Source organism: Oncorhynchus mykiss, chromosome 6 (genome assembly GCF_057628025.1).
Source record: "Oncorhynchus mykiss isolate SJ-2025 chromosome 6, ASM5762802v1, whole genome shotgun sequence".
NCBI classification, from domain to species: Eukaryota; Metazoa; Chordata; class Actinopteri; order Salmoniformes; family Salmonidae; genus Oncorhynchus; species Oncorhynchus mykiss.
The window spans coordinates 32,167,467-32,238,063 of record NC_143027.1 but is presented as its reverse complement, the minus strand read 5'-3'; the positions used below and the strand labels follow the sequence as shown (position 1 = coordinate 32,238,063).

Below are 70,597 nucleotides of genomic sequence, written 5' to 3'. Positions count from 1 at the left end.
TACGACTCATATGTTTGATATGGAGAGCATAAAGATCCTACGACTCAAGTGTTTGATATGGGAGAGCATAAAGATCCTACAACTCATATGTTTGATATGTGAGAGCATTAAGATCCTACGACTCATATGTTTGATATGGAGAGCATAAAGATCCTACGACTCAAGTGTTTGATATGGGAGAGCATAAAGATCCTACAACTCATATGTTTGATATGTGAGAGCATAAAGATCCTACAACTCATATGTTTGATATGTGAGAGCATAAAGATCCTACAACTCATATGTTTGATATGTGAGAGCATAAAGATCCTACAACTCATATGTTTGATATGTGAGAGCATAAAGATCCTACAACTCAAGTGTTTGATATGTGAGAGCATAAAGATCCTACAACTCATATGTTTGATATGTGAGAGCATAAAGATCCTACAACTCAAGTGTTTGATATGTGAGAGCATAAAGAGCCTACAACTCATATGTTTGATATGTGAGAGCATTAAGATCCTACAACTCAAGTGTTTGATATGTGAGAGCATAGTCACAGGGCTCCATACCAACATTTTCAGTTGTCTGGACCATATGGTTGCACCAAGATTTTGTTGCGGGGTCACGCAGTAGAAAACACGGGTTGCCTAATCATTTTATTAAGTAATTCTACCTGCTTCATTAAGTCCTAAAATAAAATGGTATGATCAATAAATTAATTTGAATGCACAATTCCAGATATTTTTATGATGCACACCCTAAATTGTCACGAATTTTGAGTTGGACAATTAGGCAATTGTATATTACTGTCAAAATACAGTCCCAGCATTTTTTTATTTTTTTTGTTCAATAGAGATTAAGTAACTATTTTAGGGCACAAAAATCACAAACAAATTCATTTGGGGCTAATTCACCAAATGAGGAAGTAGTTAGCTAGATTGCAAACAATACATCTAGCCTAATATTAGACTACTGAGAGTAAGACTACTGAGAGTTAGACTACTGATAGTCTGCCGTAGTATTTACACCAGTAAATGTAATATATAGGCCTATGTTGTCACCTTGAATGGCCGACGTGAGTGCCCTATGTTCAATATAGTAAGAGTTGATAAATAGAATTCAGACCTACAGAACGCTGGGTCCCAGTTCTCTTCAGTGTTATTCTGGGATTGCGTCTTGAAATATTGCGCAATCAGAAAGCATTTCTCTACTGCTACGGACAGAGCTCACAACGGAGAAAGAGGGAAAGTGCAACGCAGCAAGCAGGGACTCTATGACGACTGTCTGGCCAGAAGGCTAGGTGTAAATGTTTTGGAAGCCTTACCTATTCATTCAACCAGTTTAATACTAAAGAAGCCATCCATCCTTGATGAGAGGTCAGCAGAACGATAGAACCTTTAAGAGCGTGTGAGAAGTCTTGAGGGTGCGCTAAATGAAAGTGGGCAAATGCTGGCAAAGTTTTACAAATGTTGCCTCTTGAGATTAGATGAAGTAATCCCGAATGCAATCAGTTGTTTTTAAGAATGCAAGCATAATCAGATTATTCATGTTTGTAATTAATCCAAGCTGATTAGTTACTTTGTTTTTGTATTCTGATTACTCAGTTGCTACCCAACCCTGGCCCTAGGTTAGGGGTGGAGTTTAGTATGGTGTGCTGCCTGCTCTGGGTAGGAGTTGCAGATCTAGGATCAGTTTTCTTTTACTTAATTGTAGGGTGCAAAACTGACCTAAGATGAGTGGACACCCAGGTTTCAGCCTCTCTCTGTCTGTCTGTGTGTGTGTGTCTGTGTGTATGTGTGTGTGTGTGTGTGTGTGTGTGTGTGTGTGTGTGTGTGTGTGTGTGTGTGTGTGTGAGAGAGAGAGAGAGCGAGAGAGAGAGAGAGAGAGAGAGAGAGAGAGAGAGAGAGAGAGAGAGAGAGAGAGAGACCACGACCTCAGCTTATTCGGTCTTACTTCATTAGCTGTAGAAATGAGACCACACTCTAAAATTAGCCTCCTGTGCACTCTACAACCCCCCAACTATCAACCCTACACACACAAGCACACACACCGGGGTTTTCCAAGCTCAGGAAACTTGTTTAAGTGTCAGAGAGGGAGTGATCCATTGTAGATGATGATGTCATTCTGTTCCACTCTGAGCGCCAAGTCATGTTCTCTAATGTTCTCCAGCTGAATCTGTGTTCTAGACTGCTAAACTGGAACAGATACTAGTTTTCTACGTCCATAGCTCCCGAAACACACGTTTTCACCTATCCTTAATCACTGAATTAGTTAACAACTAACAACATATGATTTTGTCATCATTGGGTGTGAGTAGAACAACTCTGTGCAACGCCAAGAGGAACAGATTGAGAATCACTGTTGTAATGAAGCAGTCATATAGTAAACATGCTTGTGTCATATGATACAGTAGTAAACCCTCTCATATCCCCCTCCCCCAGGCGCTGTGTGGCTGTACGGTGAACATTCCCACCCTGGATAACCGCGTCATCCCGCTATCCTGCCATGAGGTCATCAAGCCTGGGACGGTAAAGCGGCTGAGGGGGGAGGGCCTGCCCCTCCCTAAGAGCCCCACTCAGCGTGGCGATCTCATTGTAGAGTTCACGGTTCGCTTCCCAGACAGGATCCCTCCCCAGTCCAGAGAGATCATCAGACAACACCTACCCCAGTCTTAGGACAACACCCCCCCCCCCCCCCCCCCCCCCGACTCATTACCCCCTCCCCACCCCCCCAGACTCATTACACCCCCTACACTCCTCCCTTCCCCAACCCCCCAGACTCATTACCCCCCTCCCCACCCCCCCAGACTCATTACCCCCTACACTCCTCCCTTCCCCAACCCCCCAGACTCATTACCCCCCTCCCCTCCCCACCCCACCCCCCACAGACTCATTACACCCCCTACACTCCTCCCTTCCCAACCCCCCGGACTCATTAACCCCTCCCCACCCCTCCAGACTCATTACACCCCCTACACTCCTCCCTTCCCCAACACCCCAGACTCATTACTCCCCTCCCCACCCCCCCAGACTCATTACACCCCCCACACTCCTCCCTTCCCCACCCCCCCAGACTCATTACCCCCCCAGACTCATTACCCCCACTCGCCATCCCTCCCCTCCCCACCACATACACACAAACCGTTTTTACCAGTTGGACCCAACCCATCTTCCCCCATTTCAAGATCTCACTGTTTCTACCACACAACATTACATGGACACTATTTTTAAGGGAAAGGTTTTTTTCTGGGAATGACAAGAGGACCTCCAGTTTTAGGATGTTTTTGTTTCTTTTCGCCCAAGCGCACACACACGGACATGGCGAAGTGATACGGAGGAACGGCTCAGCGTGGCTACTGGCTTTTACCGGAACTCCTTTTCTTAATGCTCTTCTTTTCTACACATTTATCAAGGGTTTTATACATCCCCCTGATCCTCCTCTTCTTATGGAGGAGTTGAGAGGAACACTTTATTTGAAAAAGAGGAGATTGTCCAGGATTTTCCAGAGGAAAGTTGAAAGTGGATTATTTTATTGTTTATCTACCAGCAGCTTCAGTTTCTGCTCCCCATTTTAACGTAATCATCTGTTTCTAATGTTTAATAAAGCATAATGTGTGAACTCTGTGTTATCTGCTGGACAAGGCTACTCCTCCAGCCACTACTACCAGATCCTCCCAGTGCAGAACCACTGACATAGATGTATAGTTTGGCAAACATATTTTGAGATTTGGATTTGCTCACCATAATCCACACTCGAAGTGCAAATGAGCATGTAATTGTGGTGAAAGGGTTGGTTGTAACATGGCGGACAGTTTGCTGAACTCTGTGTATCTATGTCTCTGGTCCAGACCCCCTGACTGGCTGAGAAGCCCAGCACTGTGTGATCCACTATGGACCTCGAAGCCAGTTCCACTGCTTTCCTCCCCCATTCTTATCCCTCTAAACAGGGACTGATTTAGACCTGGGACATCAGGTGTGTGCAATTACTTAAAAGGTACAACAGAAAAGTAGGCTCTGGACCTCGTAGGGTAAGAGTTGAATACCCCTGCACTATGGGTCATCATCATCTAGGTCAGTGCTTGAACTTCTGTTTTTCATCCTCTCCTAATCAGGGACTGATTCAGACCTGGGACACCAGGTGAGTGCAATTAAACACCAGGTAGAAACAAAAGACACAAAAGGGTTTTGGCCCCCCAGGACCAGAATTGAACCGTTCCATCTAAGTCTGTCATCCATAGGTGCGTTGATCCCTGTGGTGTGTCTCTCTCAAAGGGAATGACTAAGTCTTTAACAACTGCCTTAAGCTCTCCCTGACTCAATGAGAGACTGGTAAGTGCCTTGAACTTGGAGACACACACACACACTCAGTGTCCACAGGTTAAACACAGAGAATATGAAGACACATTTCTATGAAACTTTATAATAGGTTTTGTGAAACACATTCAATGTAAACCTGCCCAGATAGCCAGGACTGATCTACTGTGGATGCCATCTTTTGGCTGTGGGGAGTTTAATGGGAGTGCTACTGTATGTGGTGCTTGAGGTGAAGGAATTAAATAGATGCTGGTACTCATTTTTGTTCCCGGTAATGTTTCTATTTAGGAGCTGGAACGCCGCAATTCTTTAAAGTGATTACATATGTATATAAATACGAGTGCTGCTACTCAACCAGTAGAACATTTTAGTTGATGGTACTCAGTACCAGTGTATACCGACACTGACCGTATGGGGGCTGCAGTGATCTGTACTGCGCTGAGGGGCCTATCAGTCTGGTACCATCAAACATCACTTCAAGACTATCAATATTAAATGGAGACCCTTTTCTTGGTCTTTTTTCCACTTGTAATATGTTTTCTATTGACAAAATATCTACAGCAGAGCTCTCCAACCCTGTTCTTGAAGAGCTACAGTCCTGTAGGTTTTCACTCCAACCATAATTTAGCTTACCTGATTCTAATAGTTAGCATGTTGATAAGCTGAATCAGGTTAGTTACAACTGGGGTTGGATTGAAAACCTACAGGAAGGTAGCTCTCCAGGAACAGGGTTGGATTGAAAACCTACAGGAAGGTAGCTCTCCAGGAACAGGGTTGGATTGAAAACCTACAGGAAGGTAACTCTCCAGGAACAGGGTTGGATTGAAAACCTACAGGAAGGTAACTCTCCAGGAACAGGGTTGGATTGAAAACCTACAGGAAGGTAACTCTCCAGGAACAGGGTTGGATTGAAAACCTACAGGAAGGTAACTCTCCAGGAACAGGGTTGGATTGAAAACCTACAGGAAGGTAACTCTCCAGGAACAGGGTTGGATTGAAAACCTACAGGAAGGTAACTCTCCAGGAACAGGGTTGGCGAGCCCTGGTCTACAGTATAGAGGGAAGTGAAGGAATATGTAAGGAACCAGAATGATACGGTTGTTGCTCCCTGCCTATAGGTTGTGCCAAACGTATTTTCATGTTCACACACAGAGATACAGACACTGCAACTGAGTGATTCTCACTGTTTCACAGCTTCTGTACTTTTGACAAAGTTTCTCATGTGAGTTGAATTTTACAATGACAACCAATAAACCAAGTATTGAGCTATGTATGGTCTTGTGTGTTTATGTGAGGAGTGGCGTTATTTGTAGCTGACCCCCATTCGACTGCTTTCACCTATCCATCACACTCCGCTCTGTTGTTACTTCAATGACGGAAGGAAAGGATGATTTATCTATCATTTATTGTCCAACAATCTCGCAGATTAGATATCCACACAGCGGAACACTGGATCAGTTTGAGTATAACAAAATCAAGGATTAGAAACAAATCTATTTTCCCACTAATAATGAATTCTTAATAATTGAGTAAGCTGTATGTGGATTCTTACTAAGGGAACATGAGCTGCATAACAGATGGTCTTTGTCTGATCAAATATTCAAATCTCTAGTGACTAGGCCTAGTAACTCCAGCCCAGGTATTCTGTATAAATAAAAGTATATGTGTGGGTCAGTAAATCAAATGGATTTATATAGCCCTTCTTACATCAGCTGATATCTCAACGTGCTGTACAGAAACCCAGCCTAAAACCCCAAACAGAAAGCAATGCAGGTGTAGAAGCACGATGGCTAGGAAAAACTCCCTAGAAAGGCCGAAACCTAGAGACGAACCAGGCTATGAGGGGTGGCCAGTCCTCTTCTGCCTGTGCCGGGTGGAGATTATAACAGACCATGGCCAAGATGTTCATAAATGACCAGCATGGTCAAATAATAATAATCACAGTGGTTGTCGAGGGTGCAGCAAGTCAGCACCTCAGGAGTTAATGTCAGTTGGCTTTTCATAGCTGATCATTAAGAGTATCTCTACCGCTCCTGCTGTGTCTAGAGAGTTGAAAACAGCATGTCTGGGACAGGTAGCACGTCCGGTGAACAGGTCAGGGTTCCATAACCACAGGCAGAACAGTTGAAACTGGAGCAGCAGCACGGCCAGGTAGACTGGGGACAGCAAGAAGTCATTATGCCAGGTAGTCCTGAGGCATGGTCCTAGGGCTCAGGTCCTCCGAGAGAGAATTAGCGAGAGCATACTTAAATTCACACAGGACACCGGACAAGACAGGAGAAGTACTCCAGATATAACAGACTGACCCTAGCTCCCCAACACAAACTACTGCAGCATAAATACTGGAGGCTGAGACAGGAGGGGTAAGTAGAGCTGACTCTAGATGTGGGGCCAGTAGAGCTGACTCTAGATGTGGGGCCAGTAGAGCTGACTCTAGATGTGGGGCCAGTAGAGCTGACTCTAGATGTGGGGCCAGTAGAGCTGACTCTAGATGTGGTGTCAGTAGAGCTGACTCTAGATGTGGGGCCAGTAGAGCTGACTCTAGATGTGGGGCCAGTAGAGCTGACTCTAGATGTGGAGCCAGTAGATCTGACTCTAGATGTGGGGCCAGTAGATCTGACTCTAGATGTGGGGCTAGTAGATCTGACTCCAGATGTGGCCAGTGGATCTGTCTCTAGATCAGGTCGGGAAATGAGTGTGGTCTGCATCCCTCCACTCTCTGTCCCTCTGTGAAGAGAACACACACAGTTCCATTCAGTACCACCACAAAACCCCATGGCTCAGCTGAATTTGGCTGCCTCTCAGTAGTCTCATACGGCATCCTCATCTGCTCTTCTTCACCTATCTAGTTGTGACTACGTAATGAGGCTGTATATAAGACTATGGACCTGCACCCTGAGGTCTCATCTGAGACAATCAGAACTCACCTCCACAGCCGGGATGATGTACCTCTCGTTTCTGTTGAACGACTCGATCTGCTTCAGGTGTTCATCCGACAGGAAAAGTCAAACACCTGTCAATCAGACAAACAAATTCCCACTCAAGAAAAACAATCCCAGCAGCTACACAGAATTATAGCCTGTAGTTTCCTAGACTCAGCCAGCGAAAAGTCACATTTTGTGGAAGAGGTGAATAGTTTCCAAACTGGTAAAACATCATGCAGTTCAATTGGCATTCCTTCCACTAGATGGCGCTGTCCTCCTGACCTGCAGGTTCTGCAGGATCCTGGAAGGAGTGACGCTCTTGGGGATCCAGACCATCCCTCTCTGTACCTGCCACCTGGAGACAGAGAGACACACACACACTTGAGCATTGTTAATTACACTACGGCTAGTTACACTGAGGTGTTTGTGTGTTACGTGAGTATATCCTGAGCAGGGGTCTTTCTGTGGTGGAGGTGACAGCTCCCCAGTCCAGGGTCCTGCAGCAGGCAGGGTTCATCAGGTGAAGCCCTGGACTGCTCAGCACTACCCAGGGGACAGTAGGCTGTCACGCACACCTACCGTCCTAGAATACACACACACCTACCTGCAGTGACTCAGCAGCTCGGCCTGGGTGACACTCCACCTACTAACACACAAGAGTGAGACACCATTACAAAAACATACTGTACACACACACACACACCTAATTGAAGATGGACAGACCGATGCCTCGGACCAGCCCCTTATCAACCAGGTTCTCCATGGCAACCCAGGTTTCCCAGTAGCGTATGTCATCGTAACTTACACTGCCAACGACCCGCTTGGGCATCAGCTCAGGCAGCTCAGAGGAGGCAGCTCAGAGGACCAACATGTGTGGGACAAATTCGAGGTGTGATTAGGTGTGTGTTGCTCACTGGAAGACTGTGGGCCAGTACATGAGGTAGAGGGCCAGGTATTCCAGTCCCAGGTGTATTAGACTCTTACTACAGGCTGTCTCTACGTAGTCAGGGTGATGCTGGGTGTTACACAGCTGAGGTCAGAAACACATCCTGATGATACAGGGACTGGGGGACTGCACAGGGGATCAACACACGACACACATACACTATATGTACAAAAGTATGTGGACACCCATTCAAATTAATGGATTCGGAAATTTCAGCCAAACCCGTTGCTGACAGGTATATAAAATCGACCATAGACAAACATTGGCAGTAGAATGGACTTACTGAAGAGCTCAGTGACTTTCAACGTGGCACCGTCATAGGATGACACCTTTCCAACAATCAGCTTCCTCATCTGGCAGTCCGACGGACAAATATGGGTTTGGCGGGTGTCAGAAAGCTACCTGCCCCAATGCATAGTGCCAACTGTAAAGTTTGGTGGAGAAGGAATAATGGTCTGGGGCTGTGTTTTCAGTTTGGGCTAGGCCCCTTAGTTCCACTGAATTGAAATCTTAACGCTACAGCATACACTGACATTCTAGACGATTCTGTGCTTCCAAATTAGTGGCAACAGTTTGGGGAAAGTTCTTTCCTGCTTCAGCATGACAATGCCCCTGTGCACAAAGCGAGGTCCATACAGAAAAGCTGTCGAGATCGGTGTGGAGGAACTTGACTGGCCTGCAGAGCCCGACCTCAACCCCATCGAACACCTTTGGGATGAACTGGAACGCCGACTGAGAGCCAGGCCTAATCACCCAACATCAGTGCAAGACCTCACTAATGCTCGTGGCTGAATGGAAGCAAGTCACTGCAGAAATGTTCCAACATCTAGAGGAAAACCTTCCCAGAAGAGTGGAGGCTGTTATAGCAGCAAAGGGCTGGACCAACTCCATATTAATACCCATGATTTTGGATTTTTGAATAAGCATTAAAGGACAATATTTGTTCCAGTTGCATGCATGCACATGCATTCTCATTTCTCCGATCACTACAATGGGAACAAGAAAGCTTGCGCATGCTCGTGTAACGGAGTTAACGTACCATTAACTAATTCCACAGCTAGCTTAGAAAACGTAACTTTTAATAGCATTCTGACCTGTCCGGGAGCGCTCTTCCAGGTTCCCAGACAACAGGGTCACGTAGAAACTCATGGTTCAGACCAGAGGTTTTGACAGGCAGGCAGACAAACACATTAGGAATTAATGGAATTGTATATGAGGTAGCAACACGGTATCTAGCTCTAGAGGTCAAACCATCTCTATAGGACTCGGAGAATGACCCAGATGACCTGGAGTGAGTTGCAAGTCACCATGACTAAGTCTGAATGCGGTGTTACTGATTATCACTCATGTCGGAATTCATTAACTCAGCACAGGGGTCTCACGTGTGACAAATACTTATATCATCCGAGACAGGGATAGGATACCCCATATACATAGTTAAAACGGCCAAATCCACCACTTTTCTCCATCTCGCTTTCAAACAGCTCTGAACCCATCATAATTTAACTAGATTAATTTCACTTCTGTAGCTAAATAGCTGATCCAACTATATGACAGTCACAGGCTGGCTTGAACACATGTCTAAATAGTATCATCCTATATTACATTGTCACGTGAGAGAATTTTAAAGCATAGTCCAATACCCAAAGCAGGTTGAGTGGTCTGAGGTCATGCTGCTGAAATCAGAATTACCCCCCTGCTACTTGTTTCAGCTTCAGTTTAAAATTGCATTTGTTCCAATAGATTGCTATGGTCTACACCCTTTCAACGCTGCTCTGAACCACATTGCGTGCAAATAGTGATGAATGAATTAAGACAATAGTGCAGCTTAGTGGAGAGAGTAAAGGTTCCCTGTAATGTGAGAAGTTACATCCGTGTAGAAATGACATGCTAGAGTAAGAAACCATAAGGAGTGATAGTTCTGTCTGTCAGCCAGTCTGTAATGCTCAGGAGTCACACTGGTTTAAGACCAAGTCTGGCTGGATCTGTAACCCAAATTGTTGGTAAATAGCCAAAACGGACCGTACGCATCTAGAGGAACAGGCCCCGAAACAGCCCACCTGCAAATAACCCATTTTTACTCGTAGACAGAACACTCGGGCTCATTAAATACATTTGAATATAAACAATCAACATGTCAAAGTTTAAATTGCAGTTTATATGCACCCTGGGATGAGCTGGTCAGGTAAGTGGGACACCGTGTGGTCAGATAAGGGATTGCAGACATTGAAACAATGGCCACCATTTTGGATATAAACGTTGAGAGCTCATACATTCAACTTTATCCATTGTAATTTAATTTAATTTACAGGTGTTTAACGCAAGGTTGCCATGGTGGTACGGTGACCAGGTTTGGAAGGACACTAGGGTTAACACTCCTACTCAACAAGCTTGTTATAACAAACCCTGAAGACCTAAGGGCTCAGGTTAGCGACTAGAGCAAATAGAAGCTTTTTAGCACAATGGTCTAACACGTCCTAAAGCATGCAATGTCCTGGGTTCAATACCCAGTCCCACAATAGGTCAGACCTCTGACATCCCATCTAAAGGAATGAGAAACTGGTTAGACAACTTTGTTATGGTGAACCTGGTGTCAAACAAGGAATTGGAACAGACGGACATTAATTACGTCAAACATTGTCATTTCGTGAGATTTTATTTTCAACATTTTCAAACTTGTCATACATTATATGCTACTACTCATAAAAAAATTAAGTCATTAGCTATTCTTTAATCCCCTTTTATAGTCTCGCATAGAATCCCACAACTAAAACCAGTCACATGGGATTGTAATAAACTCAGAATGGGGCCACTCAAGCCCCCCCCCCCCCCCCCCCACCAACCAATCACCTCTATCCACTGCCCCCCTTCCAGATCAAACCAGGCAGCTACATGTTGTTTTCTCCACCAGAGAGGAATCATACAAAAAGAAACACATGAAAGAAGCACAGTCCTAAAAATGGTCAATTGGGTTTGAGTGTTTGTACAGGTATGATAACAGAAATGGCCACCATGTGGCACCATCCATCCAGCCGTCCATCTATCCGTACAGGTCATCATCATTATCCTCGTTAAACACTGGCCCCCCACCAGTGCCCCCAGTACCCTGGCTGGGACCGCTGCCCCCTGCAGCATTGGAGGGGAACCTGGGAGAGAGAAAATATTCACCATTACATAAAAAACATAAAAATTAAACACACCACCCACCCGCCCCGCAGTCACAGTCACACCCGTACCTGAAGCTGCCAAATCCTCGGCTCTGCTGCAGTGTCTGGGCAAACATCTCATATTTGCGGATGTCATTGTCACTGACGGAACGGCGGGCGAATCGCATGGCCTCCTCAAAGTGGTCCTTCCTGATCTCAGGTACAGGGTCGTCTTCTTCCACCTCCTGGAGACGAGGAGAAAGGTTAATTGAAAAAGAGAAAAGTAGACATGGGGAGAGAAACATTAAGTGAGCGAGTGAGGTGTGAGTGAGTGAGCTGTGAGCTGACCATAGCAGAGGGGTTGGTCTGCCTCTCCCTCTCTCGGCGAATCTCGTTCTCAATGCACTCTCTGATAGCCAGCTTACAGGCCCGCTGGCAGATCTCTGTAAGGTCAGCACCTGAGAACCCATTGGTCATCTTAGCCAGGAAGTCCAGATCAACATCCTACAGGAAAGACGGAAGAGACCAGGTTTAACCAATCATTTAAGGTTATATAACGGCATCATCAGCCCTTGCTACATTGGCATGATGACAGGCGTAGGAGGATGGACTGTTGGGGAACTGTGTTTGTTTTACCTTGCTAATGGGGCTCTTCCGGAGGTTAGCCTTGAGAATATTGATCCTGCTCTTCTCATCAGGCAAAGGGATGTATATGAGCTGGTCCAGACGGCCGGGTCGGAGGATGGCAGGGTCGATGATGTCAGGGCGATTGGTGGCTCCAATGATGAAGACGTTCTTCTTGCTGGACATGCCGTCCATCTCAGTCAGGATCTGGTTGATGACACGGTCGGCCGCACCGCCACCGTCTCCCACATTACCTCCACGGGCCTTCGCTATGGAGTCCAGCTCGTCAAAGAACAACACACATGGGGCTGCCTGGCGAGCCTGCAAACAGAGAAACAGGAGATTGAACCGCAGGGTTCAACGCTAACACCCCAGTTTTTCTCCATGATGATTTAGAATCTACTATAGTGCACCAATACAAAATGTTCACTTATTGTTGGAGAGTCACTATGTCATACCTTGTCAAAGATCTCCCTGACATTAGCCTCTGACTCTCCAAACCACATGGTGAGAAGCTCAGGTCCTTTAATGGAGATGAAGTTGGCCTGGCACTCATTGGCAATGGCCTTGGCCAGCAGGGTCTTACCGCAACCCGGAGGCCCGTAGAACAACACTCCCTTTGAAGGAGTCATACCGAACTTCAGGAACTTATCTGGGTGCTCCACTGGGTACTACAGGGAAGAGAGGTAATTAGGTATGATAATGTGTAATTAGGTATGATAATGTGTAATGTTAAACTGTGTGCTCTGCGCACGCCTTACCTGCACCAGCTCCTGCAGCTCCCGCTTAACGTCTTCCAGTCCTCCGATGTCCCCCCAGGTGATGTTAGGAACCTCCACCACCGTCTCCCTCAGAGCTGATGGGTTACTCTGGCTTAGAGCCCACTGAAAGAAAAACCCACGTTTAATATATAAAAACACATAACAGGTAGTATAGTATAGTTATTATATGCAGGATTGTGATATTGTGTGTAGTCCACCCTACGTAGTTTACAGTTGGTAGTGTGTTTCTTACCCTAAAGTCGTCCATGGTAACTGCAAGGGAGTTCATGACCTCCGCATCGATGGTCTCGTCCTCCAGGTCGATGAGGTCCATCTTCTTCCTGATGGCCTGGAGAGCAGCCTCTGAGCACAGGGCAGCCAGATCAGCACCCACGTGGCCGTGGGTCTCATTAGCCACCTACACAAAGAAAGACAGAGGGAGTTAACACATGCAGGAGCCCCTCAGAACACAATGCTGACAGGTACATGGACTTGGCAAATGCAGGGCTGGGCAGTAAAATACAGGTATTCATTCACAGACCGGATTGGATTTTTACTTTATCTAACACAAAAATTACATTACATTAAAGTTGTTCAGTAATGTTTAGACAATTATGGTAATCATAAATTTTTAAAAATCGGCAGTAAGAAACTGCTAAATGCTGAGAACTGCTAGCCAACTTTCTAGCTTGCCAAACAGATCCCCAGAAATCGTCCGACTAGCCCTAGTGGCAAAAATAAGAAAGTATTTATAAGACAAAAGAAATGACAATGATAAATTAGTGCATGAAATAAACTATGAAAATGCTGTAATTTATCAATAATGCAAATGGACAGCCATTGGTCGAGTATCATATGCAAAGTTGTACAAACCAGAATACTGTCAGTTTGGCCTCTATTTGGTTGAACGGTATAAAGCAATCAGAAAAGGAGAAAACCCATTAAAACTACTTAGAATTAAGTTGTTGCCATGAACTACACAAACATTTTCTAACGATTATTCAGAAACATCAAATACCATCAGAAATGAGAGAAATACAGTGATATGATATTTGGCCCATATCACCCAGCCCTAGGCAAATGTGTCAGACACTTCAATACAGACACACACCAAGGATACATCCCAAATGGCACCCTATCCCCAAATAGTGCTCTACTTTTGACCAGGGCTGTAGGGAATAGAGTGCCTTTGAGACAAAGAGTCATCACACACCTGCTCAAGGTCAACATCGTCATTCAGTTTCATGTTCTTGGTGTGGATCTGCAGGATCTCCAGTCTGCCTGTAGCATCAGGGATACCAATGTCCACCTCCTTGTCAAAACGCCCTGGACACACACACGTTTTAGCATTGGGAAAACCAATACACAACACCTGCACAATAAAACAATAACACCCTGTATCCAACAGATAGTGTGTATACGTACCAAATCTTCTAAGTGCAGCATCTATGCTGTTTGGTCTGTTGGTGGCTGCCATGACAATGACATGAGCTCTCTGCTTCAGCCCGTCCATCAGGGTCAGCAGCTGAGACACGATACGCCTCTCCACTTCTCCATGAGTCTACAACCACAGTTAACATAACAGCATGAAATGTCTCTCCATCTAACAGTTGGTCTACAGAAAATTTCAGACCACCATTTATTTATAGCTGCTACACTTTATTATAGTGTCATTGTTGGGTGACCTATTATTGTCCTTTAAAAAGGGGATTTCAGGTTTTAGTATTCCATTTTGATTAACCTCTTCTGCACATCAACCGATATACACCGTTAATACCCATTCCCCCTCTCCACACCTTCTCTCTCTTGGGAGCGATAGCGTCCAGTTCATCAATGAAGATGATGGCAGGAGAGTTCTTCTCAGCCTCCTCAAAGGCCTTCCTCAGGTTGCTCTCACTCTCCCCAGCCAGCTTACTCATAATCTCAGGACCTACGCACACACGGACCGGCACACAGACCGATAAAGGTCATACAGGGCAAAATCAAAACAGCTACCACAAAATGACAAAAGAATAGTGATATCGTGGAAAGTGATCCTCTACCAGGGACAGGGTAAGGTTTAGTATCTGACCGTTGATGAGGAAGAAGAAGGCTCCGGTCTCGTTAGCAACAGCTCTGGCAATCAGGGTCTTTCCAGTACCGGGAGGTCCGTATAGCAGGATACCACGGGGGGGCTGGAGGAGAGTGGAGGTACATGTCAATCTCCTTAGTGTTGTTGACAGGGGACATTAGAACACGTTTCCAATACAACTAAATGTTTCCTATGCTTAAGCCACCTGAAATCATTGACTTTAAAAGTCAAAAAATCATGCGTTTAAATTCTACTAATCAAGAAAGTGTGTAGAGGCTGACAGAAGGCATAGAACCTTCAAACTAAATTCTAGACCTCAAAGCCAGATCCAGTGCTTTAATTAATTTTCCCCCTCTAATCAGAGACGGATTTAGACTTGGGACACCAGGTGCGTGGAATTAATTATTGGGTAGAACCGACAACCAGCAGGCTCCAGACCTCATAGGGTAAGAGTTGAATACACCTGGCCTAGAAGATAGGAGTTCTGTGTGTTTTACCTTGACTCCTATAGCCTTGAACAGTGCAGGGTGTCTGAGAGGCAGCTCAACCATCTCCTTGATCTGAGCTAGCTGCTTCCTCACTCCTCCGATATCATCATAGCCCACCTCATTCAGGGACTCCTCCTCATCCTACACACACAGGAAACACACAAGTCAGTCTGAGGGTAGGTTTGCTCACCATTTGCCAGGTATTGGCAGGGACTTCAGGATACATAGGACCCAAGTCAATATAGACATCACCCCCCCCCCCCCCCCCGTTGCTGTGGACTTCAGGAAAGCATGCGCAACACCTACATTTCCATAGGCTAAATGAAGAGTGCTCTGCCCACAAGCGACGGGGAAGGTTGTGACCCACCTCTCTCCTGATAGGCTCTCCCTCGCAGTGGATGACTGTATCTGGGGCGACGATGCAGTAGGGGTTGGGGTCGGTCTCTACCACCTTGAACTCCACCGCACGCATACCCCCACGAACCAGGAAGATATCACCTACACACAATGACATCACATAATTAATTACAGAACAAACTATATTGTTCAGTCTTACTTTGGAAACAAAATGAATGGTAACAGGTGTGTGTACTGACCCTTGCGGATGGGCCTGTAGGCCTCTAGGAAATAGGGTTTGAGATAGACCTCAAACAGGTTGCCAGTGATCCCTTCGACTGTGTCATCAATAGGCAGAACATGAATCCTCTTCCCATACTTTACATCAGGACACGGCTGGATACTGTAGAAGGAGAAACGTCACTAATCTCAATTTGCTTTGGTAATTTTTATATAAATCAAATCGTATAGGTCACATACACAAGATTGGCAGATATTATTGCGAGTGTAGCGAAATGCTTATGCTTCTAGATCCGACAGTGCAGCAGTATCTAACAATTCCACAACTAAACCTGATACAATCTAGTAAAGGAATGAGAATATATAAGTATAACATATGGATGAGCAGCGACAGAGCAGCTAAGACCCAATAGATTGTGAAGGATACAGTATGTTCACATATCTCGTATGTGTATATACTTTAAAAGTGGCATTATTAAAGTGACTAGTGCTCCATTTATTAAAGTGGCCGATGATATCTGTGCTAGTGGTGACCGTTTCAGAGTCTGATGGCCTTGAGATTGAAAAACAGTTCCACTCTCTGTCCCAGCTCTGATGCACCTGTACTGACTGCCTTCTGGATGGAAGCAGGGTAAATAGGTAGTGACTCAGGTGATTATTGTCCTTGATGATCTTTTTGCCTTCCTGTGACATCAGGTGTTGTAGTTGTCCTGAAGGGCAGATCGTATGTGTTGTGCAGAATGCACCACCCTCTGGAAAGCCCTGCGGTTGAGGGCGGTGCAGTTGGCATACCAGGCAGTGATTACAGCCCAACAGGATGCTCTCCATTGTGTACCTGTAAAAGTTTGAGGGTTTTCGGTGCCAACCCATATTTTTTCCCACCCTCCTGAGGTTGAAGAGGCGTTGTTGCGCCTTCACCACACTGTCAGTGTGTGTGTGTGGACCGTTTCAGTCAGTTTGTCAGTGTACACCGAGGAACTTAAGACTGTCCACCTTCAATGCTGTCCCGTCGATGTGGATAGTGGGGTACTCCCTCTGCTGTTTCCTGAAATCCACATTCTGTTTTGCTGACATTGACTGAGGTTATTTTCCTGACACCACACCAAGGGCCCTCACCTCCTCCCTGTAGGCTGTCTCGTCATTGTTGGTAATCAAGCCTAACACCCTGGTGTCGTCTGCAAACTTGATTGAGTTGGAGGCGTGCATGGCCACACAGTTGTGGGTGAACAGGGAGAACAGGAGAGAGCTGAGAACAAATCCTTATGGGGCCCCAGTGTTGAGAATCAGCGGAGAGAAGACGTTGTTTCCTACCTTGACCACCTGGGGGCAGCCCGTCATGAAGTCCAGGACCAAGTTGGCCAGAGCAGGGGGTACTATGGTGTTGAATGCTGAGCTGTAGGCAATGAACAGCATTCTTACATAGGTGTTCCTCTTGTCCAGATGGGATAGGGCAGTGTGCAGGCGATTGCATCGTCTGTGGACCTATTGGGGCACTAAGCAAACTGGAGTGGGTCTAGGGTGACAGGTAGGGTGGCAGTGATATGATCCTTGACTAGTCTCTCAAAGCAGTTCATGATGACAGAAGTGAGCGCTACGGGGCCAAAGTCATTTAGTTCAGTTACCTTGGCTTTCTTGGGAACAGGAACAATGGTGGCCATCTTGAAGCATGTGGAGACAGCAGACTGGGATCGGGATTGATTATGTCCGTAAACACACCAGCCAGTCTGCGCATGCTCTGAGGACGTGACTAGGGATGCCGTCTGGGCAGGCAGCCTTGCGAGGGTTAACACGGTTAAATGTTTTACTCACCGCGCAAAGAAGTTGTTTAATTTATCTGGGAGCAAGACGATGTCCGTGACACGGCTGGTTTTCTTTTTGTCATCTTTGATTGTCTGTAGACCCTGCCACACAAGTCTTGTGTTTGAGCAGTTGAATTGCTCATTTGATTGCCTTACGGAGGGAATAATTACACTGTATTCGGTCATGTTTCCAGTCGCCATGCTTAAATGCTACATGCTTTCAGTTTTGCGCAAATGCTGCAAAAGTTTCTGGTTAGGGAAGGTTTTAATAGTCACAGTGGGTACAACGTCTTCTATACACTTCCTTATAGCGTATACGTCAATGTTATTGTCTGAAGCTACCCGGAACATATCCCAGTTCACGTGATTGAAGCAATCTTGGAGTGTGGAATCCGATTGGTCAGACCAGCATTGGATAGAAATAAGCACGGGCGCTTCCTGTTTTAGTTTATGCCTATAGGAAGGGAGTTACAAGATGGAGTAATGGTCAGATTTTCCAAAAGGAGAGCAGGGGAGGGCCTTGTATGCATCGCGGAAGTTAGAGTTGCAGTGGTCGAGTGTGTTTCTTGTGTACTGCAATCGATGTACTGATAGAATTTAGGTAGCCTTGTTCTCAGATTAGCTTTGTTCTAATCCCCAGCTACAGTAAATGTAGCTTCAGGATATATGGTTTCCAGTTTGCATAAAGTCCAGTGAAGTTCCTTGATGGCCGTCTTGGTATCCGCTTGGGGGGGGGGGGGGCGGATATACACGGCTGTGACGATAACCGAGGAGAGTTCTCTTGGGAGATAATACGGTCGGCATTTGATTGTGAGGAATTCTAGGTCAGGTCAACAAAAGGACTTAACTCTTCTATGTTGTTACAATTACACCATGAGTCGTTAATCATGATACATACACCCCCACCCTTCTTACCGGACGTTTGTTTGATGCACTGAAAATCCCGTTGGCTGTATGGACTCCGACAGCATGTCCCCAGCTAGCCATGTCTCCGTGAAACAGTATGTTACCATCCCAGATCCCTCTTTGGAAAGCAACTCTTGCCCTATTTTCGTCGACTTTGTTAACTAGGGACTGGACATTAGCGAGTAATATACTCGGAAGCTATGGGTGGTGTGCATGTATCCGAAGCCTCACTGGAAGAACACTCCGGCACCATCTCCTCCGATGGCGATGTTTTGGTAACCCTCTAATCAGTTCAAATGCCCTGGGAGGTGCAGACACCTGTGTCTGCATTTGCTTTGGGAAAGTCGTATTCCTGGTCGAAGTGCTGGTAAGTTGACATCTCTGATATCCAATAGTTATTCCCGTCTGTATGTAATAACACTTAAGGTTGTTTTCTGGGCAATCAAGTTAAGAAATACAAACAAATATAAATACTGAAGTTTCCTAAGGACTTGAAGCGAAGCCTCCATCTCTATCAGCGCCATCCAGTTAATATACAGTTGTGTGTGCGTACCTGATGACATCCCCCAGACGGACACGGAGATTGTTGCGGACCACACGGTTCATGCGGACCTTCTCATCAGAGCAGGTGTCGTCAGACAGGACAATACACACAGACTCCCTGCGCTTCTTCCCCTTCATCAGCACTGTGTCGCCACGGAACAGCTGCAGCTCATCCATCTTTGCCTAAAAACAGAGCACGGATGACATTAATTTCACTAAGTGTACTAAATACGTAGACCACAAAACAAGATATTTTCCACACAAGCAGCAGTATCAAAATAACACATAATAAAATAATCACATTCTGGGATTCTAAACGTGAACACAAATCCACCCAATGACCTGTATTTTAGGCCTACCTGAGAGAGAGAGACCACACTGTTGTCCTCATTTATGGATTCATCGACAATCAATCTGTTTGGTCTGGTCTTCTGCTTCAGAATCGCAGTGGAAAGGTCATCATTTTTGGATCTAGTTCAAACAGAAACAAAAGCGACAAATTAAAACTCAAAGCTGACCGTCAGATAATTCGCAGTTGTTCCTCCATAAACATGTAGTCCTTGTCTTATTCAGATTATTTAGAAACGTAATTTTCGTAGTCAGCTAGTCAACTATGCTAATGTTAGGTAGCTCGGCATAAATACTGTTAATTCATCGCCAGCTAGCAAATTTTGGCTAACTAGCTACCGTTAGCTCAGTAGCAGTGAGCAGATGACACAGCAAAAGGACAACTTTTGGGATCCCGAGCTGGCAAGCTACGGCTATTTAAACCAGCTAAAACATTGATGTAGCTAACGTTAGCTAGTTCGGTATATACACATTATTGCATTAGCTAGATATCTAGTTTACATTTTCGCAATATGCCATACTCCTAAACCATCATAACACTAACCGTTTATTAGTTAGCTAGGCTGGTAACGTTAGGCTAGTATGTTAGCTAAGCCAGTGACAAGGCCGACATTTTCACCTAGCTTTGAGTTAGCTAGCCACTTACGTTACCTAACGTTACGTAGCTAGCGAGTTGGCTAACTAGTAACGTTTAACGAATTGAGTTTTCAGTAACTTAGACATTTCCTGACTGTAATTTATCATCATGGTCGTTGGATGAGCTTGTCAAGCCCGGAGGCCAGCGTGTCACAGGCTAGTTAGCTTACATAGTTAGTAAAATGTGCCGGTAGGCCCGGCCAACTTAGCTTGACACAGCGTAACTTAGCTAGCTAACGTTAACTGCCTACCTACAAACGTTTGTCAAACTGGTCCCAATTACACTTTACATTAACTCATACATTAGTTAGCTAGCCAAGTTAATTCGTAACGTTAGTAGGGCATGACATATACGCTAACTAGCTAGCTAACCTTAGCTGAGGTATAATACTCGAGTTTAGTAACACGCTTGTGAAAATATACTTTTCTAGATGTGTTGGCTGTTTAGCTGACAGTAGTAAAGCAACTGGTAACACATTTCTACTTACTCTCCTCCCGAGGCCATGGTACTACTGAAATAGTATGTATAAATAAAAAGTAGCTCGCTATTTGTGAAGCGTCACTGGCAAAGTAACTTCACACCGATCTCTTCAGGTCCAATCGCTACTGTTATGGACTAGAGCTCTCAAATTGGTGCATAACGAGACACTACATTCGAGAACCCAATCACATAGGCCGTTTTAACATTTTCTAGAACGTTGTGAAATTGTTGACCAATTGGATTCACAGACAGTTAGTGGGCGACATCCATGTGCTCAGACCCATTGGCTAATGCGCCTGTCATTAAACTGCTATGTTCCAATCAGAGTGCACCGCGTTGAGGTTATGGCGACAAGTTAGATGCACTCGATTTATTGAAACCGAATTAGTGGCATTATCGGTCTATTCTCTGGTCCATATCTCGACTCTGCCTCGGTTTGCTGGGGCGTAAAATAAGTGCAATCCCCCATATCACGCTGACTGTATATAATCACTGTGTTGCTTTATAACATTAGCTCTCTTGATCTAACCTTATAGCACAAGTTAATCCTAATAGCAAAACAGAGAGACAGTTGTTTTTACCAGTAACAGGAGCTTGCTAAATCTCCCACACTGAACATTCATTAAAACAATAACTGACACAGAAGAGATAAACCACACTCTTTATGGTGCTGAGTAAATAAACAATAATTTCAAACAAAAATATTACATATTTACAGAAATAAGGCAACACCGTATCATATTTGTCATATCACTATAATGTACTACTGACACATTTTTACATAAGTCACTCAGACAGAGCACTGTGGCATTCCCAAAGAGTTGCCTGTCCTATTCCTTCTGTATGCGGAACAGGACAGGCAACTGCCTCGCCAGGCAGTGTGGCTACAGCTCACAGTGGCACAGTTGGTCTACAGAGTTCTAGTCTTGAGTGGCCATCCTCCAAAATCTTGGCTGGGCTTCAGAGGTTAACAGAGTTCCAACTCCACTTAATTGGAACTCCATTTCAGCCAGGATATGAACCTCACACTATGACGGGTGGGTAAAACCAGCTTGTCCCAGGTACAGGGCTTACTAAGCCTTATGAAGACATCCCAGAGCTTATGTGGACACACTAGTGTTTCTGGAGACACACCCTAGCTGTGCTGAGCGTTGACGAACTCCTCCACTCTGCGTTGGAGGTCAGTGAGGTCCAGGGAGGGGCCAGTCTGGGGGTCCAGCAGGTACAGGGGAACACCTCTGGAAGGAGAGAATGCAGACAAACAGAGGGTTAGGATGTGTCTCAAAGGACACCTATAACTCTCAATTTTATACTCAAAACAATGTTTTTCTACATGTTTTTCCATTTGTATTGCGAGTAAATCCAGGTGATCATTTGTACCACTGATGTCATCTTACTCTAATGATGGAGCTGTGCTGGAGCTCTGGGTCTTCTCCCAAAAGGCTGCAGCCTCCTGTCTCCTCCCCAGCCTCCACAGCACCTCAGTCAGCCACAGCCCAGCGCTCGCACACCCTGTATGCACACCCAGGGGCTGGATTACAATCATGTATTACTTACTAGATACTAGTCTACATAAAGACAATTTAATCCTGTAGTTGCCTGGTGCAGCCTGCAGGCTGAGCTGTAGGTCTCTCAGGGATTCCCTCTTCTGGTCTCTGTGTGTGAAGCTGATTCCTCTCCCTGCCAGAGCCATCCCTTTCAGCCTCTGCAGGGTCCTAACACCTAGCTCCAGCTTCACACAGCCTGCAACACAACACCAACACACATCAAGACAACCTCCAGATACACAAATCAACAAACATACAACATCAATTGACATATGTTCAAGTGGCCAGGCTGAATACTCACCTTTCTGTTTAACAGACACCTTCATCAGCAGGTTGATGCACCTGAAACACAACACACACTCCTTCAGAACTAGAAGACACAGTTTCAGCACTCAGGTGTAAGGACTGATGCTCATCTGGTGGAGTCGGTAACCCGACCAGTCTAATGTGAACTTCTTGATGTGATGCGATGTGAGCTTCACCTGGTGCAGTGTGATGCGATATGAGACTTTTTTGTTGTTGTTTTTTTTGTTGTTGAATTTGACCCTTTTTCTTCCAAATTTCATGGTATCCAATTGTTTTAGTAGCTACTATCTTGTCTCATCGCTACAACTCCCGTACGGGCTCGGGAGAGACTAAGGTTGAAAGTCATGCGTCCTCCGATACACAACCCAACCAAGCCGCACTGTTTCTTAACACAGCGCGCATCCAACCCGGAAGCCAGCCACACCAATGTGTCGGAGGAAACACCATGCACCTGGCAACTTGGTTAGCCCGGCCCACCACAGGAGTCGCTTTTGCGCGACCGGCCAAACCCTCCCTAAACCGGACGACGCTAGGCCAATTGTGCGTCGCCCCACGGACCTCCCGGTCGCGGCCGATTACGACAGAGCCTGGGCGCGAACCCAGAGTCTCTGATGGCACAGCTGGCGCTGCAGTACAGCGCCCTTAACCACTGCGCCACCCGGGAGGCCCGCGATATGAGACTCACCTGGCGCAGTGGGTGAAGTGTGATGCGATATGAGGCTCACCTGGTGTAGTGGGTGACAGCCTGCTTCCAGTCCTTGAGGTGGGAGTAACAGTGGCCCTGGAGAAGGTAGGCAGCCCCAGACCACAACACCACACCCAGCCGGTCCTGGCCTAACCCCAGCTTGTCTGGAGACCCAGGCACAGATGCCTCCATGGGCTCTTCCAGCAACAGCCTCTCTGGGAGCAGCTCCAGAGTCGTACTGATGACTTCATCACAAAGTGCCAGGCAGTCTGTAGGCCGCTGGGCTGTCAGCAGGGAGGAGCCAGCCTCCAGGTAGAGCTCAGGTAACCTGGGGAGCGAAGGGGCCTCAGAGAACCCCTGAGACAGCTGGTGATCTGACTGAAGAGCAGCTAGGAGGTCCAGGTAGTGCTCTACACCCTCTGACACACTACAACACAAAACACACAACCATAGGATAGCACACTACAAGATAAACAACAGTCGTACAAATTCAACCCTCTCAGATCTGAAGACGTTCCTAGGAGGTATGTCGACAATGTTGGCTATCTGGGAACTTGCCTTCCATGGAGCACACACTTCTGAGCCAGACTGTGTAGTACGCTGAGGGGGGAGGGGACAATAAGCAGGCTGGATAGGGATTGGCCAGGGAGCAGAGAGGCGGGACAGATGATAGGTGGGGCCACAGCAGGCTGGGTGGCAGGTGGCATCATCAGAACCTGGCACAGACACAAGACCCATCACATCTCAGTCAACTACTGCCTCAGACAGATGCCTTTAATCTGTGTGTGTCACTCACTGAGTGTAGCAGACGTAGAGCCTGGATCTCTGCTTGTGTGTTTCCCAACTGCCTGTAGACCAGGATGCTCTGGTGCAGTGCACACACACACCTCACGTCCGTCTCCAACGCCTTCCTATAACACTGCATAGCACTGTGTGGACGACCCTGCACATAAACACATCTCAGTTGTCATCACTCTCTCTCTCACCATGCGTCTGAAGGGCTTGTGAGGTGTGTGTTTTTACCGTGCGGCTGAGGCAGAGGCCTATGAGAGTGTGTATCTGGGCGAGCAGTTCTCTGGGGGCCAATGGGGAGGGGTCTCTCTGAAGAACAGTCAGGGCCTCTGAACACCGCCCCTCACACAGCAGCTCAGCACCTGCAAAGGTAAGGTCAGGTAAGGGTTAAACCTCTCTGACCTTGGACAGTTAAGTGTTAATCTAACCAGCATGGGGAGCTCTGAATGGTTCAGACCTTGAGCGATGACAGTGCAGATGAGAAGGAGGTCTTTTAGATCCCTGGGGTGCACTAGCACCGCTGGCCTGACTGCACTCCTCTCCACAGCCACCTCTACTGCCCCCAGTCCCTCAGAGAGCGATTGCAGCTCTTCCTGCAGACAGAAGGAACCAGAAAAACATGAATATTTGTGATGTCAGTGTGTAACAGTAAAGAACTATTGTTTCAAGACCTAATTTCTGATTACTTCATCATGACCTAATACACCAATCCTAGTGTTTTACACACAGAGAAATCCAATAACAGGTTGGTCACACACACACACACTACCTGCAGCTCCTGTATGTGCCCCAGTCTGCAGGTAGACAGCCAGAGAGCCCAGCTCAGACAGAGCAGATGCAGAGCACAGGAGCGCAGGGAAGGTGTGGAACCCAGGGACTTTAGAACCATACACCAGAACACTGGGGGGTTGGGAGGTGGACGATCACAACCTACAGCACCGAGAGCTGCACAAAGTATAGGGAGTGAGGTGAGAGAGATGGGGGAAGAGGGCAAAGATAGATGTGTGTGTTTCCTACCTGTGTGAGTGTGCACGTGTTTCATACCTCTCTCCAGGCTGTGTGTGAGGAGATGCTCTGCCTCAGTGAGTTGTGTCTGACTGAAGGAGAACAGACAGCAGTTATACACCACTGTCAACTCCAACTGGACATGGGCTGGCACCGCAAGTACACCTGGAGGGGAAGGAAGGTGAGGGGGCGGAAAGGGATGGAGAGGAGGTGAGGGAAGGTGGGGTGGATGGAGAGAGGAGGGGGGGGGGGAGAGACTTATCTGTATAAGACTGTTTTGGGGGGTGCTAGCTTAAATTAAATGCCATCTTAGATATTGCACCTTGTATTTTCTGTAATAGTTTGTGACTCTCCACGTAGCAACACTTCAGTAGTGTCAGACCCTGTTCCCGAGTTACTGCGTCTCCTCTGTCACGATGTTGCTGAAAAGACACGTTTGTTAGGGTGTTGTCACACTTGGTCCCTTTCAGACAACTTTTGTGAACTCAGTGCTGTTCCCTTAATTTTCTGTGCAGTGTTAATGCTCCAAAGGAACTCAGACCCTTAGAAAAGAGCCCTGTAGCGAACCGAACTGAGACCATCTCCAGAAGTGGTCTGAGTTTGGTACACTTAAATTCCACGGTCCGGTTTCCTTTTTCAGGTTTGCATGTTATTATTCCCACACCACACAATAGGCTACTGCAACACGGTTTCCCCTGCCAAATCCCCTCACATTGGTGCCACCATCCATTTGGCGACAGATTTTCATGTGAACATAGACAAAATGTGCATAAAAACAATATGCGCACTTTCCTACCAGAGATGGGTTTCCATGGAATTGACTTGTTGCGGAGAAAAGGCTGTGCGTGATGCCGTAGTGCACATAAACTACCCTTCCGGTTCAATTCCAATGTATCGAATATAAAACACAAGCTAAATGATTTTCCACAAATGTTCAACTCTACTGTTTGCGTTATATAATGTATGGTATTGGCAAGTGCGCTCTAGCCAACAGCTTGCAGATACAAAGCTGGTATAGCCCACTACATTAGATTATTTTTGACAAAATAGCGATCATGTCACCAGAATAATACACTCAATATTTATTGGAAAGGAGCACCAAGCTCATCACCCTGTGAAATTGCCATAACTTATTTAATCTGTAGCCTAATAAATGAGACGGGTGAATTTGCGACCCGCAATTTGGGGCGTTCCTGCATCTTTATACTTCTATTGGTCATTTTTAAAATTAGAATATTCGGGAGGCGTGGCACTCTAGGACAGTAGGTGCCGTTAATGAAAAATAAAGTTGGAGGTCAGCGATTGTTTGGTAGATAGACAAAAAAAAAAAAAAAAAAAACTTGGTCGACCAACAATATATACATTTTTTTATGGCACACGAGAAACCTGTCTGATTCACGCTTCTCGGAGTGGACTAAAGCATTGTGGAGGCTGCGGGAATGGCTCACCAGTAGTACATTTACCGTTAATTCCCAGATACACTCATTTCTATTAAATGGGATTGGGAGTCCCATAGAGCGGCGCTCAATTGGCACAGCGTCATCCGGGTTTACCGTCATCTGGTAAACTGGCAAAAGAGTGGAGTTTTCATTCAAAGGCAAGGACAATGTGAATACAAAGAGAACAGTTTTTTTTTTGTTTTACCCCAGAGTTCACTTTAAAGAGGACTATATGAGAAAACACCTTTAGACATGAAGGCTATGGAAGCAGTTACACTGAACAAAAATATAAAACGCGACATGCAACATAAAGAAATCAGTCAATTGAAATAAATGAATTAGGCCCTAATCTATGAATTTCACATGACTGGGAATACAGATATGCATCTGTTGGTCACAGATACCTTTAAAAAAAAGATTGTGGCGTGGATCTGAAAAACAGTCAGTATCTGGTGCGACATCTCCTTCGCATAGAGTTGATCAGGCTGTTGATTGTGGCCTGTGGAATGTTGTCCCACCCCTCTTCAATGGCTGTGCGAAGTTGCTGGATATTGGCAGGAATTGGAACACGCTGTCGTAAACGTAGATCCAGAGCATCCCAAACAGGCTCAATGGGTGACATCTGGTGAGTATGCAGGCCATGGAAGAACTGGGACATTTTCAGCTTCCAGGAATTGTGTATAGATCCTAGTGACACGGAGCCGTCCATTATCATGCTAAAACAAGAGGTGAAGGCAGCGGCTGAATGGCATGAAAACGGGCCTCAGGATATCTCAGGATAAAATCTAATTGTGTTTGTTGTCCATAGCTTATGCCTGCCTGCCCATATCATAACCCGGTCCTCACCGCCACCATGGGGCAATCTGTTCACAACGTTGATATCAGCAAAGACCCTGGTGAGGACGACGAGCATGCAGATGAGCTTCCCTGAGAGAGTTTCTGACAGTTTGTGCTGAAATTCTTTGGTTGTGCAAACCCAGTGTCATCAGCTGTCCAGGTGGCTGGTCTCAGACAACTCTGCTGGTGAAGAAGTCGGATGTGGAAGTCCTGGGCTGGCGTGGTTACACATGGTCTGTGGTTGTGAGGCCAGTTGGACATACTGCCGAAATCTCTAAAATGACGTTGGAGGTAGAGAAATTATCTGGCAACAGTGCTGGTGGACCTTCCTGCAATCAGCATGCCAATTGCACACTCCATTAAAACATCTATGGCATCGTGTTGTGACCAAACTGTACATTTTAAAGCTGCCTTTTATTTTTCTCCCAACACAAGGTGCACCTGTGTAATGATCATGCTGTTTAATCAGCTTCTTGATATGCCACACCTGTCAAGTGGATGGATTATCTTGGCAAAGGAGAAATGCTCACTAACAGGGATGTTAGCGCCTTTGTGCACAACATTTCTGAGACATCTTTTTGTTTCAGCTCATGAAACGAACACTTTACATGTTGCGTTCATATTTTTGTTCATTATAACGTTAATTAACTGCCAAATTCAATCGATAGAGGGCAACACTTTGTGGTCAAGAAGGGATCCATCATTTGTAGCAAGTTTAGGATAATTTACGTGACAGGTTGAGAATTAGGAAAAGGGTTAGCCTAAAATGTTATATATATATATATATGAGTATACTTTTGACAAATGTTGGATCCATCTAGACATGACCCTTCTTTTGTTGGCTAGCTAGCTAGCTATAGTAGCTCACCTTCCACTTGTCTACGATAGCGTTATTTTCTTCAGTCCATCTGTCCAGCAAACATGGAGCAGATACGCGAGACATCGTTGTCACACAATCCTTTACAAGTATTTCAAAATACAACCGCTCGTGTCTCTTTGTTGTTGTTTCGAACTTTCCCTCTCTGGAGTCAAAGACAGGAAGCTATTTGTCAGCGAAGAATGTTCTGTCCAGCGTATGTCCATGTTGCTCTACCGCCGCCTACTGGACAAAGCAGGCAACACTCGATTCCATTCAAAGGGGCTTTAATGGCATGTGAAACATGTTACATTACCAAAGCAAGTGGGGAAAAAACTAAAGTGAGAATAAACTAAAACAACGTCAACAAAAAAAGTACAAGTGTACAGTAAACATTGCACTCAAACGTTATCAGCTATGTACAGTGATTTAACCATGTGCAAATAGTTGTAGTGTGAACAGTAGGGGACGATAAGTAAACAGATAATATTGGTTGTATTTCAATGATGTATGTGCTCCACTGGTTGCCCTGTTTCCATGGCAACAGGTCACAAATCTTGCTGCTGTGATTGCACATTGCAGTACTTAGCCTAACATATATGGGAGTATATCAATGTTTGACTTGTTTTCAAATTCTTTGTGGATCTGTGGGAAATATGAATCTCAAATATGGCCATACCTTTGGCAGGGGGTAAGGAAGTGCAGCTCAAATAAAATTACAATTAAATCAACTTTACACATATTTTTCAGATGTTATCGCAGGTGCAAATATCAGAACGAGCAATGTCAGAGTCCGGAATATACTGTAAATATATATGTGTGTATAATGGTGTATATATACTATGGACAGTATACAGTATGAATAGAAAAGATGTGTACAGCAGTAGATCTTTTTTAATTAGATTTTTATTGAACCTTTATTTAATTAGGCAAGTCAGTTAAGAACAAATTCTTATTTACAATGACGGTCTAACCCGGACAACGCTGAGCCAATTGTGCGCCGCCCTATAAGACTCCCAATGACGGCCGGTTGTGATACAGCCTGGAATAGTCACTTTAATAACTCTACCTACATGTACATATTACCCCGACTAACCGGTGCCCCTGCACATTGACTCTGTACCGGTACCCCCTTTTAGTGCCAACAGCATACCACCCTGCATACCACTGCTGGCTTGCTTCTGAAGCTAAGCAGCGTTGGTCCTGGTCAGTTCCTGGATGGGAGACCAGATGCTGCTGGAAGTGGTGTTGGAGGGCCAGAAGGAGGCACTCTTTCCTCTGGTCTAAAAAAATATATATCCCAATTCCCCAGGGCAGTCACACTGCCCTGTGTAGGGTGCTGTCTTTCGGATGGGACGTTAAACAGGTGTCTTGACACTCTGAGGTCATTAAAGATCCCATGGCACTTTTCGTAAGAGTAGGGGTGTTAACCCCGGTGTCCTGGCTAAATTCCCAATCTGGCCCTCAAACCATCATGGTCACCTAATAATCCCCAGTTTACAATTGGCTCATTCATCCCCCTGTAACTATTCCCCAGGTCGTTGCTGCAAATGAGAATGTGTTCTCAGTCAACTTACCTGGTAAAATGATGGATAAATAAAATAAAGCCTCACTATTGTCTTTAGTTATTTATTTTTTAAAGGTATTTTTCTTAAAACTACATTGTTGGTTAAGGGCTTATAAGTTAGCATTTTTTAACCAGGCAAGTCAGTTAAGAACAAATTCTTATTTTCAATGACAGTGGGTTAACTGCCTGTTCAGGGGCAGAACGACAGATTTGTACCTTGTCATCTCGGGGATTGAACTTGCAACCTTCCGGTTACTAGTCCAACACTCTAACCACCCTGCCGCCCCATTTCACTGTAAGGTCTACCTGTTGTATTCATAATTTCCCTGTAAGGTCTACCTGTTGTATTCGGCACACGTGACAAATAAAATTGGATTTGGTTTCACCACACTGTCTGTGTAAATGGACCATTTCATGTGGTCAGTGACGTCTGTCACATTGGTCAAGTATTCTGCTACTGTGAATTCTCTGTTTAGGGCTAGATCGTATTCTCTGTTTTGGGCTAGATCGTATTCTCTGTTTAGGGCTAGATCGTATTCTCTGTTTAGGGCTAGATCGTATTCTCTGTTTAGGGCTAGATCGTATTCTCTGTTTAGGGCTAGATCGTATTCTCTGTTTTGGGCTAGATCGTATTCTCTGTTTAGGGCTAGATCGTATTCTCTGTTTAGGGCTAGATCGTATTCTCTGTTTAGGGCTAGATCGTATTCTCTGTTTAGGGCTAGATCGTATTCTCTGTTTAGGGCTGGATCGTATTCTCTGTTTAGGGCTAGATCGTATTCTCTGTTTAGGGCTAGATCGTATTCTCTGTTTAGGGCTGGATCGTATTCTCTGTTTAGGGCTGGATCGTATTCTCTGTTTAGGGCTAGATCGTATTCTCTGTTTAGGGCTGGATCGTATTCTCTGTTTAGGGCTGGATCGTATTCTCTGTTTAGGGCTAGATCGTATTCTCTGTTTAGGGCTAGATCGTATTCTCTGTTTAGGGCTAGATCGTATTCTCTGTTTAGGGCTAGATCGTATTCTCTGTTTAGGGCTAGATCGTATTCTCTGTTTAGGGCTAGATCGTATTCTCTGTTTAGGGCTAGATCGTATTCTCTGTTTAGGGCTAGATCGTATTCTCTGTTTAGGGCTAGATCGTATTCTCTGTTTAGGGCTAGATCGTATTCTCTGTTTAGGGCTAGATCGTATTCCAGTTTGCTCTTTTTTTTGTTTATTCTTTCCAGTGTGTTAAACAGTTTTCCTTTTGTTTTCTCATAGTTTGGTTGGGTCTAATTGTGTTGCTGTCCTGAGGCTCTGTGAGTTCTGTTTGTGAACAGAGCCCAGGAACCAGCTGGCTAGGTTCCTCTCTCTGTAAGTGAGGGCTTTGTGGTGGAATGTGTGGGCATCACTTCCCTTTAGGTGGCTGCAGAATTTTCTGGATTTTGATAATTAGCGAGTATAGTCCCAATTCTGCTCTGCATGCATTGTTGGGGTTTTGCGTTACACATTAAGGATATTTTTAAGGATTTTTAAAGATTTTTTGTGATTTTTTTGTGAATTATTGGTTGGTGAGTGTACCCCAGACCTCACAACCATAGAGAGTAACGGGTTCTATACCTGATTGAAGTATTTTTAGACAGATCCTAATTGGGATGTAGAGTTTTCTGTTAGTTTTGATGGCATTGAAAGCCCTTCTAGCTTTGTCTCTTAGACCGTTTACAGCCTTGTGGAAGTTACCTGTGGTTTTGATTTTTAGGCAGAGGTACAGTTGAAGTTTACATACACTTAGGTTGGAGTCATTAAAACTCGTTTTTCAACCACTCTACCCATTTCTTGTTAAAAAACTATAGTTTTGGCAAGTCGGTTAGGACATCTACTTTGTGCATGACAAGTCATTTTTCCAACAATTGTTTACAGACAGATTATTTCACTGTATCACAAATCCAGAAAGTCAGGAGATTACATACACTAAATTTACTGTGCCTTTAAACAGCTTGGAAAATCCCAGAAAATGATGTAATGGCTTTAGAAGCTTCTGATAGGCTAATTGACATCATTTGATTCAATTGGAGGTGTACCCGTGGATGTAGGCCTACCTTCAAACTCAGTGCCTCTGTGCTTGACATCATGGGAACATCAAAAGAAATCAGCCAAGACCTAAAAATAAATAATTGTAGACCTCCACAAGTCTGGTTCATCCTTGGGAGCAATTTCCAAACGCCTGAAGGTACCACGTTCATCTGTACAAACAATAGTACGCAAGTATAAACACCATGGGACCATGCAGCCATCATACCGCTCTAGGAGACACGTTCTGTCTCCTAGAGATGAACATACTTTGGTGTGAAAAAAAAAAAAAAAAAAAGAACAGCAAAGGACCTTGTGAAGATGCTGGAGGAAACAGGTACAAAAGTATCTATATCCACAGTAAAACGAGTCCTATATCGACATAACCTGAAAGGCCACTCAGCAAGGAAGAAGTCACTGCTCCAAAACCATCATAAAAAAGCCAGACTACTGTTTGCAACTGCACATCTGGAAAAAGATTGTACTTTTTGGAGAAATGTCCTCTGGTCTGATGAAACAAAAATAGAACTGTTTAGCCATAATGACCATCGTTATGTTTGGAGGAAAAAGGGGGAGGCTTGCAAGCTAAAGAACACCATCCCAACCGTGAATCAGCATCATGTTGGTGGCAGCATCATGTTGTGGGGGTGCTTTGCTGCAGGAGGGACTGGTGCACTTCACAAAATAGATGGCATCATGAGGCAAGAAAATTATGTGGATATATTGAAGCAACATCTCAAGACATCAGTCAGGAAGTTAAAGCTTGGTCACAAATGGGTCTTCCAAATGGACAATGACCCCAAGCAAACTTCCAAAGTTGTGGCAAAATGGCTTAAGGACAACAAAGTCAAGGTATTGGAGTGGCCATCACAAAGCCCTGACCCCAATCCTATAGAACATTTGTGGGCAAAACTGAAAAAGCGTGTGAGAGCAAGGAGGCCTACAAACCTGACTCAGTTACACCAGCTCTGTCAGGAGGAATAGGCCAAAATTCACCCAATTTATTGTGGGAAGCTTGTGGAAGGCTACCCAAAACATTTGACCCAAGTTAAACAATTTAAAGGCAATGCTAGTAAATACTAATTGAGTGTATGTAAACTTCTGACCCACTGGGAATGTGATAAAATAAATAAAAGCTGGAATAAATCATTCTCTCTACTATTATTCTGACATTTCACATTCTTAAAATAAAGTGGTGATCCAAATTTACCTAAGACAGGGAATTTTTACTTGGATTAAATGTCAGGAATTGTGAAAAACTGAATTTAAATATATTTGACTAAGGTGTATGTAAACTTCCTACTTCAACTGTAGGTATAAATCTTTGTGTAATCTATGGCAACGGTATCTAGAAAGAATTTGCATTCATTGTCCTGGCATGGGGAACTTTTTTGGAACACCCTTATTTTTGTCTTAATGCGATTTACCGTCCGGGCCTAAGTCTGACAGCATCTGTGCAGAAGACAGAAGCACCATATCATTTGCAAACAGTAAACATTTTACTTCAGAGTCTAGTATGGTGAGGCAGGGTGATGCCGACTGTTCTTATTCCCTCGCCAATGAACTGATATATATATATATGTTGAAAAGGATGGAACTCAAGCTGCATCCCTGGCTCTTTATTGCCAATTTTAACTGCACACTTGTTTGTGTACATTAATTTTATAATAGTTTTTTGTTTTGTAAATTAGGGTTTGCAGGGTGTACATGTGGTCTGCCGTGTGATATTTAGTTAAGAAGCCATTTTGACATTTGCTCAGGACATTGTTTTCACTGAGGAAATGTTAGAGTCTGCTTTTGATGATACTGCAGAGGATTTTCCTGAGGTTACTGTTGACGTAGGTTCCAGTGTAACTACAGAGGTCAAATTCGTCTCCATTTATATGGATTGGGGTGATCAGACCTTGGTTCCAAATATTGGGGAAGATGCCAGAGCTGAGGATAACATTGATGAGTTTAAGTATAGGCCATTTTAACTTGTGGTCTGTGTATTTTATCATTTAATTTAGGATACCATCAACACCACAGGCCTTTTTGGTTTGGAGAGTTTGTATTTTGTCCTGTAGCTCATTCAATGTAATTGGAGAATCCAGCAAGTTCTGGTAGTCTTTAATAGCTGATTCTGAGTTTTGCAAATGATCATGCATGTGTGTTTGCACTTGGTTCTTTGTTATATGGCCTAAAATGTTGTTGAAGTGGTTTATCCATACATCTCCATTTTGGATAGATGGCTCTTTGTGTTGTTGTTTGTTTACTGTGTTCAAATTTCCACATCAGTGATTTTATTCAAAGTTTTCTTCAAACGAGCTGCTTTATGACATGCTGTTCTTTATTTGTTCTTTGTGTATTTCTTCACTGTTTTAGTGTTTCCCCATAGTGAATGCATAGGTTCTGGGTACCTGTGTTTTTGGTTGGATAGGTTTATCAATTTCTTTCTCAGATTTGTATATTCTTCATCAAACTATTTCTCATTTTTGTTAGTTTTCTTATGTTTTCTTCTAGAATTGTATTATTTGATATGCTAGCTGATAGGTTCAATTTACTGTTCAGGCTTCCTACTGCTAAGTTCACACCTTCACTATTGAAGAGACACATTTTGTCTAGGGGGGATTGGATTTGTTGTTGGTCAATATGTTTTTTGGTAGGTTTCTACATTACCCTCCTTCCATCTATAGCATTTCTTAATAGCATGCAGTTTGTTCGGCTTCGCTACATCATGGCTGGGTATTGCTCTGTTCAAGTAGATTTTGATTTTGTTGTGGTCTGATAAGGGTGTTAGTAGGCTGACTGTGAACTTGCTGAGAGACTCTAGGATGAGGTCGGTGATAAAGTTGTCCATAGTACTATGGCCAAGAGATGAGTTGTAGGTTAGCCTACTGTAGGAATCCACTCGAAGCCTACCATTGACTCTGTACAGACCCAGTGTGCGACAGAGCTGCAAAAGTTGTGACCCATTTTTCTTGGTTGTTTTGTTGTAGCTGTGTCTAGGGGGGAATATTTGGGAGGGAATGCTGTCCCCTCCAGGTAGGTGCTTGTCCCCCTGTGTGCTGAAGGTGTCAGGTTCTTGTCGAGTTCTGGTGTTTAGGTCACCAAAGACAAGTATACTGTATGTCAATGGACTTGGAAATGGTTGAGATCTCTCTCTTGCACACACACACACACACACACACACACACACACACACAATGTAATATCATCCAAAACGTTAAATGTACAGACGCTGACTCATCTATATGAGGCCTGCCAGTAGAGCTCTGTCTTCCCAAGGTCACTTTATTCACCCTCCCTCCATCATCTCTCTCTCCTCCCTCCATGTCCATCAAATCTCTTCTCCCCTTCCTCTTCATCTCCCTCCTCCTCCCCTCATCTTTTTCTCAACCTCTTACTTCATCCCATTTCACTTCACTTGCCTTCCTCAAACTTCAAACTGATTGACATTCCAAGGACTGAGAATGCAGGCCACCCCTCTACCCCTCCATTCTGGCTCAGTGCTCTCTGCTCCACCCGCAGTCAACTCATACAGTGCTTTTGGAAAGTATTCAGACCCCTTGACTTTTTCCACATTTTGTTAGGTTACAGCCTTACTGTAAAATGTATTAAATAGTTTCCCCCCCCCCCTCATCAATCTGCACACAATACCCTATAATGACAAAGAAAACAATGGTTTTTAGAATATTTGCTAATTTACATAAGTATTCAGAACCTTTACTCAGTACTAGGTGGAAGCATCTTTGCCAGCGATTACAGCCTCAAGTCTTAGTGGTTAGAGCATTGGGCCAGTAACCGAAAGGTTGCTGGTTCGAATCCCTGAGCTGACAAGGTAAAAATCAGTCGTTCTGCCCCTGAACAAGGCAGTTAACCAACTGTTCCCCAGTAAGCTGTCATTGTAAATTAGAATTTGTTCTTAACTGACTTACCTAGTTAAAAAAAATATTTGGCACACCTGTATTTCAGGAGTTTCTCCCATTCTTTTCTGCAGATCCTCTCAAGCTCTGTCAGGTTGGATGGGGAGCATTGCTGCACAGCTATTTTCAGGTCTCTCAGGAGATGTTCGATCAGGTTCAAGTCCGGGCTCTGGCTGGGCCACTCAAGGATATTCAGAGATTTGTCCCAAAGACACTCCTGCGTTGTCTTGGCTGTGTGCTTAGGGTCGTTGTCCTGTTGGAAGGTGAACCTTCGCCTCCGTCTGAGGTCCTGAGCACTCAGGAGCAGGTTTTCATCCAGGATCTCTCTGTACTTTGCTCTGTTCATCTTTCCCTCGATCCTGACTAGTCTCCCAGTCCCTGCCACTGAAAAACATCCCCACGGCATGATAGTGCCACCAGCATGCTTCACCGTAGGGATGGTGCCAGGTTTCCTCCAGACGTGACGTTTCGCATTCAGGCCAAAGAGTTCCATCTTGGTTTCATCAGACCAGAGAATCTTGTTTCTCATGGTCTGAGAGTCTTTAGATGCCTTTTGGCAAACTACAAGCAGGCGGTCAGGTGCCTTTTACTGAGGAGTGGCTTCCGTCTGGCCACTCTACCATAAAGGCCTGATTGGTCGTGTGCTGCAGAGATGGTTGTCCATCTGGAAGGCTCTCCCATTTCCACAGAGGAACTCTGGCGCTCTGTCAGAGGGACCATCGGATTCTTGGTCACCTCCCTGACCAAGGCCCTTCTCCCCCGACTCCTCAGTTTGGTTGGGCGGCCAGCTCTGGAAAGAGTCTTGGTGGTTCCAAATTTCTTCCATTTAATAATGATGCAGGCCACTGTTCTTTGGGACATTCAATGCTACAGACATTTTTTGGTACCCTTCTCCAGATCTATGCCTCAACACAAACCTGTCTCGGAGCTCTACGGACAATTTTCAGGTGTGTGCCTTTCCAAATCTGGCCAATAAATTGAATTTACCACAGGTGGACACCAATCAAGTTGTAGAAACATCTCAAGGATGATCGGTGGAAAGAGGATGCACTTGAGCTCAATTTCGAGTCTCATAGCAAAGGGTCTGAATACTTATGTAAATAAGGTATTTCTGTTTTAAATTTTTAATACATTACTAAAAAACGGCTTTTGTTTTGTCATTATGGCGTGTTGTGTGTAGATTGCTGAGGATTAATTTAAAAAAAAAATTTTTAGAATAAGGCTGTAACGTAACAAAATTAGGAAAAAGTCAAGGAGTCTGAATACTTTCCGAAGGCACTGTATATAGTGGATGTAGTGAGTAACTGGGACTAGAAGCATGTGGAGTGTTCATTTCTGGTCTAAATGTGATACTCTGTCTGATAAATATGATTATAAATATGTGATTATAAATGTGATGAGAAATATGAGCCAGATAGCCTAGCGGTTAAGAGCGTTGGGCCAAAGAGTTGCTGATTCGAATCACCATGCCGACTAGGCTTCTGTGAGTCGCTCTGGATAAGAGCATCTGCTAAATGACAAAAATGTCAATGTGACGTGAGTGTTTATGTCACTGAGGAGAAGGCCATGACAACGTATGGGTCTCGGTCTGAGGGTGATCACCTGCCATATAAAAACAGAGAAAATACAAGGGCTTGTGCAATGTTGACACGTGCAGAAACATTTCAGTCTTTGTATCCAAGATCATGACGGTATAAAGTTGAGTAAAATGGGGCTGCAGAACTTTACAATGACAGAGATATTTAAGGTGTTCCTTTAAGATTTACAGCCAAGGGGCTGTGTGTGTGTGTGTGTGTGTGTGTGTGTGTGTATGTGTGTATGTGTGTGTGTGTGTGTGTGTGTGTGTGTGTGAAGCCTGAAGGAGTCTGATCAATAGGTGCTGTAGTAGGGACAGAATTATCCTCCTCAGACACATTCTTCCAAATCAGCTGACACACCTACAAGGGCCACACTAAAATAGCAAGTGTGTGCGTACTTAATTCTCCACTGTCTGATTTTTCAAAGAACCTGGGTTATTGAGAGGTCATTCTGATCCATCCACTTATATACATTTCTGAGGATCATGATGAAGACGTGTCAAACCTCACACACTGTTATGAGGTGTAAAGTTGTCAGTGGGCCAGCCAGGTGTGTGAGCGAGAGGGAGAGCGAGGGGGGGGGGGGACGATAGGAAATAAAAATAGGAGGAGCCGCTTTCTGCTGCTGTGCAGTCGGATTACCTCTGCAGTGTGAGTCTGCAGATCCACTCCAACCCACCTGGGGGACACACCTGGCCCACTGACAGAACCACACACACTTCCACTGTCATGTATTCACAGCACTGACAAATAGAATGAAGAGCTGCACATAAAACTAGTCCAAACCCAATCATAGAATTTAAACCCAGCTTGTATTAGCTATGTACTTTTCTTTTGGTGATCATGGTATTGTGGGCATCATTTGTTTCAAAAAGTTGAAGCCTATAGGCTGTAACATCCCATTGTGGGCACTCAGAAATCAAGAGTCAATAATATCATACAATTGGACATTTGGGTGAAAATTCAAGAAGCCTATCATCCGCTGTATCATGGTGTTTCTGTGGTTAGTCTGTGTGATAAGGAAGGAGGGGTGATGACGATAGCGAAGATGATGTCTCTTTAAAGAGAGAGATTGTTCCTGCTGAGTTGTTTCTCCTCCCGCGGTATAAAAGCTCATCTCTCTTCACCCTGCCGCAGTCTGCATCCAGCTTAGAGATGAGCTACCCACTGGATTACCTCTACGGCCACGGATCCTATCGCAGGACACCACAGGGACACTCTGCCCGGCCCGCCGCTTCCCTCTCCTCCTCCGGCTACCACTCCCAGCCATGGACGACCTCCCAGCGCCACCGCCCGGCCTACAGCCAGGCAGCCTCTGCCGACAGCTTGGAAATCTTTAATGGCGACATGACTCGGAGGAACGAGAAGGAGATTCTGCAGACACTCAACGACCGGTTCGCCGGTTACATCGACAAGGTGCGGAACCTCGAGCTGATTAACTCGAATCTGGAGCAGGAAGCGGCTGCGCTGCGACAGAGCCAGACGGGGCGCGCTACCGTTGGAGAGCACTATCAGCGTGAGCTGGGGGACCTGAGGGTTATGGTCCAGCAGTTGACCGGGGAGAAGGCACGCACACTCTTGGAGCATGACCACCTTGAAGAGGACATCCAGCATGTGCGGACCAGGCTCGAGGACGAGGCACGCAGCCGGGAGGAGCTGGAAGCCGCAGCACGCGTCATGAACAAGTATGTGAATGAGTCTGGGCTTGCACGGCTGGAGCTGGACAAGAAGCTGTTCGCGCTGCAGGAAGAAGCCGCGTTCCTGAAGAAGAACCACGAGGATGAGGTGGCCGAGATGCTAGCACAGATCCAGGGTACACAGGTGAGGTTCGAGGCTCGAGACACGATCAAGGCGGACGTGACGAGCGCGCTGCGGGAGATCCGTGCTCAGCTGGATGGCCACGCGACCAAGAGCGCAATGCAGGCAGAGGGATGGTTCAAAGGTGAGAGGTGCAACTTTATATCAATCTACCTTAATACCCACCTGGCTTTACCTAGAGTGGTCGTGAGAAAGACAGTTTTATAGTCTTATAGGACTATAATGTGTGGCCGTGCGGTGACGCATCATTGCTCGCTGTCCATGGTGCTGAATTTGGGAGCGCTTTGGTTTTACAATCAAATAGGCTAGTGGTACATAGTGGTGCATCTAGGCTATTGTCAATCTCATTTGGGACATTGACGCCTCGTAAGATCACAATTGGATGCGAACTGCTTTAAACTCTCTAGGCTATATATTCAGCTAAACCTGGGTAAGCATCCTCCTATGAGTGCATACCAATTACTATAATGACACCTTGAGTGACAAGGGTACTTTCGAATCAAACGCCATAGTTATGAAATGATAGGCTATGATTGCATTTGGAAAAAGTATTGGATGTGAATAATGTGATGAAATAGTCCACTGGTTTATTTTATGGAGAGGACTAAGTGTTCTGTCTGGTGTAAACTCGTGTCTTCTACTATCTGTCCACCTGCAGTCCTGTTTGGAAAATATTATTACTGTTTATCATGCATTCCTGCCGCAGGCAACTATGAGTCAGCAGTATTAGGTCCCTAAAAACACAGATGCCTCATTCAAGACTCCTTGGAAGATTTTTTTGACAAGATTTTCATCAATATGTTGTTCAGTGTCATGTATCTGAGTCAGACCTCTGACAGACAGACGGGCACTGTCAAGGTCACTCCTTCTTGGAGAAGAGGATGTGTGTTCTCAATGACAGACCTTTACTAAAGCTCAATACAGAAAAGCATTCAGGCACCTGGCCAGTCCTAAGACAGGAGACTATTTTATCATTTTGGGTTATAGCCCCTGTCCCCATGACCTCTAACACCCTGCCTCTGACCCCCACCACCTTCTGAAGTGCGTATGGAACGGTTGGCGGATGCAGCTCACTCTAATACGGATGCAATCCGCGGTGCCCAAGAGGAGATAGCCGAGTATAGACGGCAGCTGCAGAGCCGCACCATCGAACTGGAGACCCTCAAAGGAACCAAGGAGTCTTTGGAGAGACAACGCATGGATAGTGAGGACAGACACCATGGGGATATCCACTCCCTACAGGTACACTCCTCTGCCTGACCATCTGTCTGGCTTTTCTCTTTCTCCTTCATTCTGACACACATTGCTCACCAACGTGTGTGTGTGTGTGTGTGTGTGTGTGTGTGTGTGTGTGTGTGTAGGAGACCATCCACCAGCTGGACGGTGAGCTGAAGAGTACTAAGTGGGAGATGGCCAGTCAGCTGAGAGAATATCAGGAGCTGCTGAATGTCAAGATGGCTCTGGATATAGAGATAGCTGCCTACAGGTGGGTCAGGGGTTAAGGGGGAGAGGTTAGGGGTGTTCAGACTGGCTCTGAACAACCTTGCTCTTGGAATATATATATCTTTTTTAACAGGAGACTGTATTGACACACCCAACTCAGACTGTACTTCCCATGTTCTTCCCCTAAACAGGAAGTTGCTGGAAGGGGAGGAGACTCGGTTCCTATCTGGGCCAAGCCTGTTCTCCTACTCCTCCGTTCACCTTAAGCTTAAGGGGGAGGAGCTCTCAGACACAGTCATACTGGAGGAACAGACGGATGAGACACAGGTCACTGAGGTGACAGAGGAAGGAGAGGAAGAGAAGGGCGAAGAGAATGAAGAGGAAGTAAAGGATGAGGAAGAGGATGAGACCAAAGCTGAGGTAGGAGAGGGGGAAGGATCTGAGGATAAGGGAGGAGAGGAGGAAGAGGGTGTTAAGGAGGAAGAGGAAGGATCTGAGGATAAGGGAGGAGAGGAGGAAGAGGGTGATAAGGAGGAAGGGGAAGGATCTGAGGATAAGGGAGGGGAGGAGGAAGAGGGTGATAAGGAGGAAGAGGAAGGATCTGAGGATAAGGGGGAAGAGGAGTCAGGTGAGGAGAAAGAGAAGTCTAAGTCACCTGAGGAGGCTGCTTCTCCATCTAAGTCTCCCACCAAAACCCCCCAGCCCAAATCTCCCGCCGTCAAATCCCCTGAATCCAAATCACCCCCAGCCAAATCTCCCCTCCCCAAATCACCCGCCAAGTCTCCTGCCCCCAAATCTCCCACGGAGAAATCTCCCCAGCTCAAATCTCTGGCTGTGAAATCACCATCTAAATCTCCCCCTAGCAAATCCCCAGAGTCTAAGTCCCCTCCTCCCAAGTCCCCCCTCCCCAAGTCTCCTGAACCCAAGTCCCCCATCCAGGAGAAGGCCAAGCCCCCTGCAGAAGACAAACCAGCCAAGGAGGAGAAGAAGGAGAAGGAACAACCCCAGCCTGTAAAAGAGGAGAAGAAACAGGAGCCAGAACCCAAGGAGAAAGAGAAGAGTGGGAGCCAGCCTAAAGAGAAGGCTGAGGAGAAGACAGACAAACCAGATCCCAAGAAGGAGAGCAAGCCAGAGGAGACCCCAACACCTGCCCCTCCTGCCGCCGCCTTGGCCAAGCCTGCAGAGGAGAAGCCCGCCCCCACCAAGGAGAGCCCCACCCCTGCTAAGAAGGAAGATGAGAAACAGGCCCCATCCAAAACAGACGACAAACCTCAGGCAGAGTTGAAGCCTGCCCCCAAAGAATCGCCAGAGAAAACAGAGAGCAAGAAAGAGAAGAAACCAGAGCCCAAAGAGGAGGTGAAGGAGGACAAGCAGGAGGCCTCTAAAGGGTCTGACAGTAAAGAGGTTAAGGATACGAAGGTGGAAGGGAAGGCAGAGAAGGACGAAAAGTCCTCCAGCACTGAGGTCAAAGAGAAAGCCATGAAGTGAATCACTAACGCGTTGTGTATGAGCCGAGAGAGAGAGAGAGAGAGAGAGACGCCAAAGAACTATCGGGGAGGGATGGGAGGGGGAAGGGAGGGAGGCTACTGAAGATCTGAGAAGCCTTTGTAAAGAGAGGCCAGAGCAGAGTAGGAGACTAACAGTAAACAAGCAAAGCAATAGTGTTTCTCTAGTTACTAATCCCTGGGTACTCAACCCTGATATGATGCTTCTTCTAAATGTATGACTGTAAAGAATGCAGAATGCTCTAAACTCTATCTGAATGTGTCTGACTTCCCAACAATAATAACAAGTGCATTAAAATAGCAACATCGCTCTGGCTGGGAGCACAGCACAGGGCCATGTACCTTCTGAAGCCTTCAAGGGCAGCGATGTCAACAAATGTCTATAAAAGATTGTGTCAGGTGAATATATTGTACTGTATGTGTATATTTATGACGATATAAATTAGTATATTATATTGACTATAAAAAGCAAAGAGACTATGAACCCGCTCATTGTGCACCTTAAACAGCTCCCTGTCTGATGGTTATGCTGAGTCACTGTGCTGTGGTTAGTATGCTAGGTCAGGGAGGAGAACTCTGAAGTCAGGGATGACTGTGCCATGTATAAACTGCTGAGAATATGCAATACAAACTGATGTAACTAATAAAATGTTCAAACTGAACAATTTCTGTGTATTATTATTATTATTATTATTATATGTTATTATTATACATTCTAATACTAAAATATACTCTTGTGTGAAATATACTGATTGCCTCAGTGATGGTTTCGACCTGACCTGGGCAAAGACGTCAATTAAACGTCTATTCCACATTGGTTCAATGTAATTTCATTGAAATGGTGTGGAAACATTGATTCAACCAGTGCGTGTCCAGTGAGAAAAAAAATGGCTTGTTAAAATAGATAATTTACTGGTATAGTACTGAGGTACTAGACGACAAATTATATCGCTTCCGTCTAGTTCCTCTCATGTACAATTGAAGTCGGAACTTAGGTTGGGGTCATTGAAACTCGTTTTTCAACCACTCCACAAATTTCTTGTTAACAAACACTAGTTTGGCAAGTTGGTTAGGACATCTACTTTAGGCATGAGTAATTTTTCCAACAATTGTTAACAGATTATTTCACTTATCACAATTCCAGTGGGTCAGAAGTTTACATACACTAAGTTGACTGTACCTTTAAACAGCTTGGAAAATTCCAGAGAATTATGTCATGGCTTTAGAAGCTTCTGATAGCCTAATTTACATAATTTGAGTCAATTGGAGGTGTACCTATTTCAAGACCTACCTTCAAACTCAGTGCCTCTGCTTGACATCATGGGAACATCAAAAGAAATCAGACCTCCACAAGTCTGGTTCATCCTTAGGAGCAATGTCCAAACAGCTGAAGGTACCACGATCATCTGTACAAACAATGGTACGCAAGTATAAACACCATGGGACCACGCAGCCGTCATACCGCTCAGGAAGGAGACATGCTCTGTCTCCTAGAGATTAACGTACTTTGGTGCGAAAAGTGCAAATCAATCCCAGAACAACAGCAAAGGACCTTGTGAAGATTCTGGAGGAAACAGGTACAAAAGTATCTTTATCCACAGTAAAACAAGTCCTATATCGACGTAACCTGAAAGGCCGGTTTGCAACTGCACATGGAGACAAAAATCGTGCTTTTTGGAGAAATGTCCCCTCGTCTGATGAAAACAAAAATAGAACTGTTTGGCCATACTGACCATCGTTATGTTTGGAGGAAAAAGGGGGAGGCTTGCAAGCTGAAGAACACCATCCCAACCGTGAAGCACGGGGGTGGCAGAATCATGTTGTGGGGGTGCCTTGCTGCAGGAGGGACTGGTGCACTTCACAAAATAGATGGCAGCAGGAGGCAAGAAAATTATGCGGATATATTGAAGCAACATCTCAAGACATCAGTCAGGAAGTTAGCTTGGTCACAAATGGGTCTTCCAAATGGACAATAACCCCAAGCATACTTCCAAAGTTGTGGCAAAATGGCTCAAGGACAACAAAATCATGGTATTGGAGTGGCCATCACAAAGCCATGTCCTCAAGCCTATAGAAAATTAGTGGGCAGAACTGAAAAATTGTGTGCGAGCAAGGAGGCCTACAAACCTGACTCAGTTACACCAGCTCTGTCAGGAGAAATGGGCTAAAATTCACCTAACTTATTGTGGGAAGCTTGTGGAAGGCTACCCAAAACATTTAACCCAAGGCTACCAAATACTAATTGAGTGTATGTAAACTTCTGACCCACTGGGAATGTGATGAAAGAAGTAAAAAGCTTAAATAAATAATTATCTTCCATTATTCTGACATTTCACATTCTTAAAATAAAGTGGTGATCCTAACTGACCTACGACAGGGAATTTTTTACGAGGATTAAATGTCAGGAATTGTGAAAACTGAGTTTATACGTATTTGGCTAAGGTGTATGTAAACCTCCGACTTCAACTGTACATGCCAGTATACACACTATGAAGAAAGGAACAGTTCTGAACGGAACACCAACTGAGGTGGTATGAAAAGAAGCACAGCGGAGGTGAGGAAGATGAGGTGTGAGGATCTCATTATGTGGGTGTGTGTGTGTGCGCTGTACTGCATTGCAGCTGAGGAGTGCACCTCCCCTCCCTGCTCTGACGTCACATAGCCTGGGCTCATATATAAATCAGGTGTTCTGGAGAACAGCGCTACCTGAACAGAGCGGCTCCCCCTCTGCTTTCTACGCCACAACATCCTGGAGTTAGAGAATACAGCTGCCCCCTGCACATCTCTCGCGATTATTCTTAGGTTAGGTCGCTCATCCTCATCGCACCCTCATTTTAACTCTTCTATACCTGCTCCACAAATCTAGCCTGCTGAAACGGTAAGCATGGATCAAAACAGTCCAAAAGCATAATTATCATAAATAATATGATAACGTACACCATCTAGATCGATCGATTCTGGAGTAACCTGCCAAGCCAGAGGAGATTCACCAGTTAATCTGAGGCTCCATCCATGCATGTGCTGCTAAAGACAGAGCAGTGAGACCACATTATGAGAAGTGCTATTAACAGACATCACAACCTTTATTTCACAACAAAGGCTTCCATTAGACTTTAATGTCAGTTTTAGAGTCCTGTCTATGATGTCCTTGATGTGACAGTTGTCCACAATCATTGTGGAAACTACAGTGGAGTCAGTAGTTGTGATATTCTGTGGAGTTACAATGGAAACAATGTTTTCCATAGGGACTGGAGCGCATGTACAGTGCCTTCAGAAAGTATTCACACCTCTTGACTCTTTCCACATGTTGTGTTACGGCCTTAATTTAAAATGGTAATCCATTATGATTTGTCGGCAGGGTAGTCTAGTGGTTAGAGCGTTGGACTAGTAACCGGAAGGTTGCAAGTTCAAATCCCCGAGCTGACAAGGTCGTTCTGCCCCTGAACAGACAGTTAACCCACTGTTCCTAGCCCGTCATTGAAAATAAGAATTTGTTCTTAACTGATTTGCCCGGTTAAATTAAGATATAAAAAATTTAAAAAAAAATCACTGGCCTATACACAATACCCCATAATGAATTATGTTTAAATATATATATATATTTTTTACACATTTCATAAAAAATTAAAACACTGACATGTCTTGAGTCAATGAGTATTCAAGGCCTTTGTTATGGCATGCCTAAATAAGTTCAGGAGTAAAGATGTGCTTAACAAGTAACAATAAATTGATGTCTTCACTATTATTCTACAATGTAGTAAATGGTAGAATTAAAGAAAAACCCTGGAATGAGTAGGTGTCAAATTGTGACTGGTACTGTACATTTAATCCATCTCGAATTAAGGCTGTAACACAAAATGTGGAATATTTCAAGGGGTATGAATACTTTCTGAAGGAAGTTCTGTTGACATCGAAATGCTGCATCTCCCCGAATTGTGACTGTATAGCACCAGAAACGTTACATTTCTCCTTGAATTCTTTCCTCATGATCATTAGGTTTCTCCTTGGGGTTGTAATGGCAAAATGTCATCTCTTTATGTCTGATGGACGACTGTATTAACAGGAGAACCTGCAGCAAAAAACATCCTCAGAATGATCACCATTTCATAAGGAGCCCCCCAAAAAACATCCTCAGAATGATCACCATTTCATAAGGAGCCCCCCCAAAAAACATCCTCAGAATGATCACCATTTCATAAGGAGCCCCCCAAAAAACATCCTCAGAATGATCACCATGGCATAAGGTGCACCCCAAAAAACACAGTGGCTACATCCTAATAATGGAATGCATGTCCTGCAGGGGAGAGGGCTACTGGGGTTCTGTGATGCTGCACCAATGTCTGTTTAAATCCAGAGCAGTGATGCAGTCCACCAGTAGTCCTGTTATCAGCTCTTACTACACGAACTACAGGACAGGGAATGCATTTTTAGGTGTGTGTGTGTGTGTGTGTGTGTGATAATGTATTCTCTGTATTTCCAGAACCAGTGGGGATGAGTCAGCTTAGAGAAGTGCTGAGCCAAGATAATAAAAGCCATAAAATAATGTGATCGAAGGCAGAGAAAATGAAAAAAAGGAGGGGGAGAGGGAAGGCAGGGAGAGATGATGAAATATTCAATAGCTAAAAGAAGAAAGGAGAGGTAATTCATGATAAAATACAGCTGAACATAAATCATAGCAGCGAAGAATAACACAAAAATACCAAGAACTTGCTGATTCAAACAAAAATCACTAGCTTTTTATTGTCCAACCAACACACAGAATGTGTGAAACTAAAACAGACAAAACTACGGTGTATTAAAAAACAGGGGGACATGAAGGCAGGGACGAGGCAGAAGGTCAAGTTCAGCGGTGACTGAAGAAGCCCTGAGGTGGGCTATGAAATCAGCTGTAAGATATAAGAGGTGAAGGGATAGGGGTTAAGGGGGAGGTCAGGGGTGACTGAAGAAGCCCTGAGGTGGGCTATGAAATCAGCTGTAAGATATAAGAGGTGAAGGGATAGGGGTTAAGGGGGAGGTCAGGGGTGACTGAAGAAGCCCTGAGGTGGGCTATGAAATCAGCTGTAAGATATAAGAGGTGAAGGGATAGGGGTTAAGGGGGAGGTCAGGGGTGACTGAAGAAGCCCTGAGGTGGGCTATGAAATCAGCTGTAAGATATAAGAGGTGAAGGGATAGGGGTTAAGGGGGAGGTCAGGGGTGACTGAAGAAGCCCTGAGGTGGGCTATGAAATCAGCTGTAAGATATAAGAGGTGAAGGGATAGGGGTTAAGGGGGAGGTCAGGGGTGACTGAAGAAGCCCTGAGGTGGGCTATGAAATCAGCTGTAAGATATAAGAGGTGAAGGGATAGGGGTTAAGGGGAGGTCAGGGGTGACTGAAGAAGCCCTGAGGTGGGCTATGAAATCAGCTGTAAGATATAAGAGGTGAAGGGATAGGGGTTAAGGGGGAGGTCAGCGGTGACTGAAGAAGCCCTGGGGGTGGTTGTACTTGAACGGCTTCAGACGGTTCGGACCCCTGAAACACAACCAGAGAGAAACACGCTGTCAGAATTACTGCGAAAGGAGTGTAGGAGTGTGTACACGCGAGCGTGTGTGTGTGTGTATGTACGTACCTTACGGTGCGTAGACACATCTTCTCTCTGAGAAACTCCCGTGGTCCCTCCACGCTGTCGTCCTGTCCATCGGTCTCCAGGTATACGTCCAGACAGACACAGAGACGAGCCACCTGATTGGTCAGCAGCTGGTGCCCTGGGCGGGGCCCCTGGAGCTCTGACTTAAACACATTCACCTCACTCTCCATGGCCTGGGGGAGGGGATACACATGTCAGTCACAGCCGGTGTGCATGACTAACCAGTGACATCAAAGGACATAACAGAATATAGAGATCCTCCCCTGGGTTAGGGTCTCATATTCAGTATGTGTGTATATATACACTCACTCTAAGGTTGTCATCTGTACGTCCGCTGCATTCGCCCTTCCAGCTGAGTGAAAGAGCAAACAGAGGAGAGACTTCTGGATAACGGGGGTTCAACACCACTGCAGCCTGAAGACGAGCTGAGGGGGGGGAGATAAATAGTTTATGGTTCCAGACTTTTCTTATGGTCTTTTCTTATCTTATGGTCCAAACAAAGAAAACAGAGAGGCCTCCATTTCGTCAGGAATGTCTTCATATATTAAGAAGTGAATCGTCTGTTTGGGCCCTGATCTTTACCTGTTCCTCTCTCCACCACAGCCATGAAGAACAGGTCCGTTTCCCGAGCCAGACCTGCATCTGACACATGCTGCGTGAACGACAGATTCTAGAGAGCGATAGAACACACAAAGAAAAGTAAGCTACCAGTATACGTTTTCCTTAATTAAACCGCCTTGATTTACACAGTGCTTTTTATAGCGACACCATCTACACCGCAGCGCCAATGAGAGTCAGAAGTAATAGTGAGTGCGAGGTTGAGTTGTAGTCAAGATTGTGCGCTTCCTGTGTACTCCTCGATTGCGTAGCGAGATGAAACAAAACGGGAGGTTGTGCGTGTCTTACTGTGTACTCCTGATGTGACATGGTTGTCCAGCGAGCCAGGCGGGAGAGAACCTTAGCAGGGAACAGGTGCTGGCACTCCGTGGACACTGGAACTATACTGTGCTCTGAAAACAGACAAACAATACCAACAGCATGCAGGAGACAGGTTATTTTGTCTGTGTGTGTAGCCGGAGATGAGAAATGTGAGTAGAACTGTTTATGGTCAGGCCAGACGTGTGTGTACCTAGTGAGGAGAACTGTTTGTGCAGGGCCAGGCGTGACTGGACTCGTCCTCTCAGCAGCTTCATGGTGCTCTCCATGTGACTGGCACTAAGAGAACTGCCTGCACGCAAACCCTGAAAAACACACACACACACACACATAGCAGGGTTAGACACACACACAGAAAGCACACCCCATAACAGGAGACATTTTACTATACACAATGGCAGGGCCACCCACACACACCTCTGGGGCATCACTTGGGAACTGCAGTCCTCCTAGACTCTGCACCCACAGGTAGGGATGACCCAACTCTGCCACGTAGTCGCCAAACGAACTAATCCTGCAAGAAAACAATATGTGTATTGATACTGAAGCAATTGTTCATGGTGTGTATACAGAGGTCTGGCATTAGGAAGGCATCCATACCCCACTTTATCAAACTGGTAACGGTTAGCGGGGTTGGGTGTCTCGCGGCCCTGGTCATTGGCATACAGGCAGTTGAGCAGCGTGTCAGAATTTAACAGCTCCCTGAGAGAGAGAGAACACAATTGTTACAGCACAGGTCACACACTCCCAAGCTCCAACAAACACAGGTCACTGAGACGTACCCTGCGCTGATGGCTCCAGTGAGGTCTGTGGCGGTGGAGACTTTGGCCTTGACAGTCATGATGTTCAGGTTCATCAGGTAGTAGTTGAACAGATGCAGCACACTGCCGTCTGGGGGAGAAAAGAAAGAAAGAAAGAAAGAAAGAGAGAGCGAGAGAGAGAGAGAGAGAGAGAAAGAGAGAGAGAAAGAAAGAAAGAGAGACAGAGAGAGACACAGAGAGCGAGAGAGAGAGAGAGAGACACATAGAGGAGGTTCACTGGGTGTGTCTGTGAGCATGATGCCATCTACTTATATATACAGTGGGGCAAAAAAGTATTTTTTTCTTTGAGAGTTGAAAGTCCGTGTTGCCCAGCAACATTCTTTTCCACCATAATTGGCAAATAAATTAGAAATCCCACAATGTGATTTTCTGGATTTTTTTTCTCATTTTGTCTGTCATAGTTGAAGTGTACCTACGATGAAAATTACAGGCCTCTCATCTTTTTAAGTGGGAGAACTTGCACAATTGGTGGCTGACTAAATACTTTTTTGCCCCACTGTATATATGTATATTCTATTCGACAAACAGGGAGTTGGGACGCGTATCTATGTGAGCGGGATGCTATCTATGTACTGTGGACGGTAAAATTGCCTCTCTGACAAAAGGTTCCACCTGCAACAGTCATCTCAGTGTGAATTGACACTTAATTATATAGTACAATGTATAGTATGATGTCATGGGGTCACTGCCCCACTCTGCCACGTAGTGCTACTGTGTAGGTAGCTGTATAGGACAGGTTGAGCCAAGGAGAAGAGAGGGACTGTTTAAACCTTGCTGACAGGGGGAGAAGACGAGGGGCAGAAGAAAGGAAATGGGGATGAGAAGAGGGAGGGGGAGATGGAGAAGGAGGTTCAGCATTGCAGGCGTAACTTCATCCATCCACTGATAGGCAAGCGGGTGCGGACAGTGCGTGTAGGTGGAGCTAGCAGCAGTGTAGGGCTGCAGCAGTCACACCTTATTCTAGATATTTTCATCAGCCTCTTCTTGCTCTCTCTGTTGTCCTCTAAACCAGGGGCAGTTTTTGTCTGTTTGCTGCATTAAAAGCAGTGTGTGCGTGTGTCAGTCTCTCAGGGTGTCATTGGGTTCTGTCTGACTGCAGAGGCAGGAGAGGAGAGGTGACATTGTGTAACCTCTGTAGTGATGTCATTGCCCATTGGACAAGAACAGTTTATTCACTGTCATCTATGCACCGAACCATCATTGAAATAGGACAAATACAAGAACCCACCTATTTATCATCATATACACTGTCCACAGAATCCTCATCAGCACGATTAATATCAGTTCCTAACAGTCCTATCATATATCGCTGAATGATCCTCTCTCCTCTACTGTCCCAGGGAGACTGAGAAGCAGCGACAGGGTCCTGCTGCCTGTCACACAGGAACAGTGTGTGTGTACCTTTGCATTTGAGGTCCAGGCAAAGAGAGAGAGGGTGTCTCTTCAGCATCTCACGTCTCTTATCATCCAGCTGACCACCTGTAGTAGGTCGCCTCCTCTTCTACAGACAGACAAAGGGGGGAGTATTACCATTAGTATTTATCATGCCATCATGTTCTACTGCTCATTTTAAGCTGGGTGGTTCGAGCCCTGAATGCTGATTGGTTGACAGCTGTGGTATATCAGACTGTACATGACAGGAATGACCCCAGATCTTTTTTTACTGCTCTAATTATGTTGGTAACCAGTTTATAATAGCAATAAGGCACCTCGGGGGTTTGTGGTATATGGCCAATATAAGAACAGCCCTTAACCGTGGTATATTGCCATATACCACAACCCCTCGTGCCTTATTGCTTAATTAATCAGATGTACGGATATCTGGCCCTAGTCTAAAGCAGTGCACTATATAGGGAGTAGGGTGCTCTTTGGGACACAATCTATAATCCTAACTGATCTATCATTGCAGTCGGCTAAAGGAGGACAGAGTTAACCTGGGCTTGCCCTTCACCTCAGAATTATTTCACAGAGAAAGACTAGATGAAGGGAGGGAGGGTCAGCTGAGGTGTAGTGACAGAGCAGCAGTAATGTGACCAAGCAAATCACAGACAGTTGTCTTCAGCAAAAAGATGAATAAATAAATTATTAAAAAAAGCTTGGCTGTCTGTGTCGGAGTGTGTAAGGTGTGTGTGAAGGAGTGTGTGTGTGAGGAGTATGACACACGTGTGAGAGTGAAGAGTATGACTGCCAACTGTGGGTGGGCTTGGGTTACAGTGACCCATCTTATCCATGCTTCCCAGAACCCATCACATGGCACCTGTCAGGAAGTGATCAATAGACCTCCTTTCCCTGTCTGCTATAACATTGTGTGTGTGTGTGTCAGCAGAGGTTGTTGGAACAATGTGAGCAGAGGAGAGGTGAACTCGTTGACACTGACGTGTGTGTGCGCGTGTCTGTGTGTGTACAGAATGGTATTAGAAGGGCCTCTAGTGGCAGTATGGTGTTGGACAGACCGTCTTCTCCTGCTCCTCCTCTGCATCAGAGTCACCAGAATCATCATCTAGAGAGGAGAGAAATCAGAACACACACACATTTCAATACCAACACAATTCATTAATTCACCACTGCCCAGTCAAAAAATAATCACTGCCCTGTCGAACACACACACACACACACGTCATTAACAGGCATCCAGGCATGCTGCAGTGTTACCCTGGGAGTCCTCTGGAGGTTTAGACAGAGCTTTGGCCTCGTCCACATCTCCACTGATGGACACACTCAGGCTCTTATCTGAAACACACACAAATAGAAACATGAAAACCACATGTCCCAAGACTTGTCCCTCCACAAAATTGATCATTTGACAAAGGAAAAAAATGACAAAAATCGTGTTCACAAGAAAGTAAAGCAGGCGAAGAGCCGTTTTGGATTGATACGTCATCAATAAAGTGGTGAACTGGGAGCATAAACAGTGTGCGGGCCCTCCTGTTCTTTACAAGCATCCTTTACTAGCCCAGGGCCTAAAGTTTAACGATGTGCGTATGATCAAACTTTTCACAAAATGTAAGTAAACATACAAAAACACTCACCGCAGGCCTGTCCGTAAGCGCTGGCCTGTACCAGGAGGACGTAGAGAGAGGGGGGAAGGTGGCGGGCGATCTCTGTCTGTCTCTGGGTCTGTTCAAACGGCATTGATAGGTACTCCTGAACCGGGAGGGATGCCTGGGGAGTGAGACATGTTTAGGTTTCAGGCCTAGTAGGTTACATTCTGGGTACAACGCCGTTTCAGAAGGCCCTGCCTGCAGTGCGTGTTATCTTGCACAAGTCCAGCCATCCATACCAGACAGAACCCTGGACTTGCAAAAGCTCTGTGGAACTGGTGTTGTTCTGTCCAGGGATATTTAAGTTCGCATTGTGTCCAGGTTCTAGGGGGTGTGAGAGAGAGTGTGTGTGTGTGTTACCTGCATGATAGCGTTGAGTCCAGGTTGTAGAGAACTCAGGTGTTCCTTCTTCACCTCAATGCCTTTCTGGATCTTCTCCTTACTGGACAGAGACTCCTTGTACTGCTCAGCCAGCCTACACACACCAGAGAAAAGTGGGAGTTCATGTACTGCTTAGCCAACCTACAGAGGAACAACAGTGTCTCAGTGTATGTGGCACCTCTTCCTCTGCTCCAGTTCCCAGTCCAACCTGGCCAGTGTGAGTTGGTGGGGGTCGTCCTTGGTAAGGGGGGTGCGGGAGATCTCAGGGGGGGCCTCCTGGTAGAACTCATCTACACTCACCAGATCTATCTCCTCATGTTTAGACCTGGACACAAACAAAAATCAACAACTTAGAAAAGACCAATAACCTCGAAGCTTCTCATTCCTGGACTTAGCCCTATAGACTTGGAGGAAATGTGAATTAGACCCCCCCCCCCCCCCCGTGGTACTGACTTGAACTCCAGACACTTGCTGATCTCCTTCTGCAGGTGCATGACCTCATAGAGCAGGTTCTGGAGCTGCAGGTGCAACACATCCACTCTCTGCTTGCCCTGGAGGGAGAGAGGGGAGGAAGGGGTATTAGATGCTTTTGCTGTGGGTGTGTAGAGAGTTTTCTATAATGTAACGTTTGAAAGTGTATATACAGTGAGGTCTAAAAGTATTTGGACAGTGACAAATGTTCTGTTTTGTCTCTTTACTCCAGCACATGACTATGGAGGTTAAAGTGCAGACTGTCAGCTTTGATTTGATGGTATTTTCATCCATATCAGGTGAACTGTTTAGAAAATCACAGCAAGTCCAGTATTTGGCCCCATATTCCTAGCACGCAATGACTACATCAAGCTTGATGGATGCATTTGCCATTTGTTTTGGTTGTGTTTCATGTTATTTTGTGCCTAATAGGAATGAATGGTAAATAATGCACTGTGTCATTTGAGTCACTTTTTTTGTAAATAAGAATAGAATGTTTAACACTTCTACATTCATGACTATGGATAATGTTGAATGAATTGTGAAGAATGATGAGTGATAAAGTTAGAGGCACAAAGATCTTACCCCAAGACAGTCTAACCTCTCACCATTACCAATAACAGGAGGGGGTTAGCAGTCTTTATTGCGTGTTGGGGGGGGGGGTGTTATGCCCCCCCCCCCCCCCCCGCCACACACTTTCAAACTCATCATTTGCTGCTGCTATTCTGTATTCTATTCTTACTCTTATTATCTATCCAGATGCCTAGTCTCTTTACCCTGCCTTCATGTACATATCTACCTCAGATACCTCATAACCCTGCACATTGACCTGGCACTGTTACACCCTGTATAGAGCTCCATTGTTTATTTTATATCACTACACTGAGCAAAAAAATAAACGCAACACGTAAAGTGTTGGTCCCATGTTTCATGGGCTGAAATAAAAGATCTCAGAAATGTTCCATATGCACAAAAAGCTTATTTTAGAGAACTGTTGTGCACAAACATTTTTACATTCCTGTTAGTGAGCATTTCTCCTTTGCCAAGAAAATCAATCCACCTGATAGTTGTGGCATATCAAGAATCTGATTAAAACTTCTTTGGGATAGGGGGCAGTATTTTCACGTCCGGATGAAAAGTGTGCCCAAAGTAAACTGCTTGTCACTCAGGCCCAGAAGCTAGGATATGCATATAATTACATTTAGATAGAAACTTGAGTGTTTTCTAAAACTGTTAAAATTATATGTCTGTCAGTATAACAGAACTGATATGGCAGGTGAAACACCGAGGACAAACCATCCCCCAAAAATTATAATTTCAGCTTACCACTGTTTTCAATGGCTCGTACTATAATTATAAGTCCAAGTCCTCCCAAATTGCAGTTCCTAGGGCTTCCACTAGATGTCAACAGTCTTTAGAAAGAGTTTCAGGCTGGTTTTTGGAAAAATGACCCAGAAATTGTAGTTTTTCTAGGTGGCTCCTATTTTGGCTGTAGTGTTTCCAAGCGTGTGGAAGAAAGCGAGTTCTTTCTGAATTATCTCCGGTAATGAACATACTAATCTCAGTCTTACATTTGATCATTTATTTGCGTATTAGGATACCTAAGGTTGGATTATAAACGTTGTTTTTTTATTTTATTTATTTCACCTTTATTTAGCCAGGTAGGCTAGTTGAGAACAAGTTCTCATTTACAACTGCGACCTGGCCAAGATAAAGCATAGCAGTGTGAACAGACAACACAGAGTTACACATGGAGTAAACAAATAACAAGTCAATAACACAGTAGATAGAAAAAAAGAAAAAAAGAGTCTATATACACTGTGTGCAAAAGGCATGAGGTAGGCGAATAATTACAATTTTGCAGATTAACACTGGAGTGATAAATGATCAGATGGTCATGTACAGGTAGAGATACTGGTGTGCAAAAGAGCAGAAAAGTAAATAAATAAACAGTATGGGGATGAGGTAGGTAAATTGGGTGGGCTATTTACCGATAGACTATGTACAGCTGCAGCGATCGGTTAACTGCTCAGATAGCAGATGTTTAAAATTGGTGAGGGAGATAAAAGTCTCCAACTTCAGCGATTTTTGCAATTCGTTCCAGTCACAGGCAGCAGAGAACTGGAACGAAAGGTGGCCAAATGAGGTGTTGGCTTTAGGGATGATCAGTGAGATACACCTGCTGGAGCGCGTGCTACGGGTGGGTGTTGCCATCGTGACCAGTGAACTGAGATAAGGCAGAGCTTTACCTAGCATGGACTTGTAGATGACCTGGAGCCAGTGGATCTGGCGACGAATATGTAGCGAGGGCCAGCCGACTACAGCATACAGGTCGCAGTGGTGGGTGGTATAAGGTGCTTTAGTAACAAAACGTTTGACTTGTTTATTAAAGTTTTTATGGCATGCTGACTGCAGGAATGTTCACCGGAGCTGTTGCCAGAGAATTTAACATCAATTTCTTTACCATAAGCTGCCTCCAACATAATTTTAGAGAATTTGACAGTATGTACAAGCCTCACAAACACAGGCAATGTGTATGGTGTTCCGTGGGCGAGCTGTTTGCTGATGTCAACGTTGTGAACAGAGTGCCACATGGTGGCAGTAGGGTTATGGTATGGGCAGGCATAAGCTATGGACAACAGACACAATTTAATTTTATCAATGACAATTTGAATGCAGTGATAACGTGACAAGATCCTGATGCCTACAATCGTACTACACCGGCTCCGAAACTCGTCGGATGTGGCAGGGCTTGTAAACTATTACAGACTACAAAAGGGAAGCCCAGCCGAGAGCTGCCCAGTGACACAAGCCTACCAGACAAGCTAAACTACTTATATTTTTACTTCGAGGCAAGTAACATTGAAACATGCATGAAAAGTATCAGCTGTTCCGGACGACTGTGTGATCACACTCTCCGCAGCCGATGTGAGTAAGACCTTTACACAAGTAAACATTCTCAAGGCCGCAGGGCCAGACGGATTACCAGGACGTGTACTCTGAGCATGCGCTGACCAACTGGCAAGTGTCTCACTGACATTTTCAACCTCTCCCTGTCTGACTGTAATACCAACATGTTTTAAGCAGACAACCAGAGTGCCTGTACCCAAGAACACTAAGGTAATCTGCATAAATGACTACATGTAGCCATGAGAAACTTTGAAAGGCTGGTCATGGCTCACATCAGCACCATTATCCCATAAACCCTAGACCCACTCCAATTTGCATACCACCCTAACATATCCACAGATGATGCAATCTCTATCGCACTCCACACTGCCCTTTCCCACCTGGACAAAAAGGAACACCATGTGAGAATGCTACTCATTGACAACACCATAGTGCCCTCAAAGCTCATCACTAAGCTAAGGACCCTGGGACTAAACACCTCCCTCTGCAACCGACAGGCAGCACCCAGGTGGTAAGGGTAGGTAACAACACATCTGCCGCAATGATCCTCAACACGGGAGCACCTCAGAGGTGCGTGCTCATTGCCCTCCTATACTCCCTGTTCACTCATGACTGCACGGCCAGGCACGACGCCAACACCATCGTTAAGTTTGCCGATGACACAACAGTGGTAGGCCTGATCACCAAAAACAATGAGGCAGCCTATAAGGAGGTCGTCAGAGACCTGACTGTGTGGTGCAAGGACAACAACCTCTCCCTCAACGCGATCAAGACAACGGAGATGATTGTGGACTACAGGAAAAGGACGACCGAGCACACCCTCATTCTCATTGACGGGGCTGTAGTGGAGCAGGTTGAGAGTTTCAAGTTCCTTGGCGTCACCAATAAACTAACATGGTCCAAGCACACCAAGACAGTCACGACAAAACCCATTCCTCCTCAAAATTTGGCATGGGTCCTCAGATCCTCAAAACGTTCTACAGCTGCACCATCCTGACGCTTTCATCACTGCCTGGTATAGCAATTGCTCGGCCTCCGACCGCAAGGCACTACAGAGGGTAGTGCGTACAGCCAAGTACATCACCGGGGCCAAGCTTCCTTCCATCAAGGACCTCTATACCAGGCGGTGTCAGAGGAAGGCCCTAAAAACGGTCAAAGACTCCAGCCACCCTAGTCAGACTGCTCTCTCTGCTACCGCACGGCAAGCGGTACCTGAGCGCCAAGTCTAGGTCCAAGAGGCTTCTAACCGGCTTCTACCCCAAGCCACAAGACTCCTGAACATCTAATCAAATGGCTACCCAGACTATTTGCATTGTCCCCCTTCTACTCTCTGATTTGATGGTTCGTTGGAGGGCATACCTGGATCTCTTCCCCTTTCCACATTTTGTTACATTACAGACTTATTCTAAAATGTATTACATTAATCCCCCCCTCATAATACAGGTTTTTTTTTTGTTTTGTTTTTTTGCAAATGTCAACAAAAATATCTAAAATACAATATTTACCTAAGTATTCAGACCCTTTACTATGAGACTCAAAATTGATATCAGGTGCATCCTGTTTCCATTTATCATGCTTGAGATGTTTCTACAACTTGGAGTCCACCTGTGGTAAATTCAGTTGATTGGGCATGATTTGGGGGCGACAGGTAGCCTAGTGGTTAGAGAGTTGGACTAGTAACCGAAGGGTTGCAAGATCGAATACACGAGCTGACAAGGTAAAACAAATCTGTCGTTCTGCCCCTGAACAAGGCAGTTAACCCACTGTTCCTAGGCCGTCATTGAAAATAAGAATTTGCTCTTAACTGACTTGCCTAGTTAAAATCAGCAGGTAAAATAAAGCTTGAATGGCCTGCACAGAGCCCTGACCTCTACCTCATCGAACACCTTCGGGATGAATTTGAACGCCGACTGCGAGCCAGGCTTAATTACCCAACACCAGTGCCCTACCTCACTACTGCTCGTGGCTGAATGGAAGCAAGTCCCAGCAGCAATGTTCCAACATCTAGTGGAAAGCCTTTCCAGAAGAGTGGAGGCTGTTATAACAGCAAACGGGGGGGGCTCAACTCTATATTAATGCCCATGATTTTGGAATGAGATGTTCAACGAGCAGGTGTTCACACACTTTTGGCCATGTCGTGTATCTGTATAGTTGAAAATGTGATGGGAACACATTGAACTTTAGATTTTTATTTGGTACATGAAAGCTTGAGTGAAAAAGTACATTGCGTTCAATAAGACATCATGCACTGATTTTTTACCCGTAACAAGTCCATTTGGTGTCAACCCACTATTGGTGGGAAAAGTGGATTCTAGAATATTTGCATGAAAATGTGTCACCAACTGGACGGAAACTTTGCTACTGTCCAAATACTTTTGGACCTCACTGTATGTATAAGTACCTCGTGTGTCTGGTCTCTCCCCCTCTTCAGTCTCATGTGAGCCAGGCGGTTGAGTTTCTTCAGGCTCATAAAGTGGATACAGCTCTGCATCCTCTTCTCCTCTACCTCAACACACTGGAGAGAAGGGCAGCCATCATGGGGGTTAGAGCAATTCTATTATAAGACGGAGGAGTAGCATCTGATTGTATAGGACACTCATTTTCTGACTGAGTGTGTGTCTCACCCCATCCTTGGCACCGTTGGCTTTCAGCTCCTGGATGTCGTTCATCAGTTTGGCCAGAGCTTCACAGGTCAGTTTATACTGCTGGTAGTCCTCTTCAGGGTCCCTGCCATCCAGCTCCACTTCCTCACTGTACACACGTATGTCCTGAAAACACACACAGTCAATTTCAGTAACGCTCCCACCATACTCCTCTGCCTCCCCTCGCCCTACAGTTCTCAACTCTCGCCCGCCCGTATCTGCTGTTCACTCCTTTGCTCACCTAGATTTGAAAACCCAGTCAACAGCACCATTGGTATATTGTGGAAGTTAACCCGTCTGTCTAGAGAGACTAGTGCTCACCTGGTCCCCTTCTCCGCGGCCGCATTTCCCCTCCGGTGTGCCCGTCTCGCTGCGGAGCACTTTCGACTTGCGCTTCTTCAGGGCGTCAGACATGGCTTGTGAAGGTCAGAGGACACTAAATAGAGAAAACGTATTTATATAGAAAGCTAGCTAGATACGCTAGGCACGACAGAGATATTGGAGAAAGGAGGAGATAGGAATTCCAGTGGCCAATGAATGGAGAAACATATAACGCCCCACCCAACAGACTGTCAACCAATCACGTTCATTGTCATGCTGCGTAACGCAGTTGCTAAGATAATCGTCACACAATCCATTTAAAAGTATGAGTGAGTCGAGAAACATGCATATTTTCCTCGAAAGTACATGTATTATAGCTTTGAAATCATGACATTACCCAATTGACTCCTTGAAGGAGTGCTTTCTTTGCAGGATTGTGCCCAGAATACACCGCACAGCCCATTGGCAATGTACGGGCAACATACATAAATGGGAACTAGTACAAATCCAATGGAGATTTCTATCTGTGACACTGACTCAACTCCAGCCACTTTAATAATGGGAATTGATGGGAAATGATGTAAATATATCACTAGCCACTTTAAACAATGCTACCTTATATAATGTTACTTACCCTACATTATTCATCTCATATGCATACGTATATACTGTACTCTATATCATCGACTGTATCCTTATGTAATACATGTATCACTAGCCACTTTAAACTATGCCACTTTGTTTACATACTCATCTCATTTGTACATACTGTACTCGATACCATCTACTGTATCTTGCCTATGCTGCTCTGTACCATCACTCATTCATATATCCTTATGTACATATTCTTTATCCCCTTACACTGTGTACAAGACAGTAGTTTTGGAATTGTTAGTTAGATTACTTGTTGGTTATTACTGCATTGTCGGAACTAGAAGCACAAGCATTTCGCTACACTCGCATTAACATCTGCTAACCATGTGTATGTGACAAATAAAATTTGATTTGATTTGATCTCTGGCCCATAGAGATAGAGGACTTGCCTTTTTTCTGTGCCATTATAGTGTCTGTAAAACCTATAGAAATCCCTATGCAGTTGACAACGGAAGCATGGTGGAAACCCTCAATGGCAATAGAGTGGTGAGGAGGAGATCGGAGAAAATTTAGCCATTGGCGTTCGTGTCAATTAACACGTAACATTCTTGGATTACTCACACGAATAAAGTCAGATTTACAGTGCATTCAGAAAGTATTCAGACCCCTTCCCTTTTTACACAGTATGTTACAGCCCTATTCTAAAAATGATTAAATGTATGTTTTTCCTCAATTGACACAATAGCCCATAATGACAAAGTGAAAACAGGTTTAGACATTTCTGCAAATGTCAACAACAAAACATTTACTAAAATATCTTATTTACATAAGCATTCAGAGCCTTTGCTATGAGACTCAAAATTGAGCTCAGGTGCATCCTGTTTCCATTGATCATCCGTGAGATGTTTCTACGAGTTGATTGGAGTCCGCCTTTGTTAAATTCAGTTGATTGGACATGATTTGGAAAGGCACAAACCTGTCCATATAAGGTCCCACAGTTGACAGTGCATGTCAGATCAAAAACCAAGCCATGAGGTTGAAGGAATTGTCAATAGAGCTCTGAGACAGGATTGTCTCAAGGCACAGATCTGGGGAAGGGTACAAAAACATTTATACAGCATTGAAGGTCCCCAAAGACACGGTGGCCTTCATCATTCTTAAGATTGGAACCACCAAGGCTCTTCCTAGAGCTGGCAGCCCGGTCAAACTGAGCAATCGGGGGAGAAGGGCCTTGGTCAGGAAGGTGACCAAGAACCCAATGGTCACTCAGAGAGCTTCAGAGTTCCTCTGTGGAGATGGGAGAACCTTCCAGAAGGACAACCATCTCAGCAACACTCCACCAATCAGGCCTTTATGGTAGAGTGGACAGATGGAAACCACTCCTAGTAAAAGGCAAATGACAGCCCGCTTGGAATGTGCCAAAAGCACATAAGACTCTCAGACAATGAGAAAAAAAAAATCTGGTCTGATGAAACAAATACTGAACTCTTTGGACTGAATGTCAAGCGGCACTTCTGGAGGAAACCTGGCACAATCTCTATGGTGAAGCATGGTGGCAGCATCATGCTGTTGGGATATTTTTCAGCGGCAGGGACTGGGAGACTAGTTAGGATTGAGGGAAGGATGAATGGCGCAAAGTCCTGAGATACCTAAACCTGCTCCAGAGTGTCCAGGACCTCAGACCGGAGCGAAGGCTCAACTTCCAACAGGACAATGACCCTAAGCACACAGCCAAGACAACGTAGGAGTGGCTTCAGAACGAGTCTCTGAAATGTCCTTGAGTGGCCCAGCCAGAGCTCGATCGAACATCTCTGGAAAAACCTAAAAATAGTTGTGCAGCAACACTCCCCATCCAACCTGACAGAGCTTGAGAGGATCTTGAGAAGAATTGAGAGAAGAAATGGGAGAAACTCCCAAAATACAGGCGTGCCAAGCTTGTAGTGTCATAACCAGGAAGACTTGAGGCTGTAATCGCTGCCAAAGGTGCTTCAAAGTACTGAGTAAAGGGTCTGAATACTTGCCAAATACATTTAAACTCAGTTTACAATTCCTGACATTTAATCCTGGTAAAAATTCCCTTGTTTTAGGTCAGTTAGGATTACCACTTTATTTTAAGAATGTGAAATGTCAGAATAGTAGAGTGATTTATTTCAGCTTTTATTTCTTTCATCACATTCCCAGTGGGTCAGAGGTTTACACACTCAATTAGTATTTGGTAGCATTGCCTTTAAATTGTTGAACTTGGGTCAAATGTTTTGGGTAGCCTTCCACAAGCTTCCCACAATAAGTTGGGTGAATTTTGGCCCATTCCTCCTGACAGAGCTGGTGTAACGGAGTCAGGTTTTTAGGCCTCCTTGCTTGAACACGCTTTTTTAATTCTGCCCACAAATGTTCTATAGGCTTGAGGACATGGCTTTGTGATGGCCACTCCAATACCATGATTTTGTTGTCCTTAAGCCATTTTGCCACAACTTTGGAAGTATGCTTGGGGTCATTGTCCATTTGGAAGATCCATTTGTGACCAAGCTTTAACTTCCTGACTGATGTCTTGAGATGTTGCTTCAATATATCCACAATTTTCTTGCCTCATGATGTCTTCTATTTTGTGAAGTGCACCAGTCCCTCCTGCAGCAAAGCACCCGCACAACATGATGCTGCCACCCCCGTGCTTCACGGTTGGGATGGTATTCTTTGGCTTGCAAGCCTCCCCCTTTTTCCTCCAAACAAAACGATTGTCATTACGGCCAAACAGTTCTATTTTTGTTTCATCAGACCAGAGGACATTTCTCCAAACATACAGTGCCTTGCGAAAGTATTCGGCCCCCTTGAACTTTGCGACCTTTTGCCACATTTCAGGCTTCAAACAAAGATATAAAACTGTATTTTTTTGTGAAGAATCAACAACAAGTGCGACACAATCATGAAGTGGAACGAAATTTATTGGATATTTCAAACTTTTTTAACAAATCAAAAACTGAAAAATTGGGCGTGCAAAATTATTCAGCCCCCTTAAGTTAATACTTTGTAGCGCCACCTTTTGCTGCGATTACAACTGTAAGTCGCTTGGGGTATGTCTCTATCAGTTTTGCACATCGAGAGACTGAAATGTTTTGCCATTCCTCCTTGCAAAACAACTCGAGCTCAGTGAGGTTGGATGGAGAGCATTTGTGAACAGCAGTTTTCAGTTCTTTCCACAGATTCTCGATTGGATTCAGGTCTGGACTTTGACTTGGCCATTCTAACACCTGGATATGTTTATTTTTGAACCATTCCATTGTAGATTTTGCTTTATGTTTTGGATCATTGTCTTGTTGGAAGACAAATCTCCGTCCCAGTCTCAGGTCTTTTGCAGACTCCATCAGGTTCTCTTCCAGAATGGTCCTGTATTTGGCTCCATCCATCTTCCCATCAATTTTAACCATCTTCCCTGTCCCTGCTGAAGAAAAGCAGGCCCAAACCATGATGCTGCCACCACCATGTTTGACAGTGGGGATGGTGTGTTCAGCTGTGTTGCTTTTACGCCAAACATAACGTTTTGCATTGTTGCCAAAAAGTTCAATTTTGGTTTCATCTGACCAGAGCACCTTCTTCCACATGTTTGGTGTGTCTCCCAGGTGGCTTGTGGCAAACTTTAAACGACACTTTTTATGGATATCTTTAAGAAATGGCTTTCTTCTTGCCACTCTTCCATAAAGGCCAGATTTGTGCAATATACGACTGATTGTTGTCCTATGGACAGAGTCTCCCACCTCAGCTGTAGATCTCTGCAGTTCATCCAGAGTGATCATGGGCCTCTTGGCTGCATCTCTGATCAGTCTTCTCCTTGTATGAGCTGAAAGTTTAGAGGGACGGCCAGGTCTTGGTAGATTTGCAGTGGTCTGATACTCCTTCCATTTCAATATTATCGCTTGCACAGTGCTCCTTGGGATGTTTAAAGCTTGGGAAATCTTTTTGTATCCAAATCCGGCTTTAAACTTCTTCACAACAGTATCTCGGACCTGCCTGGTGTGTTCCTTGTTCTTCATGATGCTCTCTGCGCTTTTAACGGACCTCTGAGACTATCACAGTGCAGGTGCATTTATACGGAGACTTGATTACACACAGGTGGATTGTATTTAATTTGAATAATTTTGCACGCCCAATTTTTCAGTTTTTGATTTGTTAAAAAAGTTTGAAATATCCAATAAATGTCGTTCCACTTCATGATTGTGTCCCACTTGTTGTTGATTCTTCACAAAAAAATACAGTTTTATATCTTTATGTTTGAAGCCTGAAATGTGGGAAAAGGTCGCAAAGTTCAAGGGGGCCGAATACTTTCGCAAGGCACTGTATGAACTTTGTCCCCATGTGCAGTTGCAAACCGTAGTCTGGCTTTTTTATGGTGGGTTTGGAGCAGAGGTTTCTTCCTTGCTGAGTGGCCTTTCAGGTTATGTCGATATAGGACTCATTTTACTGTGGATATACAGTTGGGGGAAAAAGTATTTAGTCAGCCACAAATTGTGCAAGTTCTCCCACTTAAAAAACCTTGTGAAGACTTACAGAAAATGTTTGACCTCTGTCATTGTCAACAAAGGGTATATAACAAAGTATTGAGATAAGAATTGTCAATAACAAAAGTTTATTTTCCACCATAATTTGCAAATAAATTCATTAAAAATCCTACAATGTGATTTTCTGGATTTTTTTTCTCATTTTGTCTGTCATAGTTAAAGTGATGATGAAATGTGAAATGTGATGAAAATTACAGGCCTCTCATCTTTTTAAGTGGGAGAAATTGCACAATTGGTGGCTGACTAAATACTTTTTTGCCCCTCTAGATACTTTTGTACCCGTTTCCTCCAGCATCTTCACAATGTCCTTTGCTGTTGCTCTGGGATTGATTTGCACTTGTCGCACCAACGTACGTTCATCTCTAGGAGACAGAATGAGTCTCCTTCCTGCGTGGTATAACAGCTGCATGGTCCCATGGTGTTTATACTTGCGTACTATTGTTTGTACAGATGAACATGGTACCTTCAGGCGTTTGGAAATTGCTCCCAGTGATGAACCAGACTTGTGAAGGTCTACAATGTTTTTTCTGAGGTCTTGGCTGATTTATTTTGATTTTCCCATGATGTCAATCAAAGAGACTGAGTTTGAAGGTAGGCCTTGAAATACATCTCCACCTCCAATTGACTCAAATTAACCTATCAGAAGCTTCTAAAGCCATGACATCATTTTCTGGAATTTTACAAGCTGTTTAAAGGCACAGTCAACTAGTGTATGTAAACTTCTGACCCACTGGAATTGTGATATGTTATTTCACTGCCTGAACAATTGTTGGAAAAATTACTTCATGCACAAAGTAGATGTCCTGACAGACTTGCCAAATCTATAGTTTGTTAACCAGAAATTTGTGGTGTGGTTGAAAAACAAGTTTTATTGACTCCAACCTAGGTGTAACCTAACTTCTGACTTTAACTGTATGTAAATATGACTTCTGTAAAAAAAAATATAAATGTGCAAAAATTCTAAACCCGTTTTTGCTTTATAATTATGGGGATGTGTGCAGATTAAGGGGGAGGAATATTTCATCCGTTTAAGAATACGGTTAAGGTAAACAAAATGTGGAAAAGTGAAGGGGTCTGAATACTTTCTGAATGCACTGTAAATCAATAAATATATCAGTTTAGAAAAGGTTAATGGTACAAGACTGTACATATCTGGCTGTGATGGCAAAAAAAAAATCACTAGATACCCCATCGAGCAATGCGGGTAGAGGCTGTCCGTTGTCACAGTTCCAAGACCAGTCAGAAACGTCCAGCTAACCCTAGCCAATGACTCCGGTGGAGCTCATAACGGAACTTGGAACTGCAATAAGGGTACATTATGCAGAAATCGCTCCGCCATTTCCTAGTAGAAACATAGAATAGTTTGCCGAATTTCAGTTCGACAAAACAAAGTATAGAGAATCATTGTACCATCGAAACCGCTGAAATATTTTAAATAACCACATTGTACGCAAAAACAAAACTTCAGACTGGGAAGCATAGAAATAGTGCAAATAGAACAGATCCACCACTTAGACGGCCAATGAGTGACAGATATAACTAACATTTCTGCGAATTTGGTTGGTCACCCAAAAAGTTAAATATTTTACTTGTAGCAATGATATCCTTCGCCACCGTTGTCTTACGACACGACAGATAGCTCGAACCAGCAGCCATGACTATTCAACTAAACAATGCATTTAAGTTTAGTTCCAGCGACAAAGTTGCATAATTGTGTGACTCGTTAAGTCAATGCAGTATTTAAGAAGTTTGGCCAAGATGACTAAAACCAACATTGTTAAACTAGCCAGCTAGCTTAACCATGGAAAACCGTGTAAAACCAACTCGGGACAGGATATAGCTGGGCGCACTTGGCAATTTCAGGAGTTTTAATGCCCTGATATCAGGAGCTGGCGGCAAAAAGTTTGATTCAACAATTCAGTCTGGAACAAATGCATCAGATGACATTTGAGATGAATCAATATACAAACACTGAAATCAGCTGAAATCAGCTGAAACTATCAATAGTGTAGTGTCAACACTTAGTACTTATTTATATAATAATAAAGACTCGGAATACAAAGCAATTGAACTGGAGCTTCACATTTACTCAAACGAGTTAGTACCAGAATAACATAGAACACTGCGCATGACCAAGGGTGCTCCATCCTTAAAGGGGACATCAGTAATTAACAGAACATATCAAATAGTATAACAATGTTTGCTTTCACCATTCATTTTCTGGATTCAGGTTAAGTACAGTGGAGGATGCTGAGGGGAGGACAGCTCATAATAATTGGCTGGAATGGAGTCAATTGAATGGTATCAATCAGAGGGGTTGGATTAAATGCGGGAGACATTTCACTTGAATGCCTTCAGTTGTGCAAATATCAAAGCTATAACTATAACGAACCCAAAATAATGTAGTTTACAGTGGGAGCAAATGAAGCAGTGCGTAGAACCAGCAAGGAGGTGAGCAAAGCCACGCAGGAACTAGCGAGATCATATTGGTGCGTTGTAGCATGATTAATGCTGTGATTCTGATGCATTCAAATTTATAGCACCTGAAGCATGCGCCGTGCACGTTACATGCTCCTGCGCATGCTTCAGATGATAACTCTGAACACACTTGCGCTACCAGCGCTTTGAAAAGTTGATGTAATTACAATTGTGGATAAAGGGCCAACCGCATGGTCGGACAACCAGTAAAGTGGAGGCTTTGTAGGAAACTTTCCTGATTCAAACGCTCAATGCTGCCGACGTAGAATTCAATGTCGGCTTTCTCAGGCAATATGTGATTATGTCCATGCCAAACTGAGTTATCCACGATGAGTCCTTTATACCTATGATCTGGCCAAAATGGCAAATATTTTTTATAACGATGGAGTTGCTAGCCAGCTAAAGTTAGTAAATAAACAAGCTAGCTATCAAAGTAGTAATAACAATTATTGCAGGCACCACACACGATATACTCACCAAAACGATATAAAATACGGTAAACAAAATCCAGGACGTTCATTTATCCATTAAGCTCGTAGTTTCCAGTTCCAACGCAAAGCACTATGGGTAAAAGTCTTCTTCGTTGGTCATGGCAGCGGGTACTATAGTGAGGCATACTGCCATCTAGGCTACTGGAGTCCCGCGCCTCAGCTAGTTCATTGTCTTCAATTAACCTTTAACTAGGCAAGTCCATTAAAAACAAATTATTTACAATGACAGCCTGCCCCAGCCGACACTGGGCCAATTGTGCACCGCCCTATGGGCCTCTCAATTATGGCCGGTTGAGAATGGAATGGAATTGAACCAGGGTCTGTAGGGACACCTCTAGCACCGAGATGCAGCATCTTACACTGCTGTGCCACTCAGGAGTTTGTTTGAATGCTAAATGACGAGACAGAGGCATTGATGCGAGTAACCAGTCTTGTTCAGTACATCACCACACATCCGGGTATCTGAAGCACCCCGGTAAAACACAAGAGTTGCAGTAATGAACATTTACCAACAGATGGCATCACTGTGCCATCTTACACCCATAACATCTTCCCTTTAATAAAATAGGACAGGAGGTGTCAATTCACTAACAAAACAAACCTAGTAACAATTTCCAACATGAACAGTTTAGTATTTTTTTTTTTTTTTTTTTTTTTTTTCCAGAACAACAACACATTTTGATATTCTCTTCACTTTTATCTCTGTCAACAATCCCTGATGGGAAACCTACAGATTAAGTCTTTTTGGTGGCTGGGACAGACGCCCGCATCGTGAAAAGACAGGGGGCTTGTCTGCGAGGACTGCGGGTTCCCGCACAGGCGTGTCACCTGAATGTCTAAGGGGAGAATTGATGGGTGAGGGAGCGGCCGACCTGTGATCCCCTGGCTCTTCGCCCAGTGCCTCAGGCCCCATGTGACTTGCTGGGGTTCTGTCTTTTGTCATGCGACCCCTTTGACCATCAGGGTTCTGAGTAGGTGCTGTCTCAGCAATCCGAAGGTCAACCCTGTTACGACGGTACAGTGATCCATTCACTTCGACCAAGTAGGAGCGTGGTGCCACTTTCTGTACACAGGATCCGAGTCTCCAGAGGCCTGTCCGGTCCCCTGGTAGTGGCTTCATTCGCACCGTTTCACCCACCCTGAGCTCAGGTAAGTCTTTTGCTGATTTGTCGTAGATGAACTTGGAGACCTGTCTTCTGTGACGTAGCTTCACCAGCACGTCTGTCACCACACATGGCTCCAGGAGAGTGCTGGCTACTGGCAGAGCTGCTTTTAAGCGCCGTGCCATGAGGCGCTGTGCCGGGCTGCTGTCCATGCCTTCTGTCGGGGTATTGCGCCACTGCAGGATTGCTTTCCAAGCATCTTTGCCCTCTCGCAGAGCCTTTTTGCAGAGGTTCTTTGCGATTTTTACTGCGGACTCTGCCTTCCCATTAGCTTTTGGGTGTCGTGGTGATGAAGTGACGTGCTCGAATTCCCATCCTGCAGCAAATTTTCGGAACTCAACTCCGGAGAATTGGGGTCCATTGTCTGAAATTACCCTATCTGGCTGTCCATAGCGGGCAAACTGAGCCTTGCAGCGTTTGATCGTTGTCTCTGCTGAGAGGTCGGGGAGGAGGTCGATCTCCCAAAAGTCTGAGTAATGATCGACTACCAGCAGAAAGTCTTTGCCACTGTGCTGGAAGAGATCTAGACTTACTATCTGCCAGGGGCGCATCGGTAGCTCGTGGGACATCATCGTCTCTCTCTGTTGCTCAATGGCATATTCATTGCAGATTGTGCATTTACTGACATAGTCTTTAATTTCACTCTGCATTCCTGGCCAATACAGTGTGTCACGTGCTTGTCTGTAACAGGCCTCACCTCCTATGTGACTTGAGTGCACGCGTGCCAACATCTCAGGGCGCAGAGACCGGGGAATAACGACTCTCTGACTCTTGAATATCACTCCGTTTTGAACACTGAGCTCCTCTTTGATTGGCCAATATTCTCTGACGGCTAAAGCAGTTTCTTCCCTGCAGTCGGGCCAGCCCATCAGAATCACAGACCTCAATGCCTGGAGTTGCCCGTCCCTGTCTGTGTGCTGTCTGATTTGTATAAAGCGCTGGTCCGTAACATTAAGGTAGTCAGCCTGGTTGATGTGTTCAACATCCACTTGCTCTGTTTGCAAGCTGCACACTGCGTGTTGTTCATGCATGGAGCGTGTGTGAGTGCCTGATGCAGTAGCCCTGCTGAGCGTGTCACTCACATACATCTCTGGCCCTGGCTTATACACCACCTTGAGGTTGTAGTTTTGTAGGGCCAGTAGCATGCTCTGCAGTCGTTTTGGGGCATTCAGGAGAGGCTTGCTGAATATAGCAATAAGGGGCTTGTGATCGGTCTCTGCGGTAATATTGTCGCGCCCGTACAGGTAGTGGTGGAAGCGTTGGCATGCAAACACAATGCTGAGGCACTCCTTCTCTATCTGGGCATAGTTCTGCTCTGTTGGGGTGAGTGCCCTAGAGGCGAATGCCACAGGCTGGCCCTCCTGCATGAGGCAACAGCCAAGTCCATACTGGCTTGAGTCACTCTGAATCGTGACAGGTTTTGACACATTGTAGTATCGCAGTACAGGTGTCTGGGTGACCAGTTGTTTTATTTCCCTCACCGCTGCGTCATGTTTTGGGAGCCAATGCCAGATGGTGTCCTTGTCCATGAGCCTCCTCAGTGGCTCACACACTTCAGAGAGCCGCGGTAGGAATTTGGCCAGGTAGGTGACGAATCCGACGAAGCGCTGCACTCCCTTCACGTCAGATGGGTGGGGCATTTCCAAGACAGCCTTCACTTTTTCAGGATCCGCCTTCAATCCGGTGGAGGACAAGATGTGCCCATGAAAGCGGACCTCTGGCACTTTAAACTGAAGCTTTTTTATGCTTAGCCTTAGCTTGACCTGTCTGCATCTGACCATCAGGGCCAGCAGCTTGGCGTCATGGTCACATTCTGCCTCCTCATCACTGTCCCCACAGCCCACTACGAGAATGTCATCTGCTATGGGTTCCACGCCACTAAGTCCCATCAACAGCTCATGCTGTTTCCGCTGATACACCTCTGGAGCCACGGAGACACCAAACGGAAGCTTCAACCACCTCTTCCTGCCCCAGGGTGTCCAAAAGGTGGTCATGTAGCTGCTGGGCTCGTCGAGCTTGCACTGCAGAAAGGCATCTCTGGCATCCACGAGCGTGAAGACTCTGGCCTTTGGGAGCTTGTAAAGAACATCCTCCAACGTGGGCATAATGTAATGTGAACGTCGCAGAGCCCGGTTGAGGTGTTTAGGATCAATGCATATCCGTAGCTTGTCTGGTTTCTTGACGATAACCATATTACTTATCCAGTCCGTAGGCTCGGTGACGGATATGATGTGGCCATCTGCTTCGTATTTGTCAAGCTGAGCCTTCGTAGCTGCTTTCATGGCCACTGGTACATTGCGGGG

General features: G+C 45.0%; 5 protein-coding genes and 1 pseudogene across 6 annotated transcripts in view; 2 read left to right on the top strand and 4 right to left on the bottom strand.

The window, feature by feature from the left end:
- LOC110517556 (dnaJ homolog subfamily B member 5) overlaps positions 1-5,567 on the top strand; it is a 13,795-nt gene extending 8,228 nt beyond the window's left edge. Inside the window, exon 4 of one of the 2 annotated variants that reach the window (XM_036979913.2) lies at positions 2,427-5,567. In XM_036979913.2, the coding sequence (XP_036835808.1) occupies positions 2,427-2,660 (234 nt within the window). In that variant the 3' untranslated portion in view covers positions 2,661-5,567. The remainder of the gene's footprint in view (positions 1-2,426) is intronic. The other variant, XM_036979912.2, reaches the window with a different exon arrangement.
- Positions 5,568-6,977: 1,410 nt separating this feature from the next.
- Positions 6,978-8,703, bottom strand: LOC118965021 (aldo-keto reductase family 1 member A1-A-like; annotated as a pseudogene).
- Positions 8,704-10,805: 2,102 nt separating this feature from the next.
- LOC110525771 (transitional endoplasmic reticulum ATPase) lies at positions 10,806-20,887 on the bottom strand. Its single transcript, XM_036979905.2, has 17 exons — positions 20,555-20,887; positions 19,442-19,553; positions 19,093-19,265; positions 15,855-15,997; positions 15,626-15,756; positions 15,268-15,399; positions 14,771-14,873; positions 14,496-14,629; positions 14,125-14,260; positions 13,913-14,025; positions 12,953-13,117; positions 12,700-12,822; positions 12,397-12,609; positions 11,951-12,259; positions 11,663-11,818; positions 11,405-11,559; positions 10,806-11,314 (listed from the first exon to the last, which is right to left on the bottom strand). The coding sequence occupies exons 1-17, from the start codon at positions 20,569-20,571 to the stop codon at positions 11,209-11,211; spliced, it is 2,421 nt and encodes an 806-aa protein (XP_036835800.1). The 5' UTR covers positions 20,572-20,887; the 3' UTR covers positions 10,806-11,208.
- Positions 20,888-21,194: 307 nt separating this feature from the next.
- On the bottom strand, positions 21,195-28,271 carry fancg (FA complementation group G). Its single transcript, XM_036979906.2, has 13 exons — positions 28,027-28,271; positions 25,205-25,304; positions 24,922-25,047; positions 24,647-24,822; positions 24,335-24,470; positions 24,109-24,239; positions 23,882-24,028; positions 23,644-23,801; positions 23,126-23,512; positions 22,396-22,436; positions 22,147-22,290; positions 21,945-22,059; positions 21,195-21,785 (listed from the first exon to the last, which is right to left on the bottom strand). The coding sequence occupies exons 1-13, from the start codon at positions 28,099-28,101 to the stop codon at positions 21,683-21,685; spliced, it is 1,839 nt and encodes a 612-aa protein (XP_036835801.1). The 5' UTR covers positions 28,102-28,271; the 3' UTR covers positions 21,195-21,682.
- A 9,860-nt stretch (positions 28,272-38,131) lies between these two features.
- On the top strand, positions 38,132-42,534 carry LOC110525767 (uncharacterized). The gene is made up of 4 exons (XM_036979904.2): positions 38,132-39,048; positions 39,967-40,166; positions 40,286-40,410; positions 40,559-42,534. Exons 1-4 carry the CDS (start codon positions 38,262-38,264, stop codon positions 41,853-41,855), a joined length of 2,409 nt encoding a protein of 802 aa, XP_036835799.2. The 5' UTR covers positions 38,132-38,261; the 3' UTR covers positions 41,856-42,534.
- Positions 42,535-46,579: 4,045 nt separating this feature from the next.
- On the bottom strand, positions 46,580-67,244 carry LOC110525768 (THO complex subunit 5 homolog). The gene is made up of 20 exons (XM_021606186.3): positions 67,118-67,244; positions 59,019-59,133; positions 58,680-58,823; positions 58,457-58,570; positions 53,128-53,225; positions 52,853-52,999; positions 52,654-52,768; positions 52,282-52,414; positions 51,905-51,982; positions 51,706-51,752; positions 50,654-50,753; positions 49,214-49,322; positions 49,032-49,133; positions 48,849-48,945; positions 48,625-48,736; positions 48,402-48,505; positions 48,078-48,165; positions 47,805-47,920; positions 47,478-47,668; positions 46,580-47,380 (listed from the first exon to the last, which is right to left on the bottom strand). The coding sequence occupies exons 2-20, from the start codon at positions 59,109-59,111 to the stop codon at positions 47,317-47,319; spliced, it is 2,052 nt and encodes a 683-aa protein (XP_021461861.2). The 5' UTR covers positions 59,112-59,133; positions 67,118-67,244; the 3' UTR covers positions 46,580-47,316.
- Between the last annotated feature and the right edge of the window lie 3,353 nt (positions 67,245-70,597).

Excerpts from the sequence above, each read along its gene's own strand:
- LOC110525771 (XM_036979905.2), bottom strand. Across the intron at positions 15,998-19,092 it reads CGTCTGGGGGATGTCATCAG|TATCCAGCCGTGTCCTGATG; the intron begins GTACGCACACAC and ends CTCCTTCTACAG. Across the intron at positions 12,823-12,952 it reads TTACCATGGACGACTTTAGG|TGGGCTCTAAGCCAGAGTAA; the intron begins GTAAGAAACACA and ends TTTTTCTTTCAG.
- fancg (XM_036979906.2), bottom strand. The coding sequence starts at position 28,101 with ATGTCTCGCGTATCTGCTCCATGTTTGCTGGACAGATGGACTGAAGAA. Across the intron at positions 24,471-24,646 it reads GGCACATACAGGAGCTGCAG|GAAGAGCTGCAATCGCTCTC; the intron begins GTAGTGTGTGTG and ends TTCTGTCTGCAG. Across the intron at positions 23,802-23,881 it reads CTCTACGTCTGCTACACTCA|GTTCTGATGATGCCACCTGC; the intron begins GTGAGTGACACA and ends TGTCTGTGCCAG.
- LOC110525767 (XM_036979904.2), top strand. The coding sequence starts at position 38,262 with ATGAGCTACCCACTGGATTACCTCTACGGCCACGGATCCTATCGCAGG. Across the intron at positions 40,167-40,285 it reads GGGATATCCACTCCCTACAG|GAGACCATCCACCAGCTGGA; the intron begins GTACACTCCTCT and ends GTGTGTGTGTAG. Across the intron at positions 40,411-40,558 it reads ATAGAGATAGCTGCCTACAG|GAAGTTGCTGGAAGGGGAGG; the intron begins GTGGGTCAGGGG and ends TCCCCTAAACAG.
- LOC110525768 (XM_021606186.3), bottom strand. The coding sequence starts at position 59,111 with ATGTCTGACGCCCTGAAGAAGCGCAAGTCGAAAGTGCTCCGCAGCGAG. Across the intron at positions 58,571-58,679 it reads CCAACGGTGCCAAGGATGGG|TGTGTTGAGGTAGAGGAGAA; the intron begins GTGAGACACACA and ends CCTTCTCTCCAG. Across the intron at positions 48,506-48,624 it reads CAAACAGTTCTCCTCACTAG|AGCACAGTATAGTTCCAGTG; the intron begins GTACACACACGT and ends GTCTGTTTTCAG.